This window comes from Phyllobates terribilis, unplaced genomic scaffold, assembly GCF_046119375.1.
Source record: "Phyllobates terribilis strain yellow unplaced genomic scaffold, ASM4611937v1 Scaffold_515__1_contigs__length_1257859, whole genome shotgun sequence".
Taxonomy (NCBI): Eukaryota; Metazoa; Chordata; class Amphibia; order Anura; family Dendrobatidae; genus Phyllobates; species Phyllobates terribilis.
Window position 1 is genome coordinate 168,404 of NW_027363275.1, and position 72,089 is coordinate 240,492.

The window sequence follows — 72,089 nt, forward strand, 5'->3', positions numbered from 1 at the left end:
TATGCTGTGGTCAGTCAGTCCATTCTTTATAATTAATGGCCTTCGGTTGAAACTCGAGCCATGACGACTTGATGTATTAATGATCTTTAGGAAGATCAATCTTGTGCAAGACTAGATCGGTCCTCTAGGGCCTTCTTCACCATTATCTTGATAGTATCAATCCATTGGATTGTTTGCTGGTCTTGCACTTTACTTTGGTCCTTCTATGCTTCAAAGTATGATGTCCTTTTCCAGTGATTGCTGTCTTCCATTCAATCCTTAGATAACTGTAAATGCTGTTGTCAGTCAGTCCACAACTAATTCAAACGCTGTGGACTGTCAGTCCTTTTAAATGTTGTGGTCATTCAGTCCACAGTGTAATTTTAATAGTGTGGTCAGTCTCTTGTAATCGCGGTATTGATTGTTACACAGCTGATTACAAGGTTTTTCTATGAAATAGAATAGGGAATTCCTCCATTTAAAAGACAGAGGTTGGCCCACAGTCTAGTCTACTGGAAATGTGGTCAAGCAGTCCACACCTAGTGTGAATGCTGTAGTCAGTCAGCCCATTTTTTATTATTAACGGCCTTTGGTTGAAATTCGAGCCATGACTACTGGATGAATTAACGATCTTTAGGAAGATCAATTTTGTGAAAGACTAGATAGGTCCACTAGGGTCTTCTTCGCCATTATCTTGATAGTATCAATCCATTGGATTGGTTGCTGGTCTTGTTCTTTGCTTTCTTCTATACTTCAAACTATGATGTCCTTTTCCATTGATTGCTGTCTTCCATTCAATCCTTAGACTAGTGTAATTGCCGTTGTCAGTCAGGCCACAACTAATTCAAACGCTGTTGACTGTCAGTCCTTTTAAATGCTGTCGTCATTCAGTCCACAGTGTAGTCTTAATAGTGTGGTCAATCTCTTGGAATCGCGGTATTGATTGTTACACCGCTGATTACAAGGCTATTCTATGAAATAGGATAGGGGATTCCACACTTTAGAAGACAGAGGTTGGCCCACAATCTACTATAAATGTGATCAAGCAGTCCACACCTAGTGTGAATGCTGTGGTCAGTCAGCCCATTTTTTATTATTAACGGCCTTCGGTTGAAACTCGAGTTATGACGACTGGATGAATTAACGATCTTTAGGAAGATCAATTTTGTGAAAGACTTCATAGGTCCACTAGGGTCTTCTCCACCCTTATCTTGATAGTGTCAATCCTTTGGATTGGCTGCTGGTTTTCCTCTTTGCTTTCTTCCTTCTATACTTCAAAGTATGAAGTTCCTTTTCCCGTGATTGCTGTCTTCCAGTCAATTCTAGATTAGTGTAAATGCTGTTGTTAGTCAGTCCACAACTAATTCAAACGCTGTGGACTGTCAGTCCTTTTAAATGTTGTGGTCATTCAATCCACAGTGTAATTTTAATAGTGTGGTCAATCTCTTGTAATTGTGGTATTGATTGTTACACCACTGATTACAAGGCTATTCTATGAAATAGGATAGGTGATAACTCACTTTAGAAGACAGAGGTTGGCCGACAGTCTAGTCTACTGTAAATGTGGTCAAGCAGTCCACACCTAGTGTGAATTCTGTAGTCAGGCAGTCCACACCTATTGTGAATGCTGTGGTCAGTCAGCCCATTTTTTATTATTAATGGCCTTCGGTTGAAACTCGAGCTATGACGACTTGATGAATTAACGATCTTTAGGAAGATCAATTTTGTGAAAGACTACATAGGTCCACTAAGGTCTTTTCCACTGTTATCTTGATAGTGTCAATCCTTTGGATTGGCTGCTGGTCTTCCTCTTTGCTTTCTTCCTTCTATACTTCAAAGTATGATGTCCTTTTCCAGTGATTGCTGTCTTCCAGTCAATCCTTAGACTAGTGTAAATGCTGTTGTCAGTCAGTCCACAACTAATTCAAATGCTGTGGACTGTCAGTCCTTTTAAATGCTGTGGTCATTCAGTCCACAGTGTAGTCTTAATACTGTGGTCAGTGTCTTGTAATTGCAGTATTGATTGTTGCACTGCTAATTACAAGGCTATTCTATGAAATAGAATAGGGGATTCCTCACTTTAGAAGACAGAGGTTGGCCCACAGTCTACCGTAAATACGATCAGGCAGTCCACAACTAGTGTGAATGTTGTGGTCAGTCAGTCCATTTTTTATTATTAACGGCCTTCGGTTGAAACTCTAGCCATGACGACTGGATGAATTAATGATCTTTAGGAAGATCAATCTTGTTCAAGACTAGATCAGTCCACTAGGGTCTTCTCCACCGTTATCTTGATAGTGTCAATCCTTTGGATTGGCTACTCGTCTTCCTCTTTGCTTTCTTCCTTCTATACTTCATAGTATGATGTACTTTTGCAGTGATTGCTGTCTTCCAGTCAATCCTTAGACTAGTGTAAATGCTGTTGTCAGCCAGTCCACAACTAATTCAAACGCTGTGGACTGTCAGTCCTTTTAAATGCTGTGGTCATTCAGTCCACAGTGTAGTCTTAATAGTCTGGTCAGTGTCTTGTAATTGCAGTATTGATTGTTACACTGCTAATTACAAGGTTATTCTATGAAATAGAATAGGGGATTCCTCCCTTTAAAAGACAGAGGTTGGCCCACAGTCTAGTCTACTATAAATGTGGTCAAGCAGTCCACACCTAGTGTGAATGCTGTAGTCAGTCAGCCCATTTTTTATTATTAATGGCCTTCGGTTGAAATTCGAGCCATGACTACTGGATGAATTAACGATCTTTAGGAAGATCAATTTTGTGAAAGACTAGATAGGTCCACTAGGGTCTTCTTCACCATTATCTTGATAGTATCAATCCATTGGATTGGTTGCTGGTCTTGCTCTTTGCTTTCTTCTATACTTCAAACTATGATGTCCTTTTCCATTGTTTGCTGTGTTCCATTCAATCCTTAGACTAGTGTAATTGCCGTTGTCAGTCAGTCCACAACTAATTCAAATGCTGTGGACTGTCAGTCCTTTTAAATGTTGTGGTCATTCAGTCCACAGTGTATTCTTAATAGTGTGGTCAATCTCTTGGAATCGCGGTATTGATTGTTACACCGCTGATTACAAGGCTATTCTATGAAATAGAATAGGGGATTCCTCACTTTAGAAGACAGAGGTTGGCCCACAGTCTACTATAAATGTGATCAGGCAGTCCACAACTAGTGTGAATGCTGTGGTCAGTCAGTCCATTTTTTATTATTAACGGCCTTCGGTTGAAACTCTAGCCATGACGACTGGATAAATTAATGATCTTTAGGAAGATCAATCTTGTTCAAGACTAGATCGGTCCACTAGGGTCTTCTCCACCGTTATCTTGATGGTATCAATCCTTTGGATTGGTTGCTCATCTTCCTCTTTGCCTTCTTCCTTCTATTCTTCCGAGTATGATGTCCCTTTGCAGTAATTGCTGTCTTCCAGTCAATCCATAGACTAGTGTAAATGCTTTTGTCAGTCCACGCCTAATTTAAATGCTGTGGACTGTCAGTCCTTGTAAATTTTGTGGTTAATTGGTCCACAGTGTAGTCTTAATACTGTGGTAAGTCTCTTGTAATCGCGGTATTGATTGTTACACCGCTGATTACAAGGCTATTCTATGAAACAGAATAAGGGATTCCTCACTTTAGAATACAGAAGATAAGCAAAAGAAATGTTCCTTATGTCTCTACCTAAGATATAGTTGCGTTATACTAGGAATTGTGTATAGAAAATAAACTTATGTAAACCACTAACAGTATATTCTCATGTATCAGAAAGGTGTTGTCACAACTCCGCAGGTCTAGAACTTATACCTAGACTGACTATTATCAGTAATTAATATGAATATTAATTACCTGTTATGTGACTTTCCACATTCTTTTCTTGGAGTTCACAAGGAAACATTTCAAATCCCACCATGTCAAAGGGCGTCAGTCACCTGCAAATATTCAAAAGAGTGATAATATGTTCCTGCTACATGCTATACACACCAAAAAGTATAACACTCTAGGGCCAAAATTACTTATTTCAAAGATAAAGACTGTGGTCAGTCGGTCTGCATTTTATTATAAAAATTGTAGTCAGAGAGTCCACAGTCTATTTTAAATTTTATGCTCAATCGGTCCACAGTCTACTGTAAATGTGGTCAGGCAGTCCACATCTAGTCTATATGCTGTGGTCAGTCAGTCCATTCTTTATAATTAATGGCCTTCGGTTGAAACTCGAGCCATGACGACTTGATGTATTAATGATCTTTAGGAAGATCAATCTTGTGCAAGACTAGATCGGTCCACTAGTGCTTTCTTCACCATTATCTTGATAGTATCAATCCATTGGATTGTTTGCTGGTCTTGCACTTTGCTTTGGTCCTTCTATACTTCACAGTATGATGTCCTTTTCCAGTGATTGCTGTCTTCCATTCAATCCTTAGATAACTGTAAATGCTGATGTCAGTCAGTCCACAACTAATTCAAATGCTGTGGACTGTCAGTCCTTTTAAATGTTGTGGTCATTCAGTCCACAGTGTAATTTTAATAGTGTGGTCAGTCTCTTGTAATCGCGGTATTGATTGTTAAACCGCTGATTACAAGGTTAATCTATGAAATAGAATAGAGGATTCCTCCATTTAAAAGACAGAAGTTGGCCCACAGTCTAGTCTACTGGAAATGTGGTCAAGCAGTCCACACCTAGTGTGAATGCTGTAGTCAGTCAGCCCATTTTTTATTATTAACGGCCTTCGGTTGAAATTCGAGCCATGACTACTGGATGAATTAACGATCTTTAGGAAGATCAATTTTGTGAAAGACTAGATAGGTCCACTAGGGTCTTCTTCACCATTATCTTGATAGTATCAATCCATTGGATTGGTTGCTGGTCTTGCTCTTTGCTTTCTTCTATACTTCAAACTATGATGTCCTTTTCCATTGATTGCTGTCTTCCATTCAATCCTTAGACTAGTGTAATTGCCGTTGTCAGTCAGTCCACAACTAATTCAAATGCTGTGGACTGTCAGTCCTTTTAAATGTTGTGGTCATTCAGTCCACAGTGTATTCTTAATAGCGTGGTCAATCTCTTGGAATCGCGGTATTGATTGTTACACCGCTGATTACAAGGCTATTCTATGAAATAGAATAGGGGATTCCTCACTTTAGAAGATAGAGGTTGGCCCACAGTCTACTATAAATGTGATCAAGCAGTCCACACCTAGTGTGAATGCTGTGGTCAATCAGCCCATTGTTTATTATTAACGGCCTTCGGTTGAAACTCGAGCTATGATGACTGTTTGAATTAACGATCTTTAGGAAGATCAATTTTGTGAAAGACTACATAGGTCCACTAGGGTCTTCTCCACTGTTATCTTGATAGTGTTAATCCTTTGGATTGGCTGCTGGTCTTCCTCTTTGCTTTCTTCCATATATACTTCAAAGTATGATGTCCTTTTCCAATGATTGCTGTCTTCCAGTCAATCCTTAGATTAGTGTAAATGCTGTTGTCGGTCAGTCCACAACTAATTCAAACGCTGTGGACTGTCAGTCCTTTTAAATGCTGTGGTCATTCAGTCCACAGTGTAGTCTTAATAGTGTGGTCAGTGTCTTGTAATTGCAGTATTGATTGTTACACTGCTAATTACAAGGCTATTCTATGAAATAGAATAGGGGATTCCTCACTCTAAAAGACAGAGGTTGGCCCACAGTCTACCGTAAATATGATCAGGCAGTCCACAACTAATGTGAATGCTGTGGTCAGTCAGTCCATTTTTTATTATTAACGGCCTTCGGTTGAAACTCTAGCCATGACGACTGGATGAATTAACGATCTTTAGGAAGATCAATCTTGTTCAAGACTATATCGGTCCACTAGGGTCTTCTCCACCGTTATCTTGATAGTATCAATCCTTTGGATTGGTTGCTCGTCTTCCTCTTTGCCTTCTTCCTTCTATTCTTCCGAGTATGATGTCCCTTTCCAGTAATTGCTGTCTTCCAGTCAATCCATAGACTAGTGTAAATGCTGTTGTCAGTCAGTCCACGCCTAATTTAAATGATGTGGACTGTCAGTCCTTGTAAATTTTGTGGTTAATTGGTCCACAGTGTAGTCTTAATACTGTGGTCAGTCTCTTGTAATCGCGGTATTGATTGTTACACCGCTGATTACAAGGCTATTCTATGAAACAGAATAAGGGATTCCTCACTTTAGAATACAGAAGATAAGGAAAAGAAATGTTCCTTATATCTCTACCTAAGAAATAGTTGTGTTATACTAGGAATTGTGTATAGAAAATAAACATATGTAAACCACTAACAGTATATTCTCATGTATCAGAAAGGTGTTGTCACACCTCCGCAGGTCTAGAACTTATGCCTAGACTGACTATTATCAGTAATTAATATAAATATTAATTACCTGTTATGTGACTTTCCACATTCTTTTCTTGGAGTTCACAAGGAAACATTTCAAATCCCACCATGTCAAAGGGCGTCAGTCACCTGTAAATATTCAAATGAGTGATAATATGTTCCTGCTACATGCTATACACACCAAAAAGTATAACATTCTAGGGCCAAAATTACTTATTTCGAAGATAAAGACTGTGGTCAGTCAGTCTGCATTTTATTATAAAAATTGTAGTCAGAGAGTCGACAGTCTATTTTAAATATTATGCTCAATCGGCTCACAGTCTACTGTAAATGTGGTCAGGCAGTCCACATCTAGTCTATATGCTGTGGTCAGTCAGTCCATTCTTTATAATTAATGACCTTCGGTTGAAACTCGAGCCATGACGACTTGATGTATTAATGATCTTTAGGAAGATCAATCTTGTGCAAGACTAGATCGGTCCACTAGGGCCTTCTTCACCATTATCTTGATAGCATCAATCCATTGGATTGTTTGCTGGTCTTGCACTTTGCTTTGGTCCTTCTATACTTCAAAGTATGATGTCCTTTTCCAGTGATTGCTGTCTTCCAGTCAATCCTTAGACTAGTGTAAATGCTGTTGTCAGTCAGTCCACAACTAATTCAAATGCTGTGGACTGTCAGTCCTTTTAAATGTTGTGGTCATTCAGTCCACAGTGTAATTTTAATAGTGTGGTCAGTCTCTTGTAATCGCGGTATTGATTGTTACACAGCTGATTACACGGTTATTCTATGAAATAGAATAGGGGATTCCTCCATTTAAAGACAGAGGTTGGCCCACAGTCTAGTCTACTGGAAATGTGGACAAGCAGTCCACACCTAGTGTGAATGCTGTAGTCAGTCAGCCCATTTTTTATTATTAACGGCCTATGATTGAAATTCGAGCCATGACTACTGGATGAATTAACGATCTTTAGAAAGATCAATTTTGTGAAAGACTAGATAGGTCCACTAGGGCCTTCTTCACCATTATCTTGATAGTATCAATCCATTGGATTGTTTGCTGGTCTTGCACTTTGTTTTGGTCCTTCTATACTTCAAAGTATGATGTCCTTTTCCCGTGATTGCTGTCTTCCAGTCAATCCTTACATTAGTGTAAATGCTGTTGTTAGTCAGTCCACAACTAATTCATAGCTGTGGACTGTCAGTTCTTTTAAATGTTGTGGTCATTCAGTCCACAGGGTAATTTTAATAGTGTGGTCAATCTCTTGTAATTGCGGTATTGATTGTTACACCACTGATTACAAGGCTATTCTATGAAATAGGAAAGGGGATACCTCACTTTAGAAGTCAGAGGTTGGCCCACAGTCTACCGTAAATATGATCAGGCAGTCCACAACTAGTGTGAATGCTGTGGTCAGTCAGTCCATTTTTTATTATTAACGGCCTTCGGTTGAAACTCTAGCCATGACGACTGGATGAATTAACGATCTTTAGGAAGATCCATCTTGTTCAAGACTAGATCGGTCCACTAGGGTCTTCTCCACCATTATCTTGATAGTATCAATCCTTTGGATTGGTTGCTGGTCTTCCTCTTTGCCTTCTTCCTTCTATTCTTCCGAGTATGATGTCCCTTTCCAGTAATTGCTGTCTTCCAGTCAATCCATAGACTAGTGTAAATGCTGTTGTTAATAAGTCCACGCCTAATTTAAAAGCTGTGGACTGTCAGTCCTTGTAAATTTTGTGGTTAATTGGTCCACAGTGTAGTCTTAATACTGTGGTCAGTCTCTTGTAATCGCGGTATTGATTGTTACACCGCTGATTACAAGGCTATTCTATGAAACAGAATAAGGGATTCCTCACTTTAGAATACAGAAGATAAGGAACAGAAGTGTTCCTTATGTCTCTACCTAAGATATGGTTGTGTTATACTAGGAATTGTGTATAGAAAATATACATATGTAAACCACTAACAGTATATTCTCATGTATCAGAAAGGTGTTGTCACACCTCCGCAGGTCTAGAACTTATGCCTAGACTGACTATTATCAGTAAGTAATATGAATATTAATTACCTGTTATGTAACTTTCCACATTCTTTTCCTGGAGTACACAAGGAAACATTTCAAATCCCACCATGTCAAAGGGTATTCAGTCACCTGTAAATATTCAAAAGAGTGATAATATGTTCCTGCTACATGCTATACACACCAAAAGGTATAACACTCTAGGGCCAAAATTACGTATTTCAAAGATAAAGACTGTGGTCAGTCGGTCTGTATTTTATTATAAAAATTGTAGTCAGACAGTCCACAGTCTATTTTAAATTTTATAATCAATCGGTTCACAGTCTACTGTAATTGTGGTCAGGCAGTCCACATCTACTGTATATGCTGTTTTCAGTCAGTCCATCCTTTATAATTGATGGCCTTCGGTTGAAACTCGATCCATGACGACTTGATGAATTAATGATCTTTAGGAAGATCAATCTTGTGCAAGATTAGATCGGTCCACTAGGGTCTTCTTCAGAATTATCTTGATAGTATCAATCCATTGGATTGTTTGCTGGTCTTGCTCTTTGCTTTCTTCTATACTTCAAAATATGATGTCCTTTTCCATTGATTGCTGTCTTCCATTCAATCCTTAGACTAGTGTAATTGCCGTTGTCAGTCAGTCCACAACTAATTCAAATGCTGTGGACTGTCAGTCCTTTTAAATGTTGTGGTCATTCAGTCCACAGTGTAATTTTAATAGTGTGGTTAATCTCTTGTAATCGCGGTATTGATTGTTACACAGCTGATTACAAGGTTATTCTATGAAATAGAATAGGGGATTCCTCCCTTTAAAAGACAGAGGTTGGCCCACAGTCTAGTCTACTATAAATGTGGTCAAGCAGTCCACACGTAGTGTGAATGCTGTGGTCAGTCAGACCATTTTTTATTATTAACGGCCTTCGTTTAAAACTCGAGCTATGATGACTTGATGAATTAACGATCTTTAGGAAGATCAATTTTGTGAAAGACTTCATAGGTCCACTAGGGTCTTCTCCACCCTTATCTTGATAGTGTCAATCCTTTGGATTGGCTGCTGGTCTTCCTCTTTGCTTTCTTCCTTCTATACTTCAAAGTATGAAGTTCCTTTTCTTGTGATTGCTGTCTTCCAGTCAATCCTTAGATTAGTGTAAATGCTGTTGTTAGTCAGTCCACAACTAATTCAAACGCTGTGGACTGTCAGTCCTTTTAAATGTTGCGGTCATTCAGTCCACAGTGTAATTTTAATAGTGTGGTCAATCTCTTGTAATTGCGGTATTGATGGTTACACCACTGATTACAAGGCTATTCTATGAAATAGGATAGGGGATACCTCACTTTAGAAGACAGAGGTTGGCCCACAGTCTAGTCTACTGTAAATGTGGTCAAGCAGTCCACACCTAGTGTGAATTCTGTAGTCAGGCAGTCCACACCTATTGTGAATGCTGTGGTCAGTCAGCCCATTTTTTTATTATTAATGGCCTTCGGTTGAAACTCGAGCTCTGACGACTTGATGAATTAACGATCTTTAGGAAGATCAATTTTGTGAAAGACTACATAGGTCCACTAGGGTCTTTTCCACTGTTATCTTGATAGTGTCAATCCTTTGGATTGGCTGCTGTTCTTCCTCTTTGCTTTCTTCCTTCTATACTTCAAAGTATGATGTCCTTTTCCAGTGATTGCTGTCTTCCAGTCAATCCTTAGGCTAGTGTAAATGCTGTTGTCAGTCAGTCCACAACTAATTCAAACGCTGTGGACTGTCAGTCCTTTTAAATGCTGTGGTCAGTCAGTCCACAGTGTAGTCTTAATAGTGTGGTCAGTGTCTTGTAATTGCAGTATTGATTGTTACACTGCTAATTACAAGGCTATTCTATGAAATAGAATAGGGGATTCCTCACTTTAGAAGACAGAGGATGGCCCACAGTCTACCTTAAATATGATCAATCTTGTTCAAGACTAGATCGGTCCACTAGGGTCTTCTCCACCGTTATCTTGATAGTATCAATCCTTTGGATTTGTTGCTGGTCTTCCTCTTTGCTTTCTTCCTTCTATTCTTCCGAGTATGATGTCCCTTTCCAGTAATTGCTGTCGTCCAGTCAATCCATAGACTAGTGTAAATGCTGTTGTCAGTCAGTCCACGCCTAATTTAAATGCTGTGGACTGTCAGTCCTTGTAAATTTTGTGGTTAATTGGTCCACAGTGTAGTCTTAATACTGTGGTAAGTCTCTTGTAATCGCGGTATTGATTGTTACACCGCTGATTACAAGGCTATTCTATGAAACAGAATAAGGGATTCCTCACTTTAGAATACAGAAGATAAGGAAAAGAAATGTTCCTTATGTCTCTACCTAAGATATAGTTGTGTTATACTAGGAATTGTGTATAGAAAATAAACATATGTAAACCACTAACAGTATATTCTCATGTATCAGAAAGGTGTTGTCACACCTCCGCAGGTCTAGAACTTATGCCTAGACTGACTATTATCAGTAATTAATATGAATATTAATTACCTGTTATGTGACTTTCCACATTCTTTTCTTGGAGTTCACAAGGAAACATTTCAAATCCCACCATGTCAAAGGGCGTCAGTCACCTGTAAATATTCAAAAGAGTGATAATATGTTCCTGCTACATGCTATACACACCAAAAAGTATAAGACTCTAGGGCCAAAATTACTTATTTCAAAGAAAAAGACTGTGGTCAGTCGGTCTGCATTTTATTATAAAAATTGTAGTCAGAGAGTCGACAGTCTATTTTAAATTTTATGCTCAATCGGTTCACAGTATACTGTAAATGAGGTCAGGCAGTCTACATCTAGTGTATATGCTGTGGTCAGTCAGTCCATTCTTTATAATTAATGGCCTTCGGTTGAAACTCGAGCCATGACGACTTGATGTATTAATGATCTTTAGGAAGATCAATCTTGTGCAAGACTAGATCGGTCCACTAATGCCTTCTTCACCATTATCTTGATAGTATCAATCCATTGGATTGTTTGCTGGTCTTGCACTTTGCTTTGGTCCTTCTATGCTTCAAAGTATGATGTCCTTTTCCAGTGATTGCTGTCTTCCATTCAATCCTTAGATAACTGTAAATGCTGTTGTCAGTCAGTCCACAACTAATTCAAACGCTGTGGCCTGTCAGTCCTTTTAAATGTTGTGGTCATTCAGTCCACAGTGTAATTTTAATAGTGTGGTCAGTCTCTTGTAATCGCGGTATTGATTGTTACACAGCTGATTACAAGGTTTTTCTATGAAATAGAATAGGGAATTCCTCCATTTAAAAGACAGAGGTTGGCCCACAGTCTAGTCTATTGGAAATGTGGTCAAGCAGTCCACACCTAGTGTGAATGCTGTAGTCAGTCAGCCCATTTTTTATTATTAACGGCCTTCGGTTGAAATTCGAGCCATGACTACTAGATGAATTAACGATCTTTAGGAAGATCAATTTTGTGAAAGACTAGATAGGTCCACTAGGGTCTTCTTCACCATTATCTTGATAGTATCAATCCATTGGATTGGTTGCTGGTCTTGCTCTTTGTTTTCTTCTATACTTCAAACTATGATGTCCTTTTCCATTCATTGCTGTCTTCCATTCAATCCTTAGACTAGTGTAATTGCCGTTGTCAGTCAGTCCACAACTAATTCAAACGCTGTGGACTGTCAGTCCTTTTAAATGTTGTGGTCATTCAGTCCACAGTGTATTCTTAGTAGTGTGGTCAATCTCTTGGAATCGTGGTATTGATTGTTAAACTGCTGATTACAAGGCTATTCTATGAAATAGGATAGGGGTTTCCACACTTTAGAAGACAGAGGTTGGCCCACAGTCTACTATAAATGTGATCAAGCTGTCCACACCTAGTGTGAACGCTGTGGTCAGTCAGCCCATTTTTTATTATTAACGGCCTTCGGTTGAAACTCGAGCTATGACGACTGGATGAATTAACGATCTTTAGGAAGATCAATTTTGTGAAAGACTTCATAGGTCCACTAGGGTCTTCTCCACGCTTATCTTGATAGTGTCAATCCTTTGGATTGGCTGCTGGTCTTCCTCTTTGTTTTCTTCCTTCTATACTTCAAAGTATGATGTCCTTTTCCAGTGATTGCTGTCTTCCAGTCAATCCTTAGATTATTGTAAATGCTGTTGTCAGTCAGTCCACAACTAATTCAAACGCTGTGGACTGTCAGTCCTTTTAAATGTTGTGGTCATTCAGTCCACAGTGTAATTTTAATAGTGTGGTCAATCTCTTGTAATTGTGGTATTGATTTTACACCACTGATTACAAGGCTATTCTATGAAATAGGAAAGGGGATACCTCACTTTAGAAGACAGAGGTTGGCCCACAGTCTAGTCTAATGTAAATGTGGTCAAGCAGTCCACACCTAGTGTGAATACTGTAGTCAGGCAGTCCACACCTATTGTGAATGCTGTGGTCAGTCAGCCCATTTTTTATTATTAATGGCCTTCGGTTGAAACTCGAGCTATGACGACTTGATGAATTAACGATCTTTAGGAAGATCAATTTTGTGAAAGACTACATAGGTCCACTAGGGTCTTTTCCACTGTTATCTTGATTGTGTCAATCCTTTGGATTGGCTGCTGGTCTTCCTCTTTGCTTTCTTCCTTCTATACTTCAAAGTATGATGTCCTTTTCCAGTGATTGCTGTCTTCCAGTCAATCCTTAGACTAGTGTAAATGCTGTTGTCAGTCAGTCCACAACTAATTCAAACGCTGTGGACTGTCAGTCCTTTTAAATGCTGTGGTCATTCAGTCCACAGTGTAGTCTTAATAGCATGGTCAGTGTCTTGTAATTGCAGTATTGATTGTTACACTGCTAATTACAAGGCTATTCTATGAAATAGAATAGGGGATTCCTCACTTTAGAAGACAGAGGTTGGCCCACAATCTACCGTAAATATGATCAGGCAGTCCACAACTTGTGTGAATGCTGTGGTCAGTCAGTCCATTTTTTATTATTAACGGCCTTCGGTTGAAACTCTAGCCATGATGACTGGATGAATTAACAATCTTTAGGAAGATCAATCTTGTTCAAGACTAGATCGGTCCACTAGGGTCTTCTCCACCGTTATCTTGATAGTATCAATCCTTTGGATTGGTTGCTCGTCTTCCTCTTTGCCTTCTTCCTTCTATTCTTCCGAGTATGATGTCCCTTTCCAGTAATTGCTGTCTTCCAGTCAATCCATAGACTAGTGTAAATGCTGTTGTCAGTCAGTCCACGCCTAATTTAAATGCTGTGGACTGTCAGTCCTTGCAAATTTTGTGGTTAATTGGTCCACAGTGTAGTCTTAATACTGTGGTCAGTCTCTTGTAATCACGGTAATGATTGTTACACCGCTGATTACAAGGCTATTCTATGAAACAGAATAAGGGATTCCTCACTTTAGAATACAGAAGATAAGGAAGAGAAATGTTCCTTATGTCTCTACCTAAGATATAGTTGTGTTATACTAGGAATTGTGTATAGAAAATAAACATATGTAAACCACTAACGGTATATTCTCATGTATCAGAAAGGTGTTGTCACACCTCCGCAGGTCTAGAACTTATGCCTAGACTGAATGTTATCAGTAATTAATATGAATATTAATTACCTGTTATGTGACTTTCCACATTCTTTTCTTGGAGTTCACAAGGAAACATTTCAAATCCCACGATGTCAAAGGGCGTCAGTCACCTGCAAATATTCAAAAGAGTGATAATATGTTCCTGCTACATGCTATACACACCAAAAAGTATAACACTCTAGGGCCAAAATTACTTATTTCAAAGATAAAGACTGTGGTCAGTCAGTTTGCATTTTATTATAAAAATTGTAGTCAGACAGTCCACAGTCTATTTTAAATTTTATGCTCAATCGATCCACAGTCTACTGTAAATGTGGTCAGGCAGTCCACATCTAGTCTATATGCTGTGGTCAGTCAGTCCATTCTTTATAATTAATGGCCTTCGGTTGAAACTCGAGCCATGATGACTTGATGTATTAATGATCTTTAGGAAGATCAATCTTGTGCAAGACTAGATCGGTCCACTAGGGCCTTCTTCACCATTATCTTGATAGTATCAATCCATTGGATTGTTTGCTGGTCTTGCACTTTGCTTTGGTCCTTCTATACTTCAAAGTATGATGTCCTTTTCCAGTGATTGCTGTCTTCCATTCAATCCTTAGATAACTGTAAATGCTGTTGTCAGTCAGTCCACAACTAATTCAAATGCTGTGGACTGTCAGTCCTTTTAAATGTTGTGGTCATTCAGTCCACAGTGTATTCTTAATAGTGTGATCAATCTCTTGGAATCGCGGTATTGATTGTTACACCGCTGATTACAAGGCTATTCTATGAAATAGAATAGGGGATTCCTCACTTTAGAAGACAGAGGTTGGCTCACAGTCTACTATAAATGTGACCAAGCAGTCCACACCTAGTGTGAATGCTGTAGTCAGTCAGCCCATTTTTTATTATTAACGGCCTTCGGTTGAAATTCGAGCCATGACTACTGGATGAATTAACGATCTTTAGAAAGATCAATTTTGTGAAAGACTAGATAGGTCCACTAGGGCCTTCTTCACCATTATCTTGATAGTATCAATCCATTGGATTGTTTGCTGGTCTTGCACTTTGTTTTGGTCCTTCTATACTTCAAAGTATGATGTCCTTTTCCAGTGATTGCTGTCTTCCAGTCAATCCTTAGACTAGTGTAAATGCTGTGGACTGTCAGTCCTTTTAAATGCTGTGGTCATTCAGTCCACAGTGTAGTCTTAATATTGTGGTCAGTCTCTTGTAATCGCGGTATTGATTGTTACACCGCTGATTACAAGGCTATTCTATGAAACAGAATAAGGGATTCCTCACTTTAGAATACAGAAGATAAGGAAAAGAAGTGTTCCTTATGTCTCTACCTAAGATATAGTTGTGTTATACTAGGAATTGTGTATAGAAAATAAACATATGTAAACCACTAACAGTATATTCTCATGTATCAGAAAGGTGTTGTCACACCTCCGCAGGTCTAGAACTTATGCCTAGACTGACTATTATCAGTAATTAATATGAATATTAATTCCCTGTTATGTGACTTTCCACACAACCCTCAAAACAGTATGATGAACCCCACACAAAGGTCCACACTGTATAATTATAATTATTTTACTTCTAGCAGTGTGTGGGACTTGTTCTATTAGTCCACCTATACTGACCTCCATCAGGTTGCAAATTCAAAATAATTTTTTGTATGCATCTAGCTCTGAAAAAATATTTGGCCTTCTAGCAGTGTGTGGGACTTTCTCTGTTAGTCCATCTATACTGACCTCCATCAGGTTGCAAACTGAATATAATTTTTTTCTGCATCTAGCTCTGAAAAAATATTTGGCCTTCTAGCAGTGTGTCGGACTTTCTCTATTAGTCCATCTATACTGACCTCCATCAGGTTGCAAATTAAAAATAATTTTTATCTGCATCTACAGTACCTCTGAAAAAATATTTGGGCTTCTAGCTGTGTGTGGGACTTGTTCTATTAGTCCATCTATACTGACCTCCATCAGGTTGCAAATTGAATATAATTTTTTTCTGCATCTAGCTCTGAAAAAATATTTGGGCTTCTAGCTGTGTGTGGGACTTGTTCTATTAGTCCATCTATACTGACCTCCATCAGGTTGCAAATTGAATATAATTTTTTTCTGCATCTAGCTCTGAAAAAATATTTGGGCTTCTAGCTGTGTGTGGGACTTGTTCTATTAGTCCATCTATACTGACCTCCATCAGGTTGCAAACTGAATATAATTTTTTTCTGCATCTAGCTCTGAAAAAATATTTGGCCTTCTAGCAGTGTGTCGGACTTTCTCTATTAGTCCATCTATACTGACCTCCATCAGGTTGCAAATTAAAAATAATTTTTATCTGCATCTACAGTACCTCTGAAAAAATATTTGGGCTTCTAGCTGTGTGTGGAACTTGTTCTATTAGTCCATCTATACTGACCTCCATCAGGTTGCAAATTGAACATAATTTTTTTCTGTATCTAGCTCTGAAAAAATATTTGGGCTTCTAGCTGTGTGTGGGACTTGTTCTATTAGTCCATCTATACTGACCTCCATCAGGTTGCAAATTGAATATAATTTTTTTCTGCATCTAACCCAGCCAATAGTTTTGGCCTAATACCACAGTTTGGCCACTCAGCTCTGCTCGGTTCCCATCCATTGTTTTTTTGTGCAAACAACTCCAGAGTTGTGAATTAGTTAACCACCAAAATGAGTGGAAAAAGGCCTGCTGCTGGTGGAAAGGGGAATAGGCGTGTTGGGAAGGGGAAAAAAGGTTGTGTCCGTGGGGTAGGTGTTAAAGCAACAGTAACATCTGCAGAAGAAAGACCATCTTCCAGCCAAACTAAAATGTCTACTTCTTTTAGCGGACAATGTGATAAGATCCCTTTCTTACGGCCACGCCAATCGCTACAAATTCCAGATGAGATGAGCCATGACTACTGGATGAATTAACGATCTTTAGGAAGATCAATTTTGTGAAAGACTAGATAGGTCCACTAGGGTCTTCTTCACCATTATCTTGATAGTATCAATCCATTGGATTGGTTGCTGGTCTTGCTCTTTGCTTTCTTCTATACTTCAAACTATGATGTCCTTTTCCATTGATTGCTGTCTTCCATTCAATCCTTAGACAAGTGTAATTGCCGTTGTCAGTCAGTCCACAACTAATTCAAATGCTGTGGACTGTCAGTCCTTTTAAATGTTGTGGTCATTCAGTCCACAGTGTATTCTTAATAGTGTGGTCAATCTCTTGGAATCGCGGTATTGATTTTTACACCGCTGATTACAAGGCTACTCTATGAAATAGAATAGGTGATTCCTCACTTTAGAAGACAGAGGTTGGCCCACAGTTTACTATAAATGTGATCAAGCAGTCCACACCTAGTGTGAATGCTGTGGTCAGTCAGCCCATTTTTTATTATTAACGGCCTTCGGTTGAAACTCGACCTATGATGACTGTTTGAATTAAAGATCTTTAGGAAGATCAATTTTGTGAAAGACTTCATAGGTCCACTAGGGTCTTCTCCACCCTTATCTTGATAGTGTCAATCCTTTGGATTGGCTGCTGGTCTTCCTCTTTGCTTTCTTCCTTCTAAACTTCAAAGTATGAAGTTCCTTTTCCAGTGATTGCTGTCTTCCAGTCTATCCTTAGATTAGTGTAAATGCTGTTGTTAGTCAGTCCACAACTAATTCAAACGCTGGGGACTGTCAGTCCTTTTAAATGTTGTGGTCATTGAGTCCACAGTGTAATTTTAATAGTGTGGTCAATCTCTTGTAATTGCGGTATTGATGGTTACACCGCTGATTACAAGGCTATTCTATGAAATAGGATAGGGGATACCTGACTTTAGAAGACAGAGATTGGCCCACAGTCTAGTCTACTGTAAATGTGGTCAAGCAGTCCACACCTAGTGTGAATTCTGTAGTCAGGCAGTCCACACCTATTGTGAATGCTGTAGTCAGTCAGCCCACTTTTTACTATTAATGGCCTTCGGTTGAAATTCGAGCCATGACTACTGAATGAATTAACGATCTTTAGGAAGATCAATTTTGTGAAAGACTAGATAGGTCCACTAGGGTCTTCTTCACCATTATCTTGATAGTATCAATCCATTGGATTGGTTGCTGGTCTTGCTCTTTGCTTTCTTCTATACTTCAAACTATGATGTCCTTTTCCATTGATTGCTGTCTTCCATTCAATCCTTAGACTAGTGTAATTGCCGTTGTCAGTCAGTCCACAACTAATTCAAATGCTGTGGACTGTCAGTCCTTTTAAATGTTGTAGTCATTCAGTCCACAGTGTATTCTTAATAGTGTGGTCAATCGCTTGGAATCGCGGTATTGATTGTTACACCGCTGATTACAAGGCTATTCTATGAAATAGAATAGGGGATTCCTCACTTTAGAAGACAGAGGTTGTCCCACAGTCTACCGTAAATATGATCAGGCAGTCCACAACTAGTGGACTTACTTATACCTACCATACCAAGCGTATTGATTTCCTGGACGTGAGTTTGGAGATTGATGCATTTTCGGCTATCCAGACTGGCGTCTTCAGGAAATCTACGTCGGTTAACTCTTTGATCCACGCGAAGTCTGCCCATCATTTACCCGTGATCCGGGCTGTCCCGATCGGACAGTTCCTGAGGATGAGGCGTATCTGTTCTACAGACTCTAGGTTTGAAGCCCAGGCTGCCGACCTCACTAGACGGTTTCGAAATCGCGGCTACAGTAACCGAAGCATTAGACGTGGCTATGATAGGGCACGGAGCGCATCTCGCAGTGGTTTACTATATTCGAATCGCGCTGGCCAGATGCGAGGCGGGGACGGGTCTGGGATGATCAGGTTTATCTCATCCTTCAATCATGAATGGGAAGGGATGCGTCAGATTCTGAGCCGCCATTGGGCGGTTCTTGGGACCGAACCTCAACTTTGTGACCATCTCGCACCCTTCCCGTCTATGACCGCTCGTCGAGGGAGGAATTTGAGGGACCTGCTCGTCTCAAGCCACTATGTCCCCCCTGTATCTAACCCGTTTGGCTCTCGCGGTCCCACTGTGGGATGTTTTCCGTGCGGCCACTGTCTTGCCTGCGCCAATGTCCTACGTAGTGCTATTTTCACGTCCTCTGACAGCTCCCGGGAATTTAAAATCTTACAGTACATCTCATGTGGCACTAGTAACATAATATACTATGCCACTTGTGGATGCAATTTGATTTATATTGGTTTGACCTCCCGCGAGCTTCGGGTCAGGGTACGTGAGCACGTGCGGGACATTGGCGCGGCCAAGACAGTGGCCGACCCCCGGGAGCTGAAGACGCTTCCTAGACACTTCAAGGACGCCCATGGATGCGATCCGAAAACATTGCAGATACGCGGCATTGAGGCGGTGCGCCTTGCCTCTCGGGGTGGTAACATGAAACAGCGCCTGGCTCAGAGGGAGGCACGATGGATCGTGAATCTGGACACCGTGAGCCCACATGGTCTGAATGAGGCCTTAACTTTTGCTGCGTTTCTTTAAATAAGAAGGCATATATATTATACTATTATTATATTTTTTTATGTTCCTTGGCTCTATTCTCCTGTTTTTCTGGTTATCTCTGGAATCTTGTTCCCATGTGTGAGTCTCCTTCTTTTAACTTTGTTTATATTGCTCATTTTTAATATTTTTTTATTGTCCTTTTATTTAGTGTTGATGTGCCGTACAACCGTTGAATATCCCCCTTTTTCTGGGGACCACTTCCGCTGTTTCCAACAATTGTCACCATCTGGACATCTGTATGAAAATGTAACATCATAACCTCCCATGAGCACTGGATTATGAATAATTATATGGATGATGTGGTATACTTTGTATTTTAGCAGGCATTATATACATATCTATTTCCTTTGCTTTACGCACATATTTACTATGTAGTCCTCTGGGGGTATTATTGTTATCCCTTAATATCATATGTGGTGATTCATATTGTTATATCTACCATGTGATGGGCGATTGACATAAAAGGGATTTGATTGTCTTGTATAATGGTGATTTATCTGTGGCCATAATGATATCTGTGAGCCATTCCTAATCCCGCTTATAGGGCTGGTCTTTTGTAACATCGATATACGCTGCGCGCATGCGCGCCGTGTGGCTTCCCTCTGGAGCGCGTGCCCCGCTATCTGTCGTCTCCGGCATTGTGTTGTCCACACGTGCTAGGGGGCGTGACGGCCTGGTCACGCGCTCACGACAGGTGGCCCACGGCGCATGCGCCAACATGCGGAAGTCGTGTTATCGGGACGATCACGTGACATGTCACGTGATCCTCCAGTTCTCCATATTTAAGGTCCTCATGCACATCCAGTGATCCGCCTCTTGAGAAGGCCTTACGGTTGAGGGCGAAACGCGCGTCAAGGCGTTTTTTGTCCACATGGGCATTTGGCACTGAGCACTTTAAACCTCTGCATCCTTGGTAAGATGGCTCATCTTATAATATTGAGCGAAGGGAACATTTGGCTGGTCTTATTGTCTATGATGATGTGATTCTACATACTGTCTGTTCTGCTACAACTGTTCCTTGAGTCAGCCTCTTGCCTTAAAGGTCCCCACTGCATTATTTTGATACCTGACATCCCCATGTGGGGTCATTATTGTGTCTCTGCATATTATCTAGTGCTACTATCCCCTGGATTCTTTGTGTGTTCCCCATTTTCTAGTGCTATTAATTGCTATGATTACTTTGACATAATCATGCAAAGTTTCGATATGTAATAAAATAATACTCTTGATATGAATCACTCTTTTTCCTCTTTTGTTGTTATATTGTGTTTGGAGTGGAATTTATGCTGACCGTATATTATTGCACACGGTTTATCGGCTATGTTTCTATGTATTTACATAGGGCTTTTGTCGGTTTGCTAGTGTGAAGGCTGTAGTCAGTCAGTCCATTTTCTATTATTAACAGCCTTCGGTTGAAACTCTAGCCATGACGACTGGATGAATTAACGATCTTTAGGAAGATCAATCTTGTTCAAGACTAGATCGGTCCACTAGGGTCTTCTCCACTGTTATCTTGATAGTATCAATCCTTTGGATTGGTTGCTGGTCTTCCTCTTTGCCTTCTTCCTTCTATTTTTCCGAGTATGATGTCCCTTTCCAGTAATTGCTGTCGTCCAGTCAATCCATAGTGTAAATGCTGTTGTCAGTCAGTCCACGCCTAATTTGAATGCTGCGGACTGTCAGTCCTTGTAAAATTTGTGGTTAATTGGTCCACAGTGTAGTCTTAATACTGTGGTCAGTCTCTTGTAATCGCGGTATTGATTGTTACACCGCTGATTACAAGGCTATTCTATGAAACAGAATAACGGATTCCTCACTTTAGAATACAGAAGATAAGGAAAAGAAGTGTTCCTTATGTCTCTACCTAAGATATAGTTGTGTTATACTAGGAATTGTGTATAGAAAATATACATATGTAAACCACTAACAGTATATTCTCATGTATCAGAAAGGTGTTGTCACACCTCCGCAGGTCTAGAACTTATGCCTAGACTGACTATTATCAGTAATTAATATGAATATTAATTACCTGTTATGTGACTTTCCACATTCTTTTCTTGGAGTTCACAAGGAAACATTTCAAATCCCACCATGTCAAAGGGCGTCAGTCACCTGTAAATATTCAAAAGAGTGATAATATGTTCCAGCTACATGCTATACACACCAAAAAGTATAACACTCTAGGGCCAAAATTACTTATTTCAAAGATAAAGACTGTGGTCAGTCGGTCTGCATTTTATTGTAAAAATTGTAGTCAGAGAGTCCACAGTCTATTTTAAATTTTATGCTCAATCGGTTCACAGTCTACTGTAAATGAGGTCAGGCAGCCCACATCTAGTGTATATGCTGTGGTCAGTCAGTCCATTCTTTATAATTAATGGTCTTCGGTTGAAACTCGAGCCATGACGACTTGATGTATTAATGATCTTTAGGAAGATCAATCTTGTGCAAGACTAGATCGGTCCACTAGTGCCTTCTTCACCATTATCTTGATAGTATCAATCCATTGGATTGTTTGCTGGTCTTGCACTTTGCATTGGTCCTTCTATACTTCAAAGTATGATGTCCTTTTCCAGTGATTGCTGTCTTCCATTCAATCCTTAGACTACTGTAAATGCTGTTGTCAGTCAGTCCACAACTAATTCAAACGCTGTGGACTGTCAGTCCTTTTAAATGCTGTGGTCATTCAGTCTATAGTGTAATTTTAATAGTGTGGTCAGTCTCTTGTAATCGCGGTATTGATTGTTACACAGCTGATTACAAGGTTATTCTATGAAATAGAATAGGGGATTCCTCCATTTAGAAGACAGAGGTTGGCCCACAGTCTAGTCTACTATAAATGTGGTCAAGCAGTCCACACCTATTGTGAATGCTGTGGTCAGTCAGCCCATTTTTTATTATTAACGGCCTTCGGTTGAAACTCGAGCTATGATGACTGGATGAATTAACGATCTTTAGGAAGATCAATTTTGTGAAAGACTTCATAGGTCCACTAGGGTCTTCTCCACCCTTATCTTGATAGTGTCAATCCTTTGGATTGGCTCCTGGTCTTCCTCTTTGCTTCCTTCCTTCTATACTTCAAAGTATGAAGTTCCTTTTCTTGTGATTGCTGTCTTCCAGTCAATCCTTAGATTAGTGTAAATGCTGTTGTTAGTCAGTCCACAACTAATTCAAACGCTGTGGACTGTCAGTCCTTTTAAATGTTGCGGTCATTCAGTCCACAGTGTAATTTTAATAGTGTGGTCAATCTCTTGTAATTGCGGTATTGATGGTTACACCACTGATTACAAGGCTATTCTATGAAATAGGATAGGGGATACCTCACTTTAGAAGACAGATGTTGGCCCACAGTCTAGTCTACTGTAAATGTGGTCAAGCAGTCCACACATAGTGTGAATTCTGTAGTCAGGCAGTCCACACCTATTGTGAATGCTGTGGTCAGTTAGCCCATTTTTTTTATTATTAATGGCCTTCGGTTCAAACTCGAGCTCTGACGACTTGATGAATTAACGATCTTTAGGAAGATCAATTTTGTGAAAGACTACATAGGTCCACTAGGGTCTTTTCCACTGTTATCTTGATAGTGTCAATCCTTTGGATTGGCTGCTGTTCTTCCTCTTTGCTTTCTTCCTTCTATACTTCAAAGTATGATGTCCTTTTCCAGTGATTGCTGTCTTCCAGTCAATCCTTAGACTACTGTAAATGCTGTTGTCAGTCAGTCCACATCTAATTCAAACGCTGTGGACTGTCAGTCCTTTTAAATGCTGTGGTCATTCAGTCCACAGTGTAGTCTTAATAGTGTGGTCAGTGTCTTGTAATTGCAGTATTGATTGTTACACTGCTAATTACAAGGCTATTCTATGAAATAGAATAGGGGATTCCTCACTTTAAAAGACAGAGGTTGGCCCACAGTCTACCGTAAATATGATCAGGCAGTCCAAAACTAGTGTGAATGCTGTAGCCAGTCAGTCCATTTTTTATTATTAACGGCCTTTGGTTGAAACTCGAGCCATGACGACTTGATGTATTAATGATCTTTAGGAAGATCAATCTTGTTCAAGACTAGATCGGTCCACTAGGGCCTTCTTCACCATTATCTTGATAGTATCAATCCATTGGATTGTTTGCTGGTCTTGCACTTTGCTTTGGTCCTTCTATACTTCAAAGTATGATGTCCTTTTCCAGTGATTGCTGTCTTCCATTCAAACCTTAAACTACTGTAAATGCTGTTGTCAGTCAGTCCACAACTAATTCAAATGCTGTGGACTGTCAGTCCTTTTAAATGTTGTGGTCATTCAGTCCACAGTGTAATTTTAATAGTGTGGTCAGTCTCTTGTAATCGCGGTATTGATTGTTACACAGCTGATTACAAGGTTATTCTATGAAATAGAATAGGGGATTCCTCCCTTTAAAAGACAGAGGTTGGCCCACAGTCTAGTCTACTATAAATGTGGTCAAGCAGTCCACACCTAGTGTGAAGGCTGTAGTCAGTCAGCCCATTTTTTATTATTAACGGCCTTCGGTTGAAATTCGAGCCATGACTACTGGATGAATTAACGTTCTTTAAGAAGATCAATTTTGTGAAAGACTAGATAGGTCCACTAGGGTCTTCTTCACAATTATCTTGATAGTATCAATCCATTGGATTGGTTGCTGGTCTTGCTCTTTGCTTTCTTCTATACTTCAAACTATGATGTCCTTTTCCATTGATTGCTGTCTTCCATTCAATCCTTAGACTAGTGTAATTGCCGTTGTCAGTCAGTCCACAACTAATTCAAATGCTGTGGACTGTCAGTCCTTTTAAATGTTGTGGTCATTCAGTCCACAGTGTATTCTTAATAGTGTGGTCAATCTCTTGGAATCGCGGTATTGATTGTTACACCGTTGATTACAAGTCTATTCTATGAAATAGAATAGGGGATTCCTCACTTTAGAAGACAGAGGTTGGCCCACAGTCTACTATAAATGAAATCAAGCAGTCCACACCTAGTGTGAATGCTGTGGACAGTCAGTCCATTTTTTATTATTAACGGCCTTCGGTTGAAACTCGAGCTATGATGACTGTTTGAATTAACGATCTTTAGGAAGATCAATTTTGTGAAAGACTTCATAGGTCCACTAGGGTCTTCTCCACCCTTATCTTGATAGTGTCAATCCTTTGGATTGGCTGCTGGTCTTCCTCTTTGCTTTCTTCCTTCTATACTTCAAAGTATGAAGTTCCTTTTCCTGTGATTGCTATCTTCCAGTCAATCCTTAGACTAGTGTAAATGCTGTTGTCTGTCAGTCCACAACTAATTCAAACGCTGTGGACTGTCAGTCCTTTTAAATGTTGCGGTCATTCAGTCCACAGTGTAATTTTAATAGTGTGGTCAATCTCTTGTAATTGCGGTATTGATTGTTACACCACTGATTACAAGGCTATTCTATGAAATAGGATAGGGGATACCTCACTTTAGTAGACAGAGGTTGGCCCACAGTCTAGTCTACTGTAAATGTGGTCAAGCAGTCCACACCTAGTGTGAATTCTGTATTCAGGCTGTCCACACCTATTGTGAATGCTGTGGTCAGTCAGCCCATTTTTTTATTATTAATGGCCTTCGGTTGAAACTCGAGCTATGACGACTTGACGAATTAACGATCTTTAGAAAGATCAATTTTGTGAAAGACTACATAGGTCCACTAGGGTCTTTTCCACTGTTATCTTGATAGTGTCAATCCTTTGGAATGGCTGCTGGTCTTCCCCTTTGCTTTCTTCCTTCTATACTTCAAAGTATGATGTCCTTTTCCAGTGATTGCTGTCTTCCAGTCAATCCTTAAACTAGTGTAAATGCTGTTGTCAGTCAGTCCACAACTAATTCAAACGCTGTAGACTGTCAGTCCTTTTAAATGCTGTGGTCATTCAGTCCACAGTGTAGTCTTAATAGTGTGGTCAGTGTCTTGTAATTGCGGTATTGATTGTTACACTGCTGATTACAAGGCTATTCTATGAAATAGAATAGGGGATTCCTCACTTTAGAAGACAGAGGTTGGCCCACAGTCTACCGTAAATATGATCAGGCAGTCCACAACTAGTGTGAATGCTGTGGTCAGTCAGTCCATCTTTTATTATTAACGGCCTTCGGTTGAAACTCTAGCCATGACGACTGGATGAATTAACGATCTTTAGGAAGATCAATCTTTTCAAGACTAGATATGTCCACTAGGGTCTTCTCCACCGTTATCTTGATAGTATCTATCCTTTGGATTGGTTGCTGGTCTTCCTCTTTGCCTTCTTCCTTCTATTCTTCCGAGTATGATGTCCCTTTCCAGTAATTGCTGTCTTCCAGTCAATCCATAGACTAGTGTAAATGCTGTGGTCAGTCCACGAATAATTTAAATGCTGTGGACTGTCAGTCCTTGTAAATTTTGTGGTTAATTGGTCCACAGTGTAGTCTTAATACTGTGGTCAGTCTCTTGTAATCGCGGTACTGATTGTTACACTGCTGAATACAAGGCTATTCTATGAAACAGAATAAGGGATTCCTCACTTTAGAATACAGAAGATAAGGAAAAGAAATGTTCCTTATGACTCTACCTAAGATATAGTTGTGTTATACTAGGAGTTGTGTATAGAAAACAAACATATGTAAACCACTAACAGTATATTCTCATGTATCAGAAAGGTGTTGTCACACCTCCGCAGGTCTAGAACTTATACCTAGACTGACTATTATCAGTAATTAATATGAATATTAATTACCTGTTATGTGACTTTAGACATTCTTTTCTTTGAGTTCACATGGAAACATTTCAAATCCCACCATGTCAAAGGGCTTCAGTCACCTGTAAATATTCAAAAGAGTGATAATAAGTTCCTGCTACATGCTATACACACCAAAAAGTATAACACTCTAGGGTCAAAATTACTTATTTCAAAGATAAAGACTGTGGTCATTCGGTCTGCATTTTATTATAAAAATTGTAGTCAGAGAGTCCACAGTCTATTTTAAATTTTATGCTCAATCGGTTCACAGTCTACTGTAAATGTGGTCAGGCAGTCCACATCTAGTCTATATGCTGTGGTCAGTCAGTCCATTCTTTATAATTAATGGCCTTCGGTTGAAACTCGAGCCATGACGACTTGATGTATTAATGATCTTTAGGAAGATCAATCTTGTGCAAGACTAGATCGGTCCACTAGGGCCTTCTTCACCATTATCTTGATAGTATCAATCCATTGGATTGTTTGCTGGTCTTGCAATTTGCTTTGGTCCTTCTATACTTCAAAGTATGATGTCCTTTTCCAGTGATTGCTGTCTTCCATTCAATCCTTAGATAACTGTAAATGCTGTTGTCAGTCAGTCCACAACTAATTCAAACGCTGTGGACTGTCAGTCCTTTTAAATGTTGTGGTCATTCAGTCCACAGTGTAATTTTAATAGTGTGGTCAGTCTCTTGTAATCGCGGTATTGATTGTTACACAGCTGATTACAAGGTTATTCTATGAAATAGAATAGGGGATTCCTCCATTTAAAAGACAGAGGTTGGCCCACAGTCTAGTCTATTGGAAATGTGGTCAAGCAGTCCACACCTAGTGTGAATGCTGTAGTCAGTCAGCCCATGTTTTATTATTATCGGCCTTCGGTTGAAATTCGAGCCATGACTACTGGATTAATTAACGATCTTTAGGAAGATCAATTTTGTGAAAGACTAGATAGGTCCACTAGGGTCTTCTTCACCATTATCTTGATAGTATCAATCCATTGGATTGGTTGCTGGTCTTGCTCTTTGCTGTCTTCTATACTTCAAACTATGATGTCCTTTTCCAATGATTGCTGTCTTCCGTTCAATCCTTAGACTAGTGTAATTGCCGTTGTCAGTCAGTCCACAACTAATTCAAATGCTGTGGACTGTCAGTCCTTTTAAATGTTGTGGTCATTCAGTCCACAGTGTATTCTTAATAGTGTGGTCAATCTCTTGGAATCACGGTATTGATTGTTACACCGCTGATTTCAAGGCTATTCTATGAAATAGAATAGGGGATTCCTCACTTTAGAAGACAGAGGTTGGCCCACAGTCTACTATAAATGTGATCAAGCAGTCCACACCTAGTGTGAATGCTGTGGTCAGTCAGCCCATTTTTTATTATTAACGGCCTTCGGTTGTAACTCGAGCTATGATGACTGTTTGAATTAACGATCTTTAGGAAGATCTATTTTGTGAAAGACTTCATAGGTGCACTAGGGTCTTCTCCACCCTTATCTTGATAGTGTCAATCCTTTGGATTGGCTGCTGGTCTTCCTCTTTGCTTCCTTCCTTCTATACTTCAAAGTATGAAGTTCCTTTTCCTGTGATTGCTGTCTTCCAGTCAATCCTTAGATTAGTGTAAATGCTGTTGTTAGTCAGTCCACAACTAATTCAAACGCTGTGGACTGTCAGTCCTTTTAAATGTTGTGGTCATTCAGTCCACAGTGTAATTTTAATAGTGTGGTCAGTCTCTTGTAATTGTGGTATTGATTGTTACACCACTAATTACAAGGCTATTCTATGAAATAGGATAGGGGATTCCTCCCTTTAAAAGACAGAGGTTGGCCCACAGTCTAGTCTACTATAAATGTGGTCAAGCAGTCCACACCTAATGTGAATGCTGTAGTCAGTCAGCCCATTTTTTATTATTACGGCCTTCGGTTGAAATTCGAGCCATGACTACTGGATGAATTAACTATCTTTAGGAAGATCAATTTTGTGAAAGAATAGATAGGTCCACTAGGGTCTTCTTCACCATTATCTTGATGGTATCAATCCATTGGATTGGTTGCTGGTCTTGCTCTTTGCTTTCTTCTATACTTCAAACTATGATGTCCTTTTCCATTGATTGCTGTCTTCCATTCAATCCTTAGACTAGTGTAATTGCCGTTGTCAGTCAGTCCACAACTAATTCAAATGCTGTGGACTGTCAGTCCTTTTAAATGTTGTGGTCATTCAGTCCACAGTGTATTCTTAATAGTGTGGTCAATCTCTTGGTATCGCGGTATTTATTGTTACACCGCTGATTACAAGGCTATTCTATGAAATAGAATAGGGGATTCCTCACTTTAGAAGACAGAGGTTGGCCCACAGTCTACTATAAATGTGACCAAGCAGTCCACACCTAGTGTGAATGCTGTGGTCAGTCAGCCCATTTTTTATTATTAACGGCCTTCGGTTGAAACTCGAGCTATGATGACTGTTTGAATTAACGATCCTTAGGAAGATCAATTTTGTGAAAGACTTCATAGGTCCACTAGGGTCTTCTCCACCCTTATCTTGATAGTGTCAATCCTTTGGATTGGCTGCTGGTCTTCCTCTTTGCTTTCTTCCTACTATACTTCAAAGTATGAAGTTCCTTTTCCTGTGATTGCTGTCTTCCAGTCAATCCTTAGATTAGTGTAAATGCTGTTGTTAGTCAGTCCACAACTAATTCAAACGCTGTGGACTGTCAGTCCTTTTAAATGTTGTGGTCATTCAGTCCACAGTTTAATTTTAATAGTGTGGTCAATCTCTTGTAATCGCGGTATTGATTGTTACACCACTGATTACAAGGCTATTCTATGAAATAGGATAGGGGATACATCATTTTAGAAGACAGAGGTTGGCCCACAGTCTAGTCTACTGTAAATGTGGTCAGGCAGTCCACACCTATTGTGAATGCTGTGGTCAGTCAGCCCATTTTTTATTATTAATGGCCTTCGGTTGAAACTCGAGCTATGACGACTTGATGAATTAACGATCTTTAGGAAGATCAATTTTGTGAAAGACTACATAGGTCCACTAAGGTCTTTTCCACTGTTATCTTGATAGTGTCAATCCTTTGGATTGGCTGCTGGTCTTCCTCTTTGCTTTCTTCCTTCTATACTTCAAAGTATGATGTCCTTTTCCAGTGATTGCTGTCTTCCAGTCAATCCTTAGACTAGTGTAAATGCTGTTGTCAGTCAGTCCACAACTAATTCAAATGCTGTGGACTGTCAGTCCTTTTAAATGCTGTGGTCATTCAGTCCACAGTGTAGTCTTAATAGTGTGGTCAGTGTCTTGTAATTGCAGTATTGATTGTTACACTGCTAATTACAAGGCTATTCTATGAAATAGAATAGGAGATTCCTCACTTTAGAAGACAGAGGTTGGCCCACAGTCTACCGTAAATACGATCAGGCAGTCCACAACTAGTGTGAATGTTGTGGTCAGTCAGTCCATTTTTTATTATTAACGGCCTTCGGTTGAAACTCTAGCCATGACGACTGGATGAATTACCGATCTTTAGGAAGATCAATCTTGTTCAAGACTAGATCGGTCCACTAGGGTCTTCTCCACCGTTATCTTGATAGTATCAATCCTTTGGATTGGTTGCTCGTCTTCCTCTTTGCCTTCTTCCTTCTATTCTTCCGAGTATGATGTCCCTTTCCAGTAATTGCTGTCTTCCAGTCAATCCATAGACTAGTGTAAATGCTGTTGTCAGTCAGTCCACGCCTAATTTAAATGATGTGGACTGTCAGTCCTTGTAAATTTTGTGGTTAATTGGTCCACAGTGTAGTCTTAATACTGTGGTCAGTCTCTTGTAATCGCGGTATTGATTGTTACACTGCTGATTACAAGGCTATTCTATGAAACAGAATAAGGGATTCCTCACTTTAGAATACAGAAGATAAGGAAAAGAAATGTTCCTTATGTCTCTACCTAAGATATAGTTGTGTTATACTAGGAATTGTGTATAGAAAATAAACATATGTAAACCACTAACAGTATATTCTCATGTATCAGAAAGGTGTTGTCACACCTCCGCAGGTCTAGAACTTATGCCTAGACTGACTATTATCAGTAATTAATATGAATATTAATTACCTGTTATGTGACTTTCCACATTCTTTTCTTTGAGTTCACATGGAAACATTTCAAATCCCACCATGTCAAAGGGCGTCAGTCACCTGTAAATATTCAAAAGAGTGATAATATGTTCCTGCTACATGCTATACACACCAAAAAGTATAACACTCTAGGGCCAAAATTACTTATTTCAAAGATAAAGACTGTGGTAATTCGGTCTGCATTTTATTATAAAAATTGTAGTCAGAGAGTCCACAGTCTATTTTAAACTTTATGCTCAATCGGTTCACAGTCTACTATAAATGTGGTCAGGCAGTCCACATCTAGTCTATATGCTGTGGTCAGTCAGTCCATTGTTTATTATTAACGGCCTTCGGTTGAAACTCGAGCTATGATGACTGTTTGAATTAACGATCTTTAGGAAGATCAATTTTGTGAAAGACTACATAGGTCCACTAGGGTCTTCTCCACTGTTATCTTGATAGTGTCAATCCTTTGGATTGGCTGCTGGTCTTCCTCTTTGCTTTCTTCATTCTATACTTCAAAGTATGATGTCCTTTTCCAATGATTGCTGTCTTCCAGTCAATCCTTAGATTAGTGTAAATGCTGTTGTCGGTCAGTCCACAACTAATTCAAACGCTGTGGACTGTCAGTCCTTTTAAATGCTGTGGTCATTCAGTCCACAGTGTAGTCTTAATAGTGTGGTCAGTGTCTTGTAATTGCAGTATTGATTGTTACACTGCTAATTACAAGGCTATTCTATGAAATAGAATAGGGGATTCCTCACTCTAAAAGACAGAGGTTGGCCCACAGTCTAGTCTACTGGAAATGTGGTGAGGCAGTCCACACCTAGTGTGAATGCTGTAGTCAGTCAGCCCATTTTTTATTATTAACGGCCTTCGGTTGAAATTCGAGCAATTGCTATTGGATGAATTAACGATCATTAGGAAGATCAATTTTGTGAAAGACTAGATAGGTCCACTAGGGTCTTCTTCACCATTATCTTGATAGTATCAATCCATTGGATTGGTTGCTGGTCTTGCTCTTTGCTTTTTTATATACTTCAAACTATGATGTCCTTTTCCATTGATTGCTGTCTTCCATTCAATCCTTAGACTAGTGTAATTGCCGTTGTCAGTCAGTCCACAACTAATTCAAATGCTGTGGACTGTCAGTCCTTTTAAATGTTGTGTTCATTCAGTCCACAGTGTATTCTTAGTAGTGTGGTCAATCTCTTGGAATCGCGGTATTGATTGTTACACCGCTGATTACAAGGTTATTCTATGAAATAGGATAGGGGATTCCACACTTTAGAAGACAGAGGTTGGCCCACAGTCTACTATAAATGTGATCAAGCAGTCCACACCTAGTGTGAATGCTGTGGTCAGTCAGCCCATTTTTTATTATTAACGGCCTTCGGTTGAAACTCGAGCTATGACGACTGGATGAATTAACGATCTTTAGGAAGATCAATTTTGTGAAAGACTTCATAGGTCCACTAGGGTCTTCTCCACCCTTATCTTGATAGTTTCAATCCTTTGGATTGGCTGCTGGTCTTCCTCTTTGCTTTCTTCCTTCTATACTTCAAAGTATGAAGTTCTTTTTCCCGTGATTGCTGTCTTCCAGTCAATCCTTAGATTAGTGTAAATGCTGTTGTTAGTCAGTCCACAACTAATTCAGACACTGTAGACTGTCATTCCTTCTAAATATTGTGGTTATTCAGTCCACAGTGTAATTTTAATAGTGTGTACAATCTCTTGTAATTGCGGTATTGATTGTTACAACACTGATTACAAGGCTATTCTATGAAATAGGAAAGGGGATACCTCACTTTAGAATACAGAGGTTGGCCCACAGTCTAGTCTACTGTAAATGTGGTCAAGCAGTCCACACCTAGTGTAAATGCTGTAGTCAGGCAGTCCACACCTATTGTGAATGCTGTGGTCAGTCAGCCCATTTTTTATTATTAATGGCCTTCGGTTGAAACTCAAGCTATGACAACTTGATGAATTAACGATCTTTAGAAAGATCAATTTTGTGAAAGACTACATAGGTCCACTAGGGTCTTCTCCACTGTTATCTTGATAGTGTCAATCCTTTGGAACGGCTGCTGGTCTTCCCCTTTGATTTCTTCCTTCTATACTTCAAAGTATGATGTCCTTTTCCAGTGATTGCTGTCTTCCAGTCAATCCTTAGACTAGTGTAAATGCTGTTGTCAGTCAGTCCACAACTAATTCAAACGCTGTGGACTGTCAGTCCTTTTAAATGCTGTGGTCATTCAGTCCACAGTTTAGTCTTAATAGTGTGGTCAGTGTCTTGTAATTGCGGTATTGATTGTTACACTGCTGATTACAAGGCTATTCTATGAAATAGAATAGGGGATTCCTCACTTTAGAAGACAGAGGTTGGCCCACAGTCTACCATAAATATGATCAGGCAGTCCACAACTAGTGTGAATGCTGTGGTCAGTCAGTCCATTTTTTATTATTAACGGCCTTCGGTTGAAACTCTAGCCATGATGACTTCATAAATTAACGATCTTTAGAAAGATCAATCTTTTCAAGACTAGATCGGTCCACTAGGGTCTTCTCCACCGTTATCTTGATAGTATCTATCCTTTGGATTGGTTTCTGGTCTTCCTCTTTGCCTTCTTCCTTCTATTCTTCCGAGTATGATGTCCCTTTCCAGTAATTGCTGTCTTCCAGTCAATCCATAGACTAGTGTAAATGCTGTTGTCAGTCAGTCCACGCCTAATTTAAATGCTGTGGACTGTCAGTCCTTGTAAATTTTGTGGTTAATTGGTCCACAGTGTAGTCTTAATACTGTGGTCAGTCTCTTGTAATCGCGGTATTGATTGTTACACCGCTGATTACAAGGCTATTCTATGAAACAGAATAAGGGATTCCTCACTTTAGAATACAGAAGATAAGGAAAAGAAATGTTCCTTATGTCTCTACCTAAGATATAGTTGTGTTATACTAGGAATTGTGTATAGAAAATAAACATATGTAAACCACTAACAGTATATTCTCATGTATCAGAAAGGTGTTGTCACACCTCCGCAGGTCTAGAACTTATGCCTAGACTGACTATTATCAGTAATTGATATGAATATTAATTACCTGTTATGTGACTTTCCACATTCTTTTCTTGGAGTTCACAAGGAAACATTTAAAATCCCACCATGTCAAAGGGTGTCAGTCACCTGTAAATATTCAAAATAATGATAATATGTTCCTGCTACATGCTATACACACCAAAAAGTATAACACTCTAGGGCCAAAATTACTTATTTCAAAGATAAAGACTGTGGTCATTCGGTCTGCATTTTATTATAAAAATTGTAGTCACAGAGTCCACAGTCTATTTTAAATTTTATGCTCAATCGGCTCACAGTCTACTGTAAATGTTGTCAGGCAGTCCACATCTAGTCTATATGCTGTGGTCAGTCAGTCCATTCTTTATAATTAATGGCCTTCGGTTGAAATTCGAGCCATGACGACTTGATGTATTAATGATCTTTAGGAAGATCAATCTTGTGCAAGACTTGATCGGTCCACTAGGGCCTTCTTCACCATTATCTTGATAGTATCAATCCATTGGATTGTTTGCTGGTCTTGCACTTTGCTTTGGTCCTTCTATACTTCAAAGTATGATGTCCTTTTCCAGTGATTGCTGTCTTCCATTCAATCCTTAGACTACTGTAAATGCTGTTGTCAGTCAGTCCACAACTAATTCAAATGCTGTGGACTGTCAGTCCTTTTAAATGTTGTGGTCATTCAGTACACAGTGTATTCTTAATAGTGTGATGAATCTCTTGGAATCGCGGTATTGATTGTTACACCGCTGATTACAAGGCTATTCTATGAAATAGAATAAGGGATTCCTCACTTTAGAAGACAGAGGTTGGCCCACAGTCTACTATAAATGTGATCAAGCAGTCCACACCTAGTGTGAATGCTGTGGTCAGTCAGCCCATTTTTTATTATTAACGGCCTTCGGTTGAAACTCGAGCTATGATGACTGTTTGAATTAACGATCTTTAGGAAGATCAATTTTGTGAAAGACTTCATAGGTCCACTATGGTCTTCTCCACCCTTATCTTGATAGTGTCAATCCTTTGGATTGGCTGCTGGTCTTCCTCTTTTTTTTCTTCCTTCTATACTTCAAAGTATGATGTCCTTTTCCAGTGATTGCTGTCTTCCAGTCAATCCTTAGACTAGTGTAAATGCTGTTGTCAGTCGGTCCACAACTAATTCAAATGCTGTGGACTGTCAGTCCTTTTAAATGCTGTGGTCATTCAGTCCACAGTGTAGTCTTAATAGTGTGGTCAGTGTCTTGTAATTGCAGTATTGATTGTTACACTGCTAATTACAAGGCTATTCTATGAAATAGAATAGGGGATTCCTCACTTTAGAAGACTGAGGTTGGCCCACAGTCTACCGTAAATATGATCAGGCAGTCCACAGCTAGTGTGAATGTTGTTGTCAGTCAGTCCATTTTTTATTATTAACGGCCTTCGGTTGAAACTCTAGCCATAACGACTGGATGAATTAACGATCTTTAGGAAGATTAATCTTGTTCAAGACTAGATCGGTCCACTAGGGTCTTCTCCACCGTTATCTTGATAGTATCAATCCTTTGGATTGGTTGCTCGTCTTCCACTTTGCCTTCTTCCTTCTATTCTTCCGAGTATGATGTCCCTTTCCAGTAATTGCTGTCTTCCAGTCATTCCATAGACTAGTGTAAATGCTGTTGTCAGTCAGTCTACGCCTAATTTAAATGCTGTGGACTGTCAGTCCTTGTAAATTTTGTGGTTAATTGGTCCACAGTATAGTCTTAATACTGTGGTCAGTCTCTTGTAATCGCGGTATTGATTGTTACACCGCTGATTACAAGGCTATTCTATGAAACAGAATAAGGGATTCCTCACTTTAGAATACAGAAGATAAGGAAAAGAAATGTTCCTTATGTCTCTACCTAAGATATGGTTGTGTTATACTAGGAATTGTGTATAGAAAATAAACATATGTAAACCACTAACAGTATATTCTCATGTATCAGAAAGGTGTTGTCACACCTCCGCAGGTCTAGAACTTATGCCTAGACTGACTATTATCAGTAATTAATATGAATATTGATTACCTGTTATGTGACTTTCCACATTCTTTTCTTGGAGTTCACAAGGAAACATTTCAAATCCCACCATGTCAAAGGGCGTCAGTCACCTGTAAATATTCAAAAGAGTGATAATATGTTCCTGCTACATGCTATACACACCAAAAAGTATAACACTCTAGGGCCAAAATTACTTATTTCAAAGATAAAGACTGTGGTCATTGGGTCTGCATTTTATTATAAAAATTGTAGTCAGACAGTCCACAGTCTATTTTAAATTTTATGCTCAATCGGTTCACAGTCTCATGTAAATGTGGTCAGGCAGTTCACATCTCGTCTATATGCTGTGGTCAGTCAGTCCATTCTTTATAATTAATGGCCTTCGGTTGAAACTCGAGCCATGACGACTTGATGTATTAATGATCTATAGGAAGATCAATCTTGTGCAAGACTAGATCGGTCCACTAGGGCCTTCTTCACCATTATCTTGATAGTATCAATCCATTGGATTGTTTGCTGGTCTTGCACTTTGCTTTGGTCCTTCTATACTTCAAAGTATGATGTCCTTTTCCAGTGATTGCTGTCTTCCATTCAATCCTTAGATAACTGTAATTGCTGTTGTCAGTCAGTCCACAACTAATTTGGTCAGACCTCATCTGGAATACTGTGTACAGTTTTGGGCACCACATTTTAAAAAAGACATAGACAAACTGGAGCAAGTTCAGAGAAGAGCGACCAGAATGGTGACTGGTCTGCAAACCCTGTCCTATGAGGAACGGTTGCAGGATTTGGGAATGTTTAGCTTGCAAAAAAGAAGACTGAGAGGAGACTTAATAGCTGTCTACAAATATGTCAAGGGCTGTCACATTGTAGAAGGATCATCTTTATTCTCATTTGCACAAGGAAAGACTAGAAGCAATGGGATGAAACTAAATGGGAGGAGACACAGATTAGATATTAGAAAAAACTTTTTGACAGTTAGGGTGATTAATGAGTGGAACAGGCTGCCACGAGAGGTGGTGAGTTCCCCTTCAATGGACGTCTTCAAACAGAGGCTGGACAGACATCTGTCTGAGATGATCTAGTGAATCCTGCTTTGAGCAGGGGGTTGGACCAGATGACCCAGGAGGTCCCTTCCAACTCTACCATTCTATGATTCTATGATTCTATGATTAATTCAAATGCTGTGGACTGTCAGTCCTTTTAAATGTTGTGGTCATTCAGTCCACAGTGTAATTTTAATAGTGTGTTCAGTCTCTTGTAATCGCGGTATTGATTGTTACACAGCTGATTACAAGGTTATTCTATGAAATAGAATAGGGGATTCCTCCATTTAAAAGACAGAGGTTGGCCCACAGTCTAGTCTACTGTAAATGTGGTCAAGCAGTGCACACCTAGTGTGAATGCTGTAGTCAGTCAGCCCATTTTTTATTATTAACGGCCTTCGGTTGAAATTCGAGCTATGACGACTGGATGAATTAACGATCTTTAGGAAGATCAATTTTGTGAAAGACTTCATAGGTCCACTAGGGTCTTCTCCACCCTTATCTTGATAGTATCAATCCATTGGATTGGTTGCTGGTCTTGCTCTTTGCTTTCTTCTATACTTCAAACTATGATGTCCTTTTCCATTGATTGCTGTCTTCCATTCAATCCTTAGACTAGTGTAATTGCCGTTGTCAGTCAGTCCACAACTAATTCAAACGCTGTGGACTGTCAGTCCTTTTAAATGTTGTGGTCATTCAGTCCACAGTGTATTCTTAGTAGTGTGGTCAATCTCTTGGAATCGCGGTATTGATTGTTACACCGCTGATTACAAGGCTATTCTATGAAATAGGATAGGGGATTCCACACTTTAGAAGACAGAGGTTGGCCCACAGTCTACTATAAATGTGATCAAGCAGTCCACACCTAGTGTGAATGCTGTGGTCAGTCAGCCCATTTTTTATTATTAACGGCCTTCGGTTGAAACTCGAGCTATGACGACTGGATGAATTAACGATCTTTAGGAAGATCAATTTTGTGAAAGACTTCATAGGTCCACTAGGGTCTTCTCAACCCTTATCTTGATAGTGTCAATCCTTTGGATTGGCTGCTGGTCTTCCTCTTTGCTTTCTTCCTTCTATACTTCAAAGTATGAAGTTCCTTTTCCCGTGATTGCTGTCTTCCAGTCAATCATTAGATTAGTGTAAATGCTGTTGTTAGTCAGTCCACAACTAATTCAAACGCTGTAGACTGTCATTCCTTTTAAATGTTGTGGTCATTCAGTCCACAGTGTAATTTTAATAGTGTGGACAATCTCTTGTAATTGCGGTATTGATTGTTACACCACTGATTACAAGGCTATTCTATGAAATAGGAAAGGGGATACCTCACTTTAGAAGACAGAGGTTGGCCCACAGTCTAGTCTACTGTAAATGTGGTCAAGCAGTCCACACCTAGTGTAAATGCTGTAGTCAGGCAGTCCACAACTAGTGTGAATGCTGTGGTCAGTCAGTCCATTTTTTATTATTAACGGCCTTCGGTTGAAACTCTAGCCATGACGACTGGATGAATTAATGATCTTTAGGAAGATCAATCTTGTTCAAGACTAGATCGGTCCACTAGGGTCTTCTCCACCGTTATCTTGATGGTATCAATCCTTTGGATTGGTTGCTCATCTTCCTCTTTGCCTTCTTCCTTCTATTCTTCCGAGTATGATGTCCCTTTCCAGTGATTGCTGTCTTCCAGTCAATCCATAGACTAGTGTAAATGCTGTAGTCAGTCCACGCCTAATTTAAATGCTGTGGACTGTCAGTTCTTGTAAATTTTGTGGTTAATTGGTCCACAGTGTAGTCTTGATACTGTGGTCAGTCTCTTGTAATCGCGGTATTGATTGTTACACCGCTGATTACAAGGTTATTCTATGAAATAGAATAGGGGATTCCTCCATTTAAAAGACAGAGGTTGGCCCACAGTCTAGTCTACTGGAAATGTGGTCAAGCAGTCCACACCTAGTGTGAATGCTGTAGTCAGTCAGCCCATTTTTTATTATTAACGGCCTTCGGTTGAAATTCGAGCCATGACTACTGGATGAATTAACGATCTTTAGGAAGATCAATTTTGTGAAAGACTAGATAGGTCCACTAGGGTCTTCTTCAACATTATCTTGATAGTATCAATCCATTGGATTGGTTGCTGGTCTTGCTCTTTGCTTTCTTCTATACTTCAAACTATGATGTCCTTTTCCATTGATTGCTGTCTTCCATTCAATCCTTAGACTAGTGTAATTGCCGTTGTCAGTCAGTCCACAACTAATTCAAATGCTGTGGTCTGTCAGTCCTTTTAAATGTTGTGGTCATTCAGTCCACAGTGTATTCTTAATAGCGTGGTCATTCTCTTGGAATCGCGGTATTGATTGTTACACCGCTGATTACAAGACTATTCTATGAAATAGAATAGGTGATTCCTCACTTTAGAAGATAGAGGTTGGCCCACAGTCTACTATAAATGTGATCAAGCAGTCCACACCTAGTGTGAATGCTGTGGTCAGTCAGCCCATTGTTTATTATTAACGGCCTCCGGTTGAAACTCGAGCTATGATGACTGTTTGAATTAACGATCTTTAGGAAGATCAATTTTGTGAAAGACTACATAGGTCCACTAGGGTCTTTTCCACTGTTATCTTGATAGTGTCAATCCTTTGGATTGGCTGCTGGTCTTCCTCTTTGCTTTCTTCCTTCTATACTTCAAAGTATGATGTCCTTTTCCAGTGATTGCTGTCTTCCAGTCAATCCTTAGACTAGTGTAAATGCTGTTGTCAGTCAGTCCACAACTAATTCAAATGCTGTGGACTGTCAGTCCTTTTAAATGCTGTGGTCATTCAGTCCACAGTGTACTCTTAATAGTGTGGTCAGTGTCTTGTAATTGCAGTATTGATTGTTACACTGCTAATTACAAGGCTATTCTATGAAATAGAATAGGGGATTCCTCACTCTAAAAGACAGAGGTTGGCCCACAGTCTACCATAAATATGATCAGGCAGTCCACAACTAGTGTGAATGCTGTGGTCAGTCAGTCCATTTTTTATTATTAACGGCCTTCGGTTGAAACTCTAGCCATGACGACTGGATGAATTAACGATCTTTAGGAAGATCAATCTTGTTCAAGACTATATCGGTCCAATAGGGTCTTCTTCACCATTATCTTGATAGTATCAATCCATTGGATTGGTTGCTGGTCTTGCTCTTTGCTTTCTTCTATACTTCAAACTATGATGTCCTTTTCCATTGCTTGCTGTCTTCCATTCAATCCTTAGACTAGTGTAATTGCCGTTGTCAGTCAGTCCACAACTAATTCAAACGCTGTGGACTGTCAGTCCTTTTAAATGTTGTGGTCATTCAGTCCACAGTGTATTCTTAGTAGTGTGGTCAATCTCTTGGAATCGCGGTATTGATTGTTACACCGCTGATTACAAGGCTATTCTATGAAATAGGATAGGGGATTCCACACTTTAGAAGACAGAGGTTACCCCACAGTCTACTATAAATGTGATCAAGCAGTCCACACCTAGTGTGAATGCTGTGGTCAGTCAGCCCATTTTTTTATTATTAACGGTCTAAGGTTGAAACTCGAGCTATGACGACTGGATGAATTAACGATCTTTGTGAAAGACTTTATAGGTCCACTAGGGTCTTCTCCACTCTTATCTTGATAGTTTCAATCCTTTGGATTGGCTGCTGGTCTTCCTCTTTGCTTTCTTCCTTCTATACTTCAAAGTATGAAGTTCCTTTTCCCATGATTGCTGTCTTCCAGTCAATCCTTAGATGAGTGTAAATGCTGTTGTTAGTCAGTCCACAACTAATTCAAACGCTGTGGACTGTCAGTCCTTTTAAATGTTGTGGTCATTCAGTCCACAGTGTAATTTTAATAGTGTGGTCAATCTCTTGTAATTGCGGTATTAATTGTTGCACCACTGATTACAAGGCTATTCTATGAAATAGGAAAGGGGATACCTCACTTTAGAAGACAGAGGTTGGCCCACAGTCTAGTCTACTGTAAATGTGGTCAAGCAGTCCACACCTAGTGTGAATGCTGTAGTCAGGCAGTCCACACCTAGTGTGAATGCTGTAGTCAGGCAGTCCACACCTATTGTGAATGCTGTAGTCAGTCAGCCCATTTTTTATTATTAATGGCCTTCGGTTGAAATTCGAGCCATGACTACTGGATGAATTAACGATCTTTAGGAAGATCAATTTTGTGAAAGACTAGATAGGTCCACTAGGGTCTTCTTCAACATTATCTTGATAGTATCAATCCATTGGATTGGTTGTTGGTCTTGCTCTTTGCTTTCTTCTATACTTCAAACTATGATGTCCTTTTCCATTGATTGCTGTCTTCCATACAATGCTTAGACTAGTGTAATTGCCGATGTCAGTCATTCCACAACTAATTCAAATGCTGTGGACTGTCAGTCCTTTTAAATGCTGTGGTCATTCAGTCCACAGTGTATTCTTAATAGTGTGGTCAATCTCTTGAAATCGCGGTATTGATTGTTACACCACTGATTACAAGGCTATTCTATGAAATAGAATAGGGGATTCATCACTTTAGAAGACAGAGGTTGGCCCACAGTCTACTATAAATGTGATCAAGCAGTCCACACCTAGTGTGAATGCTGTGGTCAGTCAGCCCTTTTTTTATTATTAACGGCCTTCGGTTGAAACTCGAGCTATGACGACTGGATGAATTAACGATCTTTAGGAAGATCAATTTTGTGAAAGACTTCATAGGTCCACTAGGGTCTTCTCCACCCTTATCTTGATAGTGTCAATCCTTTGGATTGGCTGCTGGTCTTCCTCTTTGATTTCTTCCTTCTATACTTCAAAGTATGAAGTTCCTTTTCCATTGATTGCTGTCTACCAGTCAATCCTTAGATTAGTGTAAATGTTGTTGTTAGTCAGTCCACAACTAATTCAAACGCTGTGGACTGTCAGTCCTTTTAAATGTTGTGGTCATTCAGTCCACAGTGTAATTTTAATAGTGTGTTCAATCTCTTGTAATTGCGGTATTGATTGTTACACCACTGATTACAAGGCTATTCTATGAAATAGGAAAGGGGATACCTCACTTTAGAAGACAGAGGTTGGCCCACAGTCTAGTCTAATGTAAATGTGGTCAAGCAGTCCACACCTAGTGTGAATGCTGTAGTCAGTCAGTCCACACCTATTGTGAATGCTGTGGTCAGTCAGCCCATTTTTTATTATTAATGGCCTTCGGTTGAAACTCGAGCTATGACGACTTGATGAATTAACGATCTTTAGGAAGATCAATTTTGTGAAAGACTACATAGGTCCACTAGGGTCTTCTCCACTGTTATCTTGATAGTGTCAATCCTTTGGATTGGCTGCTGGTCTTCCTCTTTGCTTTCTTCCTACTATACTTCAAAGTATGATGTCCTTTTCCAGTGATTGCTGTCTTCCAGTCAATCCTTAGACTAGTGTAAATGCTGTTGTCAGTCAGTCCACAACTAATTCAAACGCTGTGGACTGTCAGTCCTTTTAAATGCTGTGGTCATTCAGTCCACAGTGTAGTCCTAATAGTGTGGTCAGTGTCTTGTAATTGCGGTATTGATTGTTACACTGCTGATTACAAGGCTATTCTATGAAAAAGAATAGGGGGTTCCTCACTTTAGAAGACAGAGGTTGGCCCACAGTCTGCCGTAAATATGATCAGGCAGTCCACAACTAGTGTGAATGCTGTGGTCAGTCAGTCCACGCCTAATTTAAATGCTGTGGACTGTCAGTCCTTGTAAATTTTGTGGTTAATTGGTCCACAGTGTAGTCTTAATACTGTGGTCAGTCTCTTGTAATCGCGGTATTGATTGTTACACCGCTGATTACAAGGCTATTCTATGAAACAGAATAAGGGATTCCTCACTTTAGAATACAGAAGATAAGGAAAAGAAGTGTTCCTTATGTCTCTACCTAAGATATAGTTGTGTTATACTAGGATTTGTGTATAGAAAATAAACATATGTAAACCACTAACAGTATATTCTCATGTATCAGAAAGGTGTTGTCACACCTCCGCAGGTCTGGAACTTATGCCTAGACTGACTATTATCAGTAATTAATATGAATATTAATTACCTGTTATGTGACTTTCCACATTCCTTTCTTGGAGTTCACAAGGAAACATTTCAAATCCCACCATGTCAAAGGGCGTCAGTCACCTGTAAATATTCAAAAGAGTGATAATATGTTCCTTCTACATGCTATACACACCAAAAAGTATAACACTCTAGGGCCAAAATTACTTATTTCAAAGATAAAGACTGTGGTCATTGGGTCTGCATTTTATTATAAAAATTGTAGTCAGACAGTCCACAGTCTATTTTAAATTTTATGCTCAATCGGTTCACAGTCTACTGTTAATGTGGTCAGGCAGTCCACATCTACTCTATATGCTGTGGTCAGTCAGTCCATCCTTGATAATTAATGGCCTTCGGTTGAAACTCAAGCCATGACGACTTGATGTATTAATGATCTTTAGGAAGATCAATCTTGTGCAAGACTAGATCGGTACACTAGTGCCTTCTTCACCATTATCTTGATAGTATCAATCCATTGGATTGTTTGCTGGTCTTACACTTTGCTTTGGTCCTTCTATACTTCAAAGTATGATGTCCTTTTCCAGTGATTGCTGTCTTCCATTCAATCCTTAGACTAGTGTAATTGCCGTTGTCAGTCAGTCCACAACTAATTCAAACGCTGTGGACTGTCAGTCCTTTTAAATGTTGTGGTCATTCAGTCCACAGTGTATTCTTAATAGTGTGGTCAATCTCTTGGAATCGCGGTATTGTTTGTTACACCGCTGATTACAAGACTATTCTATGAAATAGGATAGGGGATTCCACACTTTAGAAGACAGAGGTTGGCCCACAGTCTACTATAAATGTGATCAAGCAGTCCACACCTAGTGTGAATGCTGTGGTCAGTCAGCCCATTTTTTATTATTAACGGCCTTCTTTTGAAACTCGAGCTATGATGACTGGATGAATTAACGATCTTTAGGAAGATCAATTTTGTGAAAGACTTCATAGGTCCACTAGGGTCTTCTCCACCCTTATCTTGATAGTGTCAATCCTTTGGAACGGCTGCTGGTCTTCCTCTTTGCTTTCTTCCTTCTATACTTCAAAGTATGAAGTTCCTTTTCCCGTGATTGCTGTCTTCCAGTCAATCCTAAGATTAGTGTAAATGCTGTTGTTAGTCAGTCCACAACTAATTCATAGCTGTGGACTGTCAGTTCTTTTAAATGTTGTGGTCATTCAGTCCACAGTGTAATTTTAATAGTGTGGTCAATCTCTTGTAATTGCGGTATTGATTGTTACACCACTGATTACAAGGCTATTCTATGAAATAGGAAAGGGGATACCTCACTTTAGAAGTCAGAGGTTGGCCCACAGTCTACCGTAAATATGATCAGGCAGTCCACAACTAGTGTGAATGCTGTGGTCAGTCAGCCCATTTTTTATTATTAACGGCCTTCGGTTGAAACTCTAGCCATGACGACTTGATGAATTAACGATCTTTAGGAAGATCCATCTTGTTCAAGATTAGATCGGTCCACTAGGGTCTTCTCCACCATTATCTTGATAGTATCAATCCTTTTGATTGGTTGCTGGTCTTCCTCTTTGCCTTCTTCCTTCTATTCTTCCGAGTATGATGTCCCTTTCCAGTAATTGCTGTCTTCCAGTCAATCCATAGACTAGTGTAAATGCTGTTGTTAATCAGTCCACGCCTAATTTAAATGCTGTGGACTGTCAGTCCTTGTAAATTTTGTGGTTAATTGGTCCACAGTGTAGTCTTAATACTGTGGTCAGTCTCTTGTAATCGCGGTATTGTAACACCGCTGATTACAAGGCTATTCTATGAAACAGAATAAGGGATTCCTCACTTTAGAATACAGAAGATAAGGAACAGAAGTGTTCCTTATGTTTCTACCTAAGATATGGTTGTGTTCTACTAGGAATTGTGTATAGAAAATATACATATGTAAACCACTAACAGTATATTCTCATGTATCAGAAAGGTGTTGTCACACCTCCGCAGGTCTAGAACTTATGCCTAGACTGACTATTATCAGTAAGTAATATGAATATTAATTACCTGTTATGTAACTTTCCACATTCTTTTCCTGGAGTCCACAAGGAAACATTTCAAATCCCACGATGTCAAAGGGCGTCAGTCACCTGTAAATATTCAAAAGAGTGATAATATGTTCCTGCTACATGCTATACACACCAAAAGGTATAACACTCTAGGGCCAAAATTACGTATTTCAAAGATAAAGACTGTGGTCAGTCGGTCTGTATTTTATTATAAAAATTGTAGTCAGAGAGTCCACAGTCTATTTTAAATTTTATAATCAATCGGTTCACAGTCTACTGTAAATGTGGTCAGACAGTCCACATCTACTGTATATGCTGTTTTCAGTCAGTCCATCCCTTATAATTAATGGCCTTCGGTTGAAACTCGAGCCATGACGACTTGATGAATTAATGATCTTTAGGAAGATCAATCTTGTGCAAGATTAGATCGGTCCACTAGGGTCTTCTTCAGAATTATCTTGATAGTATCAATCCATTGGATTGTTTGCTGGTCTTGCTCTTTGCTTTCTTCTATACTTCAAACTATGATGTCCTTTTCCATTGATTGCTGTCTTCCATTCAATCCTTAAACTACTGTAAATGCTGTTGTCAGTTAGCCACAACTAATTCAAATGCTGTGGACAGTCAGTCCTTTTAAATGTTGTGGTCATTCAGTCCACAGTGTAATTTTAATAGTTTGGTCAGTCTCTTGTAATCGCGGTATTGATTGTTACACAGCTGATTACAAGGTTATTCTATGAAATAGAATATGGGATTCCTCCCTTTAAAAGACAGAGGTTGGCCCACAGTCTAGTCTACTATAAATGTGGTCCAGCAGTGCACACCTAGTGTGAATGCTGTAGTCAGTCAGCCCATTTTTTATTATTAACGGCCTTCGGTTGAAATTCGAGCCATGACTACTGGATGAATTAACGATCTTTAGGAAGATCAATTTTGTGAAAGACTAGATAGGTCCACTAGGGTCTTCTTCACCATAATCTTGATAGTATCAATCCATTGGATTGGTTGCTGGTCTTGTTCTTTGCTTTCTTCTATACTTCAAAGTATGATGTCCTTTTCCATTGATTGCTGTCTTCCATTCAATCCTTAGACTAGTGTAATTACCGTTGTCAGTCAGTCCACAACTAATTCAAATGCTGTGGACTGTCAGTCCTTTTAAATGTTGTGGTCATTCAGTCCACAGTGTATTCTTAATAGTGTGGTCAATCTCTTGGAATCGCGGTATTGATTGTTACACCGCTGATTACAAGGCTATTCTATGAAATAGAATAGGGGATTCCTCACTTTAGAAGACAGAGGTTGGCCCACAGTCTACTATAAATGTGATCAAGCAGTCCACACCTAGTGTGAATGCTGTGGTCAGTCAGCCCATTTTTTATTATTAACGGCCTTCGGTTGAAACTCGACCTATGATGACTGTTTGAATTAACGATCTTTAGGAAGATCAATTTTGTGAAAGACTTCATAGGTCCACTAGGGTCTTCTCCACCCTTATCTTGATAGTGTCAATCCTTTGGATTGGCTGCTGGTCTTCCTCTTTGCTTTCTTCCTTCTATACTTCAAAGTATGAAGTTCCTTTTCCAGTGATTGCTGTCTTCCAGTCAATCCTTAGATTAGTGTAAATGCTGTTGTCAGTCAGTCCACAACTAATTCAAACGCTGTGGACTGTCAGTCCTTTTAAATGTTGTGCTCATTCAGTCCAAAGTGTATTCTTAATAGTGTGGTCAATCTCTTGGAATCGCGGTATTGATTGTTACACCGCTGATTACAAGACTATTCTGTGAAATAGGATAGGGGATTCCACACTTTAGAAGACAGAGGTTGGCCCACAGTCTACTATAAATGTGATCAAGCAGTCCACACCTAGTGTGAATGCTGTGGTCAGTCAGCCCATTTTTTATTACTAATGGACTTCGGTTGAAATTCGAGCCATGACTACTGGATGAATTAACGATCTTTAGGAAGATCAATTTTGTGAAAGACTACATAGGTCCACTAGGGTCTTTTCCACTGTTATCTTGATAGTGTCAATCCTTTGGATTGGCTGGTCGTCTTCCTCTTTGCTTTCTTCCTTCTATACTTCAAAGTATGATGTCCTTTTCCAGTGATTGCTGTCTTCCAGTCAATCCTTAGACTAGTGTAAATGCTGTTGTCAGCCAGTCCACACGTAATTCAAACGCTGTGGACTGTCAGTCCTTTTAAATGCTGTGGTCATTCAGTCCACAGTGTAGTCTTAATAGTCTGGTCAGTGTCTTGTAATTGCAGTATTGATTGTTACACTGCTAATTACAAGGCTATTCTATGAAATAGAATAGGGGATTCCTCCCTTTAAAAGACAGAGGTTGGCCCACAGTCTAGTCTACTATAAATGTGGTCAAGCAGTCCACACCTAGTGTGAATGCTGTGGTCAGTCAGCCCATTTTTTATTATTAACGGCCTTCGGTTGAAACTCGAGCTATGACGACTGGATGAATTAACTATCTTCAGGAAGATCAATTTTGTGAAAGACTTCATAGGTCCACTAGGGTCTTCTCCACCCTTATCTTGATAGTGTCAATCCTTTGGATTGGCTGCTGGTCTTCCTCTTTGCTTTCTTCCTTCTATACTTCAAAGTATGAAGTTCCTTTTCCCTTGATTGCTGTCTTCCAGTCAATCCTTAGATTAGTGTAAATGCTGTTGTTAGTCAGTTCACAACTAATTCAAACGCTGTGGACTGTCAGTCCTTTTAAATGTTGTGGTCATTCAGTCCACAGTGTAATTTTAATAGTGTGGTCAATCTCTTGTAATTGCGGTATTGATGGTTACACCACTGATTACAAGGCTATTCTATGAAATAGGAAAGGGGATACCTCACTTTAGAAGACAGAGTTTGGCCCACAGTCTAGTCTACTGTAAATGTGGTCAAGCAGTCCACACCTAGTGTGAATGCTGTAGTCAGGCAGTCCACACTTATTGTGAATGCTGTGGTCAGGCAGCCCATTTTTTATTATTAATGGCCTTCGGTTGAAACTCGAGCTATGACGACTTGATGAATTAACGATCTTTAGGAAGATCAATTTTGTGAAAGACTACATAGGTCCACTAGGGTCTTCTCCACTGTTATCTTGATAGTGTCAATCCTTTGGATTGGCTGCTGGTCTTCCTCTTTGCTTTCTTCCTTCTATACTTCAAAGTATGATGTCCTTTTCCAGTGATTGCTGTCTTCCATTCAATCCTTAGACTAGTGTAATTGCCGTTGTCAGTCAGTCCACAACTAATACAAACGCTGTGGACTGTCAGTCCTTTTAAATGCTGTGGTCATTCAGTCCACAGTGTAGTCTTAATAGTGTGGTCAGTGTCTTGTAATTGCGGTATTGATTGTTACACTGCTGATTACAAGGCTATTCTATGAAAAAGAATAGGGGATTCCTCACATTAGAAGACAGAGGTTGGCCCACAGTCTACCATAAATATGATCAGGCAGTCCACAACTAGTGTGAATGCTGTGGTCAGTCAGTCCATTTTTTATTATTAACAGCCTTCGGTTGAAACTCTAGCCATGACGACTGGATGAATTAACGATCTTTAGGAAGATCAATCTTGTTCAAGACTAGATCGGTCCACTAGGGTCTTCTCCACCGTTATCTTGATAGTATCAATCCTTTGGATTGGTTGCTGGTCTTCCTCTTTGCCTTCTTTCGTATACTCTTCCGAGTATGATGTCCCTTTCCAGTAATTGCTGTCTTCCAGTCAATCCATAGACTAGTGTAAATGCTGTTGTCAGTCAGTCCACGCCTAATTTAAATGCTGTGGAATGTCAGTCCTTGTAAATTTTGTGGGTAATTGGTCCACAGTGTAGTCTTAATACTGTGGTCAGTCTCTTGTAATCGCGGTATTGATTGTTACACCGCTGATTACAAGGCTATTCTATGAAACAGAATAAGGGATTCCTCACTTTAGAATACAGAAGATAAGGAAAAGAAATGTTCCTTATGTCTCTACCTAAGATAAAGTTGTGTTATACTAGGAATTGTGTATAGAAAATAAACATATGTAAACCACTAACAGTATATTCTCATGTATCAGAAAGGTGTTGTCACACCTCCGCAGGTCTAGAACTTATGCCTAGACTGACTATTATCAGTAATTAATATGAATATTAATTACCTGTTATGTGACTTTCCACATTCTTTTCTTGGAGTTCACAAGGAAACATTTCAAATCCCACCATGTCAAAGGGCGTCAGTCACCTGTAAATATTCAAAAGAGTGATAATATGTTCCTGCTACACCAAAAAGTATAACACTCTAGGGCCAAAATTACTTATTTCAAAGATAAAGACTGTGGTCAGTCGGTCTGCATTTTATTATAAAAATTGTAGTCAGACAGTCCACACTCTATTTTAAATTTTATGCTCAATCGGTTCACAGTCTACTGTAAGTGTGGTCAAGCAGTCCACATCTAGTCTATATGCTGTGGTCAGTCAGTCAGTCCATTCTTTATAATTAATGGCCTTCGGTTGAAACTCGAGCCATGACGACTTGATGTATTAATGATCTTTAGGAAGATCAATCTTGTGCAAGATTAGATCGGTCCACTAGGGCCTTCTTCACCATTATATTGATAGTATCAATCCATTGGATTGTTTGCTGGTCTTGCACTTTGCTTTGGTCCTTCTATACTTCAAAGTATGATGTCCTTTTCCAGTGATTGCTGTCTTCCATTCAATCCTTAGATAACTGTAAAGGCTGTTGTCAGTCAGTCCACAACTAATTCAAACGCTGTGGACTGTCAGTCCTTTTAAATGTTGTGGTCATTCAGTGCACAGTGTATTCTTAGTAGTGTGGTCAATCTCTTGGAATCGTGGTATTGATTGTTACACTGCTGATTACAAGGCTATTCTATGAAATAGGATAGGGGTTTCCACACTTTAGAAGACAGAGGTTGGCCCACAGTCTACTATAAATGTGATCAAGCTGTCCACACCTAGTGTGAACGCTGTGGTCAGTCAGCCCATTTTTTATTATTAACGGCCTTCGGTTGAAACTCGAGCTATGACGACTGGATGAATTAACGATCTTTAGGAAGATCAATTTTGTGAAAGACTTCATAGGTCCACTAGGGTCTTCTCCACCCTTATCTTGATAGTTTCAATCCTTTGGATTGGCTGCTGGTCTTCCTCTTTGCTTTCTTCCTTCTATAATTCAAAGTATGAAGTTCCTTTTCCCGTGATTGCTGTCTTCCAGTCAATCCTTAGATTAGTGTAAATGCTGTTGTCAGTCAGACCACAACTAATTCAAACGCTGTGGACTGTCGGTCCTTTTAAATGTTGTGGTCATTCAGTCCACAGTGTAATTTTAATAGTGTGGTCAATCTCTTGTAATTGTGGGATTGATTGTTACACCACTGATTACAAGGCTATTCTATGAAATAGGAAAGGGGATACCTCACTTTAGAAGAAAGAGGTTGGCCCACAGTCTAGTCTACTGTAAATGTGGTCAAGCAGTCCACACCTAGTGTGAATGCTGCAGTCAGGCAGTCCACACCTATTGTGAATGCTGTGGTCAATCAGCCCATTTTTTATTATTAATGGCCTTCGGTTGAAACTCGAGCTATGACGACTTGATGAATTAACGATCTTTAGGAAGATCAATTTTGTGAAAGACTACATAGGTCCCCTAGGGTCTTTTCCACTGTTATCTTGATAGTGTCAATCCTTTGGATTGGCTGCTGGTCTTCCTCTTTGCTTTCTTCCTTCTATACTTCAAAGTATGATGTCCTTTTCCAGTGATTGCTGTCTTCCAGTCAATCCTTAGACTAGTGTAAATGCTGTTGTCAGTCAGTCCACAACTAATTCAAACGCTGTGGACTGTCAGTCCTTTTAAATGCTGTGGTCATTCAGTCCACAGTGTAGTCTTAATAGTGTGGTCAGTGTCTTGTAATTGTAGTATTGATTGTTACACTGCTAATTACAAGGCTATTCTATGATATAGAATAGGGGATTCCTCACTTTAGAAGACAGAGGTTGGCCCACAGTCTACCGTAAATATGATCAGGCAGTCCACAACTAGTGTGAATGCTGTGGTCAGTCAGTCCATTTTTTATTATTAACGGCCTTCGGTTGAAACTCTAGCCATAACGACTGGATGAATTAACAATCTTTAGGAAGATCAATCTTGTTCAAGACTAGATCGGTCCACTAGGGTCTTCTCCACCGTTATCTTGATAGTATCAATCCTTTGGATTGGTTGCTCGTCTTCCTCTTTGCCTTCTTCCTTCTATTCTTCCGAGTATGATGTCCCTTTCCAGTAATTGCTGTCTTACAGTCAATCCATAGACTAGTGTAAATGCTGTTGTCAGTCAGTCCACGCCGAATTTAAATGCTGTGGACTGTCAGTCCTTGCAAATTTTGTGGTTAATTGGTCCACAGTGTAGTCTTAATACTGTGGTCAGTCTCTTGTAATCGCGGTATTGATTGTTACACCACTGATTACAAGGCTATTCTATGAAACAGAATAAGGGATTCCTCACTTTACAATACAGAAGATAAGGAAGAGAAATGTTCCTTATGTCTCTACCTAAGATATAGTTGTGTTTTACTAGGAATTGTGTATAGAAAATATACATATGTAAACCACTAACAGTATATTCTCATGTATCAGAAAGGTGTTGTCACACCTCCGCAGGTCTAGAACTTATGCCTAGACTGACTATTATCAGTAATTAATATGAATATTAATTACCTGTTATGTGACTTTCCACATTCTTTTCTTTGAGTTCACAAGGAAACATTTCAAATCCCACCATGTCAAAGGGCGTCAGTCACCTGTAAATATTCAAAAGAGTGATAATTTGTTCCTGCTACATGCTATACACACCAAAAAGTATAACACTCTAGGGCCAAAATTACTTATATCAAAGATAAAGACTGTGGTCAGTCGGTCTGCATTTTATTATAAAAATTGTAGTCAGACAGTCCACAGTCTATTTTTAATTTTATGCTCAATCGGTCCACATTCTACTGTAAATGTGGTCAGGCAGTCCACATCTAGTCTATATGCTGTGGTCAGTCAGTCCATTCTTTATAATTAATGGCCTTCGGTTGAAACTCGAGCCATGACGACTTAATGTATTAATGATCTTTAGGAAGATCAATCTTGTGCAAGACTAGATCGGTCCACTAGGGCCTTCTTCACCATTATCTTGATAGTATCAATCCATTGGATTGTTTGCTGGTCTTGCACTTTGCTTTGGTCCTTCTATACTTCAAAGTATGATGTCCTTTTCCAGTGATTGCTGTCTTCCATTCAATCCTTAGATAACTGTAAATGCTGTTGTCAGTCAGTCCACAACTAATTCAAACGCTGTGGACTGTCAGTCCTTTTAAATGTTGTGGTCATTCAGTCCACAGTGTAATTTTAATAGTGTGGTCAGTCTCTTGTAATCGCGGTATTGATTGTTACACAGCTGATTACAAGGTTATTCTATGAAATAGAATAGGGGATTCCTCCATTTAAAAGACAGAGGTTGGCCCACAGTCTAGTCTATTGGAAATGTGGTCAAGCAGTCCACACCTATTGTGAATGCTGTAGTCAGTCAGCCCATTTTTTATTATTAACGGCCTTCGGTTGAAATTCGAGCCATGACTACTGGATGAATTAACGATCTTTAGGAAGATCAATTTTGTGAAAGACTAGATAGGTCCACTAGGGTCTTCTTCACCATTATCTTGATAGTATCAATCCATTGGATTGGTTGCTGGTCTTGCTCTTTGCTTTCTTCTATACTTCAAACTATGATGTCCTTTTCCATTGATTGCTGTCTTCCTTTCAATCCTTAGACTAGTGTAATTGCCGTTGTCAGTCAGTCCACAACTAATTCAAATGCTGTGGACTGTCAGTCCTTTTAAATGTTGTGGTCATTCAGTCCACAGTGTATTCTTAATAGTGTGGTCAATCTCTTGGAATCGCGGTATTGATTGTTACACCGCTGATTACAAGGCTATTCTATGAAATAGAATAGGGGATTCCTCACTTTAGAAGACAGAGGTTGGCCCACAGTCTACTATAAATGTGGTCAGGCAGTCCACACCTATTGTGAATGCTGTGGTCAGTCAGCCCATTTTTTATTATTAACGGCCTTCGGTTGAAACTCGAGCTATGATGACTGTTTGAATTAACGATCTTTAGGAAGATCAATTTTGTGAAAGACTACATAGGTCCACTCCGGTCTTTTCCACTGCTATCTTGATAGTGTCATTCCTTTGGATTGGCTGCTGGTCTTCCTCTTTGCTTTCTTCCTACTATACTTCAAAGTATGAAGTTTCTTTTCCTGTGATTGCTGTCTTCCAATCAATCCTTAGATTAGTGTAAATGCTGTTGTTAGTCAGTCCACAATTAATTCAAATGCTGTGGACTGTCAGTCCTTTTAAATGTTGTGGTCATTCAGTCCACAGTGTTATTTTAATAGTGTGGTCAGTCTCTTGTAATTGCGGTATTGATTGTTACACCACTGATTACAAGGCTATTCTATGAAATAGGATAGGGGATACCTCACTTTAGAAGACAGAGGTTGGCCCACAGTATAGTCTACTGTAAATGTGGTTAGGCAGTCCACACCTAGTGTGAATGCTGTGGTCAGTCAGCCCATTGTTTATTATTAACGGCCTTCGGTTGAAACTCGAGCTATGATGACTGTTTGAATTAACGATCTTTAGGAAGATCAATTTTGTGAAAGACTACATAGGTCCACTAGGGTCTTCTCCACTGTTATCTTGATAGTGTCAATCCTTTGGATTGGCTGCTGGTCTTCCTCTTTGCTTTCTTCCTTCTATACTTCAAAGTATGATGTCTTTTTCCAATGATTGCTGTCTTCCAGTCAATCCTTAGATTAGTGTAAATGCTGTTGTCGGTCAGTCCACAACTAATTCAAACGCTGTGGACTGTCAGTCCTTTTAAATGCTGTGGTCATTCAGTCCACAGTGTAGTCTTAATAGTGTGGTCAGTGTCTTGTAATTGCAGTATTGATTGTTACACTGCTAATTACAAGGCTATTCTATGAAATAGAATAGGGGATTCCTCACTCTAAAAGACAGAGGTTGGCCCACAGTCCACCGTAAATATGATCAGGCAGTCCACAACTTATGTGAATGCTGTGGTCAGTCAGTCCATCTTTTATTATTAACGGCCTTCGGTTGAAACTCTAGCCATGACGACTGGGTAAATTAACGATCTTTAGGAAGATCAATCTTGCTCAAGACTATATCGGTCCACTAGGGTCTTCTCCACCGTTATCTTGATAGTATCAATCCTTTGGATTGGTTGCTCGTCTTACTCTTTGACTTCTTCCTTCTATTCTTCCGAGTATGATGTCCCTTTCCAGTAACTGCTGTCTTCCAGTCAATCCATAGACTAGTGTAAATGCTGTTGTCAGTCAGTCCACGCCTAATTTAAATGCTGTGGACTGTCAGTCCTTGTAAATTTTGTGGATAATTGGTCCACAGTGTAGTCTTAATACTGTGGTCAGTCTCTTGTAATCGCGGTATTGATTGTTACACCGCTGATTACAAGGCTATTCTATGAAACAGAATAACGGATTCCTCACTTTAGAATACAGAAGATAAGGAAAAGAAATGTTCCTTATGTCTCTACCTAAGATATAGTTGTGTTATACTAGGAATTGTGTATAGAAAATAAACATATGTAAACCACTAACAGTATATTCTCATGTATCAGAAAGGTGTTGTCACACCTCCGCAGGTCTAGAACTTATGCCTAGACTGACTATTATCAGTAATTAATATGAATATTAATTACCTGTTATGTGACTTTCCACATTCTTTTCTTGGAGTTCACGAGGAAACATATCAAATCCCACAATGTCAAAGGGCGTCAGTCACCTGCAAATATTCAAAAGAGTGATAATATGTTCCTGCTACATGCTATACACACCAAAAAGTATAACACTCTAGGGCCAAAATTACTTATTTCAAAGATAAAGACTGTGGTCAGTCGGTCTGCATTTTATTATAAAAATTGTAGTCAGAGAGTCCACAGTCTATTTTAAATTTTATGCTCAATCGGTTCACAGTCTACTGTAAATGTGGTCAGGCAGTTCACATCTAGTCTATATGCTGTGGTCAGTCAGTCCATTCTTTATAATTAATGGCCTTCGGTTGAAATTCGAGCCATGACGACTTGATGTATTAATGATCTTTAGGAAGATCAATCTTGTGCAAGACTAGATCGGTCCACTAGGGCCTTCTTCACCATTATCTTGATAGTATCAATCCATTGGATTGTTTGCTGGTCTTGCACTTTGCTTTGGTCCTTCTATACTTCAAAGTATGATGTCCTTTTCCAGTGATTGCTGTCTTCCATTCAATCCTTAGAATACTGTAAATGCTGTTGTCAGTCAGTCCACAACTAATTCAAATGCTGTGGACTGTCAGTCCTTTTAAATGTTGTGGTCATTCAGTCCACAGTGTAATTTTAATAGTGTGGTCAGTCTCTTGTAATCGCGGTATTGATTGTTACACCGCTGATTACAAGGTTATTCTATGAAATAGAATAGGGGATTCCTCCATTTAAAAGACAGAGGTTGGCCCACAGTCTAGTCTACTGGAAATGTGGTCAAGCAGTCCACACCTAGTGTGAATGCTGTAGTCAGTCAGCCCATTTTTTATTATTAACGGCCTTCGGTTGAAATTCGAGCCATGACAACTGGATGAATTAACGATCTTTAGGAAGATCAATTTTGTGAAAGACTAGATAGCTCCACTAGGGTCTTCTTCGACATTATCTTGATAGTATCAATCCATTGGATTGGTTGCTGGTCTTGCTCTTTGCTTTCTTCTATACTTCAAACTATGATGTCCTTTTCCATTGATTGCTGTCTTCCATTCAATCCTTAGACTAGTGTAATTGCCGTTGTCAGTCAGTACACAACTAATTAAAATGCTGTGGACTGTCAGTCCTTTTAAATGTTGTGGTCATTCAGTCCACAGTGTATTCTTAATAGCGTGGTCAATCTCTTGGAATCGCGGTATTGATTGTTACACCGCTGATTACAAGGCTATTCTATGAAATAGAATAGGGGATTCCTCACTTTAGAAGATAGAGGTTGGCCCACAGTCTACTATAAATGTGATCAAGCAGGCCACACCTAGTGTGAATGCTGTGGTCAGTCAGCCCATTGTTTATTATTAACGGCCTTCGGTTGAAACTCGAGCTATGATGACTGTTTGAATTAACGATCTTTAGGAAGATCAATTTTGTGAAAGACTACATAGGTCCACTAGGGTCTTTTCCACTGTTATCTTGATAGTGTCAATCCTTTGGATTGGCTGCTGGTCTTCCTCTTTGCTTTCTTCGTTCTATACTTCAAAGTATGATGTCCTTTTCCAGTGATTGCTGTCTTCCATTCAATCCTTAGATAACTGTAAATGCTGTTGTCAGTCAGTCCACAACTAATTCAAATGCTGTGGACTGTCAGTCCTTTTAAATGTTGTGGTCATTCAGTCCACAGTGTAATTTTAATAGTGTGGTCAGTCTCTTGTAATCGCGGTATTGATTGTTACACAGCTGATTACAAGGTTATTCTATGAAATAGAATAGGGGATTCCTCCCTTTAAAAGACAGAGGTTGGCCCACAGTCTAGTCTACTATAAATGTGGTCAAGCAGTCCACAAGTAGCGTGAATGCTGTAGTCAGTCAGCCCATTTTTTATTATTAACGGCCTTCGGTTGAAATTCGAGCCATGACTACTGGATGAATTAACGATCTTTAGGAAGATCAATTTTGTGAAAGACTAGATAGGTCCACTAGGGTCTTCTTCACCATTATCTTGATAGTATCAATCCATTGGATTGGTTGCTGGTCTTGCTCTTTGCTTTCTTCTATACTTCAAACTATGATGTCCTTTTCCATTGATTGCTTTCTTCCATTCAGTCCTTAGACTAGTGTAAATGCTGTTGTCAGTCAGTCCACAACTAATTCAAATGCTGTGGACTGTCAGTCCTTTTAAATGTTGTGGTCATTCAGTCCACAGTGTATTCTTAATAGTGTGTTCAATCTCTTGTAATTGCGGTATTGATTGTTACACCACTGATTACAAGGCTATTCTATGAAATAGGAAAGGGGATACCTCACTTTAGAAGACAGAGGTTGGCCCACAGTCTAGTCTAATGTAAATGTGGTCAAGCAGTCCACACCTAGTGTGAATGCTGTAGTCAGGCAGTCCACACCTATTGTGAATGCTGTGGTCAGTCAGCCCATTTTTTATTATTAATGGCCTTCGGTTGAAACTCGAGCTATGACGACTTGATGAATTAACGATCTTTAGGAAGATCAATTTTGTGAAAGACTACATAGGTCCACTAGGGTCTTCTCCACTGTTATCTTGATAGTGTCAATCCTTTGGATTGGCTGATGGTCTTCCTCTTTGCTTTCTTCCTACTCTACTTCAAAGTATGATGTCCTTTTCCAGTGATTGCTGTCTTCCAGTCAATCCTTAGACTAGTGTAAATGTTGTTGTCAGTCCACAACTAATTCAAACGCTGTGGACTGTCAGTCCTTTTAAATGCTGTGGTCATTCAGTCCACAGTGTAGTCTTAATACTGTGGTCAGTGTCTTGTAATTGCGGTATTGATTGTTACACTGCTGATTACAAGGCTATTCTATGAAAAAAATAGGGGGTTCCTCACTTTAGAAGACAGAGGTTGGCCCACAGTCTGCCGTAAATATGATAAGGCAGTCCACAACTAGTGTGAATAGTGTGGTCAGTCAGTCCATTTTTTATTATTAACGGCCTTCGGTTGAAACTCTAGCCATGACGACTGGATGAATTAACGATCTTTAGGAAGATCAATCTTGTTCAAGACTAGATCTGTCCACTAGGGTCTTCTCCACCGTTATCTTGATAGTATCAATCCTTTGGATTGGTTGCTGGTCTTCCTCTTTGCCTTCTTCCTTCTATTTTTCCGAGTATAATGTCCCTTTCCAGTAATTGCTGTCTTCCAGTCAATCCATAGACTAGTGTAAATGCTGTTGTCAGTTAGTCCACGCCTAATTTAAATGCTGTGGACTGTCAGTCCTTGTAAATTTTGTGGTTAATTGGTCCACAGTGTAGTCTTAATACTGTGGTCAGTCTCTTGTAATCGCGGTATTGATTGTTACACAACTGATTACAAGGCTATTCTATGAAACAGAATAAGGGATTCCTCACTTTAGAATACAGAAGATAAGGAAAAGAAATGTTCCTTATGGCTCTACCTGAGATATAGTTGTGTTATACTAGGAATTGTGTATAGAAAATAAACATATGTAAACCACTAACAGTATATTCTCATGTATCAGAAAGGTGTTGTCACACCTCCGCAGGTCTAGAACTTATGCCTAGACTGACTATTATCAGTAATTAATATGAATATTAATTACCTGTTATGTGACTTTCCACATTCCTTTCTTGGAGTTCACAAGGAAACATTTCAAATCCCACGATGTCAAAGGGCGTCAGTCACCTGTAAATATTCAAAAGAGTGATAATATGTTCCTGCTACATGCTATACACACCAAAAAGTATAACACTCTAGGGCCAAAATTACTTATTTCAAAGATAAAGACTGTGGTCAGTCGGTCTGCATTTTATTATAAAAATTGTAGTCAGAGAGTCCACAGTCTATTTTAAATTTTATGCTCAATCGGTTCACAGTCTACTGTAAATGTGGTCAGGTAGTCCACATCTAGTCTATATGCTGTGGTCAGTCAGTCCATTCTTTATAATTAATGGCCTTCGGTTGAAACTCGAGCCATGACGACTTGATGTATTAATGATCTTTAGGAAGATCAATCTTGTGCAAGACTATATCGGTCCACTAGGGCCTTCTTCACAATTATCTTGATAGTATCAATCCATTGGATTGTTTGCTGGTCTTGCACTTTGCTTTGGTCCTTCTATACTTCAAAGTATAATGTCCTTTTCCAGTGATTGCTGTCTTCCATTCAATCCTTAGACTACTGTAAATGCTGTTGTCAGTCAGTCCACAACTAATTCAAACGCTGTGGATTGTTAGTCCTTTTAATTGTTGTGGTCATTCAGTCCACAGTGTAATTTTAATAGTGTGGTCAGTCTCTTGTAATCGCGGTATTGATTGTTACACAGCTGATTACAAGGTTATTCTATGAAATAGAATAGGGGATTCCTCCATTTAAAAGACAGAGGTTGGCCCACAGTCTAGTCTACCGGAAATGTGGTCAAGCAGTCCACACCTAGTGTGAATGCTGTAGTCAGTCAGCCCATTTTTTATTATTAACGGCCTTCGGTTGAAATTCGAGCCATGACTACTGCATGAATTAACAATCTTTAGGAAGATCAATTTTGTGAAAGACTAGATAGATCCACTAGGGTCTTCTTCACCATTATCTTGATAATATCAATCCATTGGATTGGTTGCTGGTCTTGCTCTTTGCTTTCTTCTATACTTCAAAGTATGATGTCCTTTTCCATTGATTGCTGTCTTCCATTCAATCCTTAGATTAGTGTAATTGCCGTTGTCAGTCAGTCCACAACTAATTCAAACGCTGTGGACTGTCAGTCCTTTTAAATGTTGTGGTCATTCAGTCCACAGTGTATTCTTAGTAGTGTGGTCAATCTCTTGGAATCGCGGTATTGATTGTTACACCGCTGATTACAAGGCTATTCTATGAAATAGGAAAGGGGATTCCTCACTTTAGAAGACAGAGGTTGGCCCACAGTCTACTATAAATGTGATCATGCAGTCCACACCTAGTGTGAATGCTGTGGTCAGTCAGCCCATTTTTTATTATTAACGGCCTTCGGTTGAAACTCGAGCTATGACGACTGGATGAATTAACGATCTTTAGGAAGATCAATTTTGTGAAAGACTTCATAGGTCCACTAGGGTCTTCTCCACCCTTATCTTGATAGTGTCAATACTTTGGATTGGCTGCTGATCTTCCTCTTTGCTTTCTTCCTTCTATACTTCAAAGTATGAAGTTCCTTTTCCCGTGATTGCTGTCTTCCAGTCAATCCTTAGATTAGTGTAAATGCTGTTGTTAGTCAGTCCACAACTAATTCAAATGCTGTGGACTGTCAGTCCTTTTAAATGTTGTGGTCATTCAGTCCACAGTTTAATTTTAATAGTGTGGTCAATCTCTTGTAATTGCGGAATTGATTGTTACACCACTGATTACAAGGCTATTCTATGAAATAGGAAAGGGGATTCCTCACTTTAGAAGACAGAGGTTGGCCCACTGTCTAGTCTACTGTAAATGTGGTCAAGCAGTCCACACCTAGTGTGAATGCTGTAGTCAGGCAGTCCACACCTATTGTGAATGCTGTGGTCAGTCAGCCCATTTGTTTATTATTAATGGCCTTCGGTTGAAACTCGAGCTAAGACGACTTGATGAATTAAAGAACTTTAGGAAGATCAATTTTGTGAAAGACTACATAGGTCCACTAGGGTCTTCTCCACTGTTATCTTGATAGTGTCAATCCTTTGGATTGGCTGCTGGTCTTCCTCTTTGCTTTCTTCCTTCTATACTTCAAAGTAGGATGTCCTTTTCCAGTGATTGCTGTCTTCCAGTCAATTCTTAGACTAGTGTAAATGCTGTTGTCAGTCAGTCCACAACTAATTCAAACGCTGTGGACTGTCAGTCCTTTTAAATGCTGTGGTCATTCAGTCCACAGTGTAGTCTTAATAGTGTGGTCAGTGTCTTGTAATTGCGGTATTGATTGTTACACTGCTGATTACAAGGCTATTCTATGAAATAGAATAGGGGGTTCCTCACTTTAGAAGACAGAGATTGGCCCACAGTCTACCGTAAATATGATCAGGCAGCCCACAACTAGTGTGAATGCTGTGGTCAGTCAGTCCATTTTTTATTATTAACGGCCTTCGGTTGAAACTCTAGACATGACGACTTGAAGAATTAACGATCTTTAGGAAGATTAATCTTGTTCAAGACTAGATCTGTCCACTAGGGTCTTCTCCACCGTTATCTTGATAGTATCAATCCTTTGGATTGGTTGCTGGTCTTCCTCTTTGCCTTCTTCCTTCTATTCTTCCGAGTATGATGTCCTTTTCCAGTAATTGCTGTCTTCCAGTCAATCCATAGACTAGTGTAAATGCTGTTGTCAGTCAGTCCACACCTAATTTAAATGCTGTGGACTGTCAGTAATTGTAAATTTTGTGGTTAATTGGTCCACAGTGTAGTCTTAATACTGTAGTCAGTCTCTTGTAATCGCGGTATTGATTGTTACACCGCTGATTACAAGGCTATTCTATGAAACAGAATAAGGGATTCCTCACTTTAGAATACAGAAGATAAGGAAAAGAAATGTTCCTTATGTCTCTACCTAAGATATAGTTGTGTTATACTAGGACTTGTGTATAGAAAATAAACATATGTAAACCACTAACAGTATATTCTCATGTATCAGAAAGGTGTTGTCACACCTCCGCAGGTCTAGAACTTATGCCTAGACTGACTATTATCAGTAATTAATATGAATATTAATTACCTGTTATGTGACTTTCCACATTCTTTTCTTGGAGTCCACAAGGAAACATTTCAAATCACACGATGTCAAAGGGCGTCAGTCACCTGTAAATATTCAAAAGAGTGATAATATGTTCCTGCTACATGCTATACACACCAAAAAGTATAACACTCTAGGGCCAAAAATACTTATTTCAAAGATAAAGACTGTGGTCAGTCGGTCTGCATTTTATTATAAAAATTGTAGTCAGACAGTCCACAGTCTATTTTAAATTTTATGCTCAATCGGTTCACACTCTACTGTAAATGTGGTCAGGCAGGCCACATCTAGTCTATATGCTGTGGTCAGTCAGTCAGTCCATTCTTTATTATTAACGGCCTTCGGTTGAAACTCGAGCCATGACGACTTGATGTATTCATGATCTTTAGGAAGATCAATCTTGTGCAAGACTAGATCGGTCCACTAGGGCCTTCTTCACCATTATCTTGATAGTATCAATCCATTGGATTGTTTGCTGGTCTTGCACTTTGCTTTGGTCATTCTATACTTCAAAGTATGATGTCCTTTTCCAGTGATTGCTGTCTTCCATTCAATCCTTAGATAACTGTAAATGCTGTTGTCAGTCAGTCCACAACTAATTCAAATGCTGTGGACTATCAGTCCTTTTAAATCTTGTGGTCATTCAGTCCACAGTGTAATTTTAATAGTGTGGTCAATCTCTTGTAATCGCGGTATTGATTGTTACACCGCTGATTACAAGGCTATTCTATGAAATAGAATAGGGGATTCCTCACTTTAGAAGACAGAGGTTGGCCAACAGTCTACTATAAATGTGATCATGCAGTCCACACCTAGTGTGAATGCTGTGGTCAGTCAGCCCATTTTTTATTATTAACGGCCTTCGGTTGAAACTCGAGCTATGACGACTGGATGAATTAACGATCTTTAGGAAGATCAATTTTGTGAAAGACTTCATAGGTCCACTATGGTCTTCTCCACCCTTATCTTGATAGTGTCAATCCTTTGGATTGGCTGCTGGTCTTCCTCTTTGCTTTCTTCCTTCTATACTTCAAAGTATGAAGTTCCTTTTCCAGTGATTGCTGTCTTCCAGTCAATCCTTAGATTAGTGTAAATGCTGTTGTCAGTCAGTCCACAACTAATTCAAACGCTGTGGACTGTCAGTCCTTTTAAATGTTGTGGTCATTCAGTCCACAGTGTAATTTTAATAGTGTGTTCAATCTCTTGTAATTGCGGTATTGATTGTTACACCACTGATTACAAGGCTATTCTATGAAATAGGAAAGGGGATACCTCACTTTAGAAGACAGAGGTTGGCCCACAGTCTAGTCTACTGTAAATGTGGTCAAGCAGTCCACACCTAGTGTGAATGCTGTAGTCAGGCAGTCCACACATATTGTGAATGCTGTGGTCAGTCAGCCCATTTTTTATTATTAATGACCTTCGGTTGAAACTCGAGCTATGACGACTTGATGAATTAACGATCTTTAGGAAGATCAATTTTGTGAAAGACTACATAGGTCCACTAGGGTCTTCTCCACTGTTATCTTGATAGTATCAATCCTTTGGATTGGTTGCTGGTCTTCCTCTTTGCTTTCTTCCTTCTATACTTCAAAGTATGATGTCCTTTTCCAGTGATTGCTGTCTTCCAGTCAATCCATAGACTAGTGTAAATGCTGTTGTCAGTCAGTCCACGCCTAATTTAAATTATGTGGACTGTCAGTCCTTGTAAATTTTGTGGTCAATTGGTCCACAGTGTAGTCTTAATACTGTGGTCAGTCTCTTGTAATCGCGGTATTGATTGTTACACCGCTGATTACAAGGCTATTCTATGAAACAGAATAAGGGATTCCTCACTTTAGAATACAGAAGATAAGGAAAAGAAATGTTCCTTATGTCTCTACCTAAGATATAGTTGTGTTATACTAGGAATTGTGTATAGAAAATAAAGATATGTAAACCACTAACAGTATATTCTCATGTATCAGAAAGGTGTTGTCACACCTCCGCAGGTCTAGAACTTATGCCTAGACTGACTATTATCAGTAATTAATATGAATATTAATTACCTGTTATGTGATTTTCCACATTCTTTTCTTGGAGTTCACAAGGAAACATTTCAAATCCCACGATGTCAAAGGGCGTCAGTCACCTGTAAATATTCAAAAGAGTGATAATATGTTCCTGCTACATGCTATACACACCAAAAAGTATGATGGAAAAAGTAATCTGTAAAAAGTCGTAGTTGTGACAATATGTTTACAATAAAAATGAAACAAAAAAAAAAACAATAGAGGAATATTTTTTTACTCTTGTTACAATACAGTAGTAGGTATTTATGTGAAATCTAATTTATTCAAATATAAGTCTTATTGTTTTTTTATGTGTAGTTTTTGTATTATTATGTGACATTTTTAATATTTTTATTATAGTTTACAACCTACCCCCAATTTACACTTTTAAAAATGAGGAGTGAGAGAGAGAAAAAAAGAAAAAGTGAAAAAATAAGTAAATAAAAAGTAAAAAGGTGCTATATTAACCTTTCTTTTCCTATTTATTCCCTTTACTATTCTAAAGACCCCTTGCATAGTCAATTTATTTCTGCAATGATTATATATAATTGTTTTTTCAACCCCCTTTTTTCTTCAGGTTTCAAATTATCCTCATTTAATTAACTCTGCTGAAAGGGAATTATGTCAGATCATAATAAAGGGTAAGATTCCATTGATCAGGGGCATACATATTAATCACTGAGCCCCATAGCAGAAGTTTTAATAGTCCCCTCACTCCACAAAAAAAAATTGGTAGTATCACAGAAAAGCATATCTTACAACTTTGCAGCCCTTCCAAATGTATTTTCTTCTCATTGAAGCCCTTAGATTCCACCATAAAGTATGAAACCAGCAAAAGTGCCCTCCCCCAAATACAGTTATACCCCCACAGTGAATTCCTCCACAGTACCCTCCTCATGCACAGAATAATAACCCTGCTGTCCCTCCCTTCCCTGACAAAGCATGGTGACCCCCAAGACAGTATGATGCCCCAACTGTGATCCTAACACAGCACTCCATACAATATGATGGCCCACACATAGCCCTCTATACAGAATAATGATCCCACACCCCTCCACACAGTAAGATGGCCCCAACACAATACTCCACATAGTAGGATGGCCCCAACACAGCCCTAGGCACAATATGATGGCCCCCACACAGCCCTCCATACAGTATAATGGCCCTCCACACAGTATGATGGACCCAAAATGCACGACCATCCACACAGTATGATGGCCCCCACACAGTCCTCTAAACAGCATAATGACCCCCACACAACCCTGCACACAGTATGATGGACCATACTATCCCTCCAAAAGTATAATATTCCCAACAACGCCCTCCAAACAGTATAATGGCCCTCGCATAGCCTTGCAAACAAAATAATTGCCCATCAAATAGTTCTCCAAACAGTATCTTAGCCCCCACACAACCCTCAAAACAGTATGATGAGCCCCACACAAAGGTCCACACTGTATAATTGCTTGTATACAGTATAATAGTGCCCACTATCACTTCAAACATTATATTGGCCCCTACACAGCCATACAAACATTATAATGGTCCCCCACATAGCCCTGCAAACAGTATTATGGCCCACACATAGCCGTCTATAGCGTATCATGGCCCCACATAGCCCTACCAATAGTATAATGGCTCCCACGTAGCCCTTCATATAGAATATTGCCCCTACGTCACCCTCCATATAGTATAATGGCTCCCATATAGCCCTTCATATAGAATATTGCCCCCACGTCACCCTCCATATAGTATAATGGACCCCATATAGCCTTTCATGTTGTATAATGGGCCCCACATAACATTTCATGTAGTATAATGGGCCCCACAAATCCTTGTATTGTAGAATAACGGGCACCACATAGCCTCCCATATAGTATAATGAGCCCCACATAGCCTCCCATATAGTATAATGGGCCCCACGTAGCCTTCCATGTAATATAACGGACAGCTCCCTCTTCTGTCATTGCATTCAACTGTATGCTGATAGAGTTGAAAGTGTGATGCCGGGAGGGCAGGGGTGGGTATTGATGGTAAGTACCACTTTGCATTGGAAGACCCCACCCATCTTGAAAGTGCACAAAAAACATAAGTACTCCTGCTTAAGCCAAATGTTTCCTGCTTCATATCACATCATACTATGCCAATTTAAACTTGTTTCAATTCTGCAAAAACTATGTCCTCATACAGCTATGTTGATGGGAAAAATTATTCCTTGATATGAGGCAAGACTCTTTTTTTCATAAATCGTATTCTTGTGCAAAATATTATATATTGCTAGCAATATGAAGGCTATTTTGTATACAGATACACAAATATCCAGTTTAGTAGTTAGGGATTATAATGTATATAAAGAAATGTGACAAATGGCCTCCCACTTCCATCTTACTGTATGTATTTCTAACAGGGATGTCAAACTAAGACACACAGAGGGCCAAATAGAAAAACTTGGACAAAGTCGCGGGTCAACCAGTATACAGTATAATGGGCCCCACATAGTCCTCCATACAGAATAATGGGCCCCACATAGTCCTCCATACAGAATAATGGGTCCCACATAGTCCTCCATACAGAATAATGGGCCCCCCATAGTCGTGGGACAACCAGTATACAGAATAATGGGCCCCAAATAGTCCTCCATACAGACTAATGGGCCTCATAGTCCTCCATACAGAATAGTAGCCCAATATAGCGGTGGCGGTTCTGGTGTTACAGGCCAAATATAACCACCCTGCGGGCCAGATATGACCCATGGGCCAGAGTTTGACACGTGTAATCTATAATATGGAGATTTTACAGAACATGGAGACCTGGAACTAAAATCTATTGTGATCGATAGGATTGAATTACCTCTTCTGTGTCACCTTGTCCTCTTTCCCTCCTCCTGTCGGTGTGTGCTCCCTGTGATGGCAATGATCTGAACTGTGACTCTACAGCACCACGTTCTAACATAATATGATGTCACGCCTCTATGACATCACAAAAGAAGATGAGCAAAGGAATCTGGGGACAATGTGGTATGGTGGCATCCAGCCTGCTTTTACCTTACCAGCAATTTACTAATCTCCAGTAACTCTCGAAAGTTTAATTTTCAATAAAGTGAAACTTATTTAATTTTAAAGTAAATTTGTATAAAATAAAAAGAATTATCAATTTTTTTAAAAAAATGAATAAAAGAACAAAATCATCCCAAGGTCTGGCAGTATTTTTACATAAATTTGGTCAGATTTTACCTTTAATGTTTCTGACACTGGTAAAATATGTGATTGGCTGTGATGAGGCCTCGTGTCACCATAATAATACCAGAAAGAGCAGGACATGTTGGAGCAGCTATGGGAACACAGGAGCAGTCAATGCTATCATGCACTGTGTGGGTTGCTGAAACACAGAATAAAGCCTTGTGGTCGCCATGTATCAAATGTGTCTGCGACAAAAAAGTAGTGGTTTTTCAAAATCAACCAAAAAGTCTACTCGCTCCGGACGCTTTGTTGGTGGCACCATCATATTTATAATGGCAGTACTGATTTTTGAACTTCCTGGTCATTGTGACCCTCACTGAATCTTAAGATCACAGCTCTGCAATGTCCGAACAGACAGGAGGTCAAGCTTGTGCACTGCAGCTCCATTCATTCTCTAAGGGACTGCTGGAGTTGAATTATTTCAGCGGTATCTCAGGCAGTCCCGTAGACAATGAATGGAGCAGAGGTTTACATGCTGGACCTCCGATTTGCGTTATTGATCGATGAGGGTCCTAGTGGTTGGATCCCCAGCAATCAGGAAGTTATCACCTTTTCTATGGTATAAAATGAATTATGATATTTGGGTGCAATCTGACCCAAGGCCATTTTGGGGGATATGAGTCGCTAATTACATTAGTTTAACTTGCTGGCCTAGAATTAGTATGTATTCTAATTAATAAATTACTGATAGTAATTACCTGTGCCCTGTCACCTCTTCCACATCTTTATGCTTTACCACAATGACATCAACTGCACAAGTGATTGGAATGTAGAGAGCTGAATGTTCTAAGTAATTGTGACATCACCTCTCTATGACATCATCAGTGAGTACAAGCCAAGGATGCAGGAAAGGACATTGGATGATCACATTAAGTGTCATAAAGATGGAGAATGCTCAAGACATTATAAGGACAGATATTTAGGGGTTAGTAAAACCCACCTAACCACCCACCTTCCCTTAAAATAACAATACTTCACTACATACAGCTTCTTAATTGGAAAGGTGTCTGATCAGAGCTTTATTGAATGATGTATTCAACATGTAAAATATGAGAATTAATTTAAAAAAAAGTATAAAATACAGTACCCTGTAGTGATTACGAAAAAATTGCAGAGGGCACGCAGATGATATACATTTCCATTTACATACAGTCTTAATAGTCATAAACATCAACATAGTGGAAATATGTATATCTGCTAACTAGATTGGATCGACCAATCGGAACAGAATTAGAACCTATATAAAAATATCCGACAAATAGGTCTTTGATGTAAATAAAAGAGACCTTTATTATAACAAGTAGGGTACATGGTGATACAAACAGGGGTGGATTAAGAGTAGCCAGGGCCCGGGCAGTTTAGAAGGTGTGGCCCCCCCCACAGGTACCCGATGTATCACGTGACATGTCACATGATCCCCTTTGATAGATCATGTGATAGGTCATCTGACTAACACAGATGCTTTTGTGACATCTGTAGACGGAAAATTATGGAATTTTTTTTTCCATTATGTACACAGCCCTATACATAACATAGCGCTATATATAGTAGAGCAGCGGTGGGAGAGTAATTTCCTTCAGGGGCCACATGAGAGACCATGACTGTTGTGGAAGGTGAATCAATAGGCTGAAATTAATTCTGCTCAATATTAATAATATTAACAAAATAATAAAAAAATATATTAATTGTATGATTCAGGCTATGTGCCCACGATACAGAAATGCTCCGGATTTATCCTGAGCGTTTCTGCATCTCCCTGGCAGAAAAAACGCATGCGGATTGAACATGCGGATTGTACATGCGGATTGTACATGCGGATTGTACATGCAGATTGAACATGCGGATTGTACATGCGGATTGTACATGCGGATTGTACATGTGGATTGTACTTGCGGATTGTACATGCGGATTGTACATGCGGATTGTACATGCGGATAGTACATGTGGATTGTACATGCGGATTGTACATGCGGGTTGTACATGCGGATTGTACATGCGGATTGTACATGCGTTTTCCTTCACATACATTTCCGCATGCGGGTTGTCAGGCGCTTTCCAAGCGATTTTAGCATCACTAGGAAAGTGCTTATCAACTTGGTCACAGTATATAAATCCATGCAAACAGCATGGATTTATATATACTGTGATGAAAAGAATGTTTAAAATAAAAAATAAATCTATACTTACCTTCTGATGGCCCCTGGAGTCTTGCTTCTCTCCATTCTCCCTTGTCGGGAGATCGCGGTACACTGAAGGACCTGCCGACGTCAGCGTTGCGTGACCCGTCATCTGACTATGACGTCAACGCAGGTCCTTCAGTCCATCGTGATCTGCCGGCATAAGAGGAAGAGCGCACCGGGGGGCCGCCAGAAGGTAAGTATAATATTTATTTTTAATTGTATTCTTTTTTTCACAGTTTCTATGGTACCCGGGTCCGGAGGAGAGTCTCCTGTCTTCTAGACCTGGGTACCATCTGCACATTGAAACGCGTGGATTCCGCATCTACATATGCAGTGATGCGTAATCCATGCGTTCCAATGCAAGTCAATGGCGGCGAAAAAGCAGCACTTCCGCAAAATAATTGGTAGTGCTGCGTTTTTTTTCGCAATGATAATCCGCAGCGGAAATTTCCGCAGCATGTGCACAGCACATGCGGATTATCATTGGGGAACATGGCAGACCTTCTGCCAAGCATTTTTTTAAGCGTTTCTGCAGCGTTTTTGCCAATGCGGAAAAGCTTAACCGCATCATGGGCACAAAGTCTTAATATTGAGCAGAATTAAGTATGCTGACATCCCCCTATATACAGTTTGAGCCCCCACATACCTCCCTATATATAGTATGAGTCCGCACATAGCTCTCTAGATACAGTATGAGCCGGTACATAGCTCCCTAGATACAGTATGAGCCCTCACATAGCTCCCTAGATACAGTATGAGCCCTCACATAGCTCCCTAGATACAGTATGAGCCCCCACATAGCTCCCTAGATATAGTATGAGCCCCCACATAGCTCACTAGATACAGTATGAGCCCGAACATAGCTCCCTAGATACAGTATGAGCCCGTACATAGCTCCCTAGATATAGTATGAGCGCCCACATAGCTCCCTAAAGTATGAGCCCCCACATAGCTCCCTAGATACAGTATGAGCCCCCGCATAGCTCCCTAGATACAGTATGAGATCCCGCATAGCCCCTATATACAATATGAGCCCGCACATAGCCTCCTATATATAGTATGAGCCCCCACATAGCTACCTATATACAGTATGAGCCTGTATGTAGCTCGCTATATACAGTATGAGCCCCACATAGCTCCCTATATACAGTATCAGCACCCACATAGCTCCCTACATACAATCTGAGCCCATACATAGTTCCCTTCTCTGATCGATTGCTACCTGGGAGACATCTCTGACCACCGCATGAGGTGGCCCGAAGGCACCCCCCTGACGGCTGTACCCAGGTCACATGCCCCCCCTGATTCCCCTAGGTATGGCCCTGTATATTTTATATGACAATACATGACTGGTATCTATAGTATAATCAGGGATGTGTCCTTCTGCCAGAAGCCTCTATAGATTGTGCAAGCGCAATACCTGCGCAGTCTGGCCACAGACAGAAAGACACATCCACATCCCAGACAGGGATGAGGAGTGTGGCGCCGGAGATCGCGGTATGCATAAGCACTGAGCGCATACTGCGATCTCCGGTACCATAAACACATACATGTTCGGTCCTGTCATCTCTGGAAAGGCCAGGGGAGGAGTGTGGCGCAGGTTCCGATTTCCGGCGCTATTTTAGTGAAGACAAATATGAACAGTGTCTTCGACAAAATGGACAGCATGGTATGCGCATGCGCTTACTTTGGCGCCATTTTGTTGAATACACTCTGCACATTTGTATTCATTCAAATGAAACTAGATATCGCGCTGTGCGGACATGTGGAGCATGGACCAGAGTGAGGGGGGAGAATATACCAGGATGGGGGGAAGCATGGACCAGGATGGGGGAGTATATACCAGGATGGGGGAGCATATACCAGGATGGGGAGAAGCATGGACCAGGATGGGGGAGCATATACCATAATGGGGGGGAAGCATGGACCAGGATGAAGGAGCATACACCAGGATGAAGGAGCATACACCAGGATGGGGGAGCATATACTAGGATGGGTGACCAGGATGGGGAAGCATACACCAGTATGGGGGACCAGGATGGGGGAGCATATACCAGGATGGGGAAGCATACACCAGGATGGGGGAGCATATATCAGGATGGGGGACCAGGATGGGGGAGCATACACCAAGATGGCAGACCAGGATGGGGGAGCATATACCAGGATGGCAGACCAGGATGGGGGAGCATATACCAGGATGGGGGAGAATATACTAAGAGTCACCAGATCTGCACAAAAATTCAGAGTCCTGCAATAAATCACACTGAGCCCCTGCAGAGTGACCACACACATCAGCAGAGCGGATCCTGTACTGACTGATCAACCCTGAACCTACAGGACGTCACATACTATACTGCTCCATATATAATATGTGAGGTTCTGTAGGCAGGTTCAAGTGTGACCAGTACAGTGTATACCCATGTACAAAAAATGTCATCCAGTATATCGATTACTGTATGGTATACTGTGGTACAGACATCAGATTGGATATAACAATGTGTATAGCATATAACATCTAATGTCTGTATCACAGTATATCATACTAGCTATTGAACCTGTACTACGCCCGGGTGGCGAGCTTTTTTAATGGTATATGCTCTCCCATCCTGGCCCCGTATCCTGGTATATGCTCCCCCATCCTGGTCCTCCATCCTGGTATATGCTTCCCCATCCTGCTCCCCCATCCTGGTATATGCTCCCCCATTCTGGTATATGCTTCCCCATCCTGGTCCCCCATCTTGGTATATTCTCCCCTATCCTGGTATATGCTCCCCCATCCTGGTCTGCCATCCTGGTGTATGCTTCCCCATCCTGGTATATGCTCCCCCATCCTGGTGCCCCATCCTGATATATGCTCCCCCACCCTGGTGTATACTTCCCCATCCTGGTATATGCTTCCCCATCCTGGTCCCCCATCCTGGTGTATGCTTTCCCATCCTGGTCCCCAATCCTGGTATATGCTCCCCGATTTTAGTGTATGCTCCCCCATCCTGGTGTATGCTCCTTCATCCTGGTCCATGCTTCTCCCCATCCTGGTATATGCTCCCACATCCTGGTATATGCTCCCCCATCCTGGTCCATGCTTCCCCCCATCCTGGTATATGCTCCCCCCTCACTCTGGTCCATGCTCCACATGTCCGCATAGCGGGATATCTGGTTTCATTTGAATGGATACAAATGTGCAGAGTGTATTCAACAAAATGGCGCCAAAGTACGCGCATGTGCATACCACGCTGTCCATTTTGTCGAAGACACTGTTCATATTTGTCTTCACTAAAATAGTGACGGAAATCGGCGCCGGAAATCGACGCCTGCACCACACTCCTTCCCTGGCCTTTCCAGAGAGACAGGACCGAACACGTATGTGTTTATGGTGCTGGAGATCGCGGTATGCGCTCAGTGCTTATGCATACCGCGATCTCCGGCGCCACACTCCTCATCCCTGTCTGGGATGTGGATGTGTCTTTCTGTCTGTGGCCAGACTGCGCAGGTATTGCTCTTGCACAATCTATAGAGGC